The 65,439-nt window shown below is 44.3% G+C and overlaps 1 protein-coding gene across 1 annotated transcript; it reads left to right on the top strand.

The window, feature by feature from the left end:
• The first annotated feature begins 8,753 nt into the window (after nucleotides 1-8,753).
• On the top strand, nucleotides 8,754-17,591 carry LOC118965019. Its single transcript, XM_036981738.1, has 5 exons — nucleotides 8,754-8,822; nucleotides 8,930-9,240; nucleotides 9,643-12,603; nucleotides 16,963-17,025; nucleotides 17,585-17,591. Exons 1-5 carry the CDS (start codon nucleotides 8,811-8,813, stop codon nucleotides 17,589-17,591), a joined length of 3,354 nt encoding a protein of 1,117 aa, XP_036837633.1. The 5' UTR covers nucleotides 8,754-8,810.
• Nucleotides 17,592-65,439: the final 47,848 nt, after the last annotated feature.

The raw sequence follows: 65,439 nt of genomic DNA, 5'->3' as shown, positions 1-65,439 counted from the left end.
TAGAAGTCTCTGCTAGGTAAAGCCCTGCCCTATCTCAGCTCGCTGGTCACCATAGCAGCACCCACTCGTAGCACGCACTCCAGCAGGTATATCTCACTGGTCACCCCCAAAGCCAATTCCTCCTTTGGTCGCCTTTCCTTCTAGTTCTCTGCTGCCACTGACTGGAACGAACTGCAAAAATCACTGAAGCTGGAGATTCCCATCTCCCTCACTAGCTTTAAGAACCAGCTGTCAGAGCAGCTCACAGATCACTGCACCTGTTCATAGCCCATCTGTATACAGCCCGTCTATCTACCTCATCCCCATACTGTATTTATTTATTTTGCTCCTTTTGCACCACAGTATCTCTACTTGCACATCCATCTTTTGCACATCTACCATTTCAGTGTTTAATTGCCATATTGTAATTACTTCACCACCATGGCCTATTTATTGCCTTAACTCCCTTATTTGACCTAATTTGCACTCACTGTATATATACTTTGTTTTCTTTTTTCTACTGTATTATTGACTGTATGTTTTGTTCATTCCATGTGTAACTCTGTTGTTGTATGTTTCGAACTGCTATGCTTTATCTTGGCCAGGTCGCAGTTGCAAATGAGAACTTGTTCTCAACTAGCTTATCTGGTTAAATAAAGGTAAAATAAAAAAACTGTTTAGATGTATATTTTCTTTCTGACACTGGGGCTTTTTGAGCTTTGCTATTGGTCTATTTCTCTGCTTTTCTCCCACTTCTTATGGAGACTCGTTGGGTAGGCTCGCTCAATATAAATGGCGCCAGAGATGCGGGAATGAGAAGTGTGTTGGGTGAATATGTAAAACAAAAAAAAAGTACAGGTGTTGTTTCTGCAGGAGACACATAGTGATGTGTTGAATGAAGTCGATTGGGGGCTCTGGTGGAAAGGGGCAAGTGTGTTGATCCATGAGACAAATCTTAGTGCAGGGGTGGCAGTCCATTTTGCACCGGGGCTGTCTGTAAAACGTTGCTCCTCAAAGGAGGTGTGTAAAGGTAGGCTGCTTGTTGTTAAAGCAGAAGTTAACAACATGGGTTTTGTCTTTATAAATGTGTATGACCCTAACACAGGGAGAGAAAGAGGGGTTCTATTTGGGAGTCTTAGACAGGAACTCTCACAGGTAGCGCCTAAGGAGACGCTGGTGGTCGGAGGGGACTGGAACTGTACAATGGATTTTTACAAAAGACAGAAATGGGGAAGAGCCTCAGCGTCAGTGTAAGTGGGAGTGTTAAGGGACATCATTAATCAGTTCGACCTAGTGGATGAACTAAACATCCAAACACAAGACAGTATACATGGATGAAGGTTTTTGGGGCTAGCCTGAGTCCAGCCTTGATCGGTTTTACATGTCTAGGAATCGGAGCAATAGGCTGCTGGGCGCTACCATTCTCCCGGTGGGGTTTTCGGATCATCACATAACCATGGCTCGGCTGTCTATTTCACCAGGGCCCCGGCAGGCATCTTATTGGAAGTTCAATGTAAAGCTCTTACGAGATGCCACTTTTTGCTCAGGTTTCCAAATCTTTTGGGAAAGGTGGGGGCAGCGAAGAGAGGAGTAGGAGTCTCTCAGTCAATGGTGGGATGTGGGGAAAGTCCAAATTCGGCTTTTCTGTCAACAGTACACAGCTCTCTCATCCTCAGAGGCTAGGAGAGTATTGGGGGAACTAGAGCATTGTATTAGTGAGATAGAGATAGAGATGGTGGGGCAAGGCAATGTAGGCCTCCAGGCTAATTTAGCCGAATTACGTAGGGACCTGGGCAGTTTTTTCCAGGTTAAAGCAAAGGGAGCACTTGTAAGAGCTAGGTTCTCCATGCTTAAGGAGATGGATGCTCCCAGCTCCTTTTTCTTTGGTTTGGAAAGACAGAGCGGTGAAGCCAAGGGTATGCATTGTCTACGGCTGTCTGATGGGCGGGTGACCTCTGTGGTGGGTGAGATGCGGGAGCGGACTGTGGAGTTTTATACTGAATTGTATAGGGCAGAAGTGTGTGATCCTATGTGTGCTCAAGTCTTGTTCGCAGGACTCCCTAAGCTCTCTCTGGCACAGATGGATGAAATGGACATTCCTCTGTTGATGACCAATGATCTTTCTTCTGTACTGAAATTCCAAATACTGTACCACTTGGCAGTTGTTATGTACATATTGTTGTTTTATTCCTTTTGCTTATTTTCTGAATAACTGTAAGATGTAAATATTGTGTCGTTCCTGGAAGCTGTTGCCGTAGTGATAACCAAAAGATACCTGTGTTGATCTGCACCCCCCAATCCAAAGGGTTAGTCATTCAACAGAGTTGCCAAGTAATCTTCACTGCGTAATACACTACAGATAGAATGGTAAGATTCCTATGTACTCTTCATTGGCTCCCTAACTGTGTAAAAATACATATATTATTTTAAAAAATGAACTGAACTGGCAGAGGCCGTAACCCAGATGTCCCCCGGTCGTGCACCGGGGGTCGATGGACTCCCAGTGGAGTTTTATAAAAAATTCTGGGGAATAATTGGACAGGACTTCTTTTGCGTGTTGCGTGAATGCGTCGGGGTAGGAGAGTTGCTGATGAGCTGCCGTCGGGCGGCTCTGACTCTCCTGCCCAAAAAAAGGGGACTTGTGTGAACTTAAGAACCGGAGGCCTGTGGCATTACTCTGTGCGGACTACAAGATATTTGCCAAAGTCTTCTCTAACAGACTGAAGTCCCATTTGGACTCGATAGTACAAAAGGACCAAACATCTTGTGTACCAGGACGCTCAATCACGGACAACTTGTTCTTAATTAGGGACTTGAGAGGTTCTAATGTGAACTTGAGACTGGTCTCTTAAGATCAAGATAAGGCTTTTGATAGAGTGGACCATGAGTATCTGTTTAATGTGATGTCTGTGCTTGGGTTTGGGAAGAGTTTTTTGACATGTGTGAAGCTGTTGTATGCTGGGGCGTCATGTATAGTCAAGGTGGGAGGGGGGCTCAGTAGGCCAGTCTGGGTGAGACAGGGCATTAGACAGGGATGCCCTCTATCTGGGCAGCTATACACATTAGCCATTGAGCCTTTTTTAGGACTGCTACGCAGGAGACTGCAGGGAGTGTGCTGGACAGGAATGGATGTGGTGACAGGCATAGCAGTGTCAGCATATGCAGATGATGTTTCTGTGATGGTATGGGATGATCAGGATATGCAGGCACAGGAGACCAGTCTCAAGGTGTACGAGGGAGCTTCATCAGCTAAGGTAAACTGTGGCAAGAGCAAAGCTCTGTTATGTGGGGCATGGGGGGATAGGGCTCCTCCTCTGCTTCCAGGGGGTTTGCAGTGGGGTTGTGAAGGGCTTAAAGTGTTGGGGGTGTACCTGGGCTCGGAGAAGTGTGTAAGGAAGAACTGAGAGGGGCTGTCACAGGCAGTGGTGTCAAGTCTGGCCAGGTGGAGGTGGTTCCTGTCCCAAGTGTCATATAGAGGGAGGGTGCTGATAATTAACAACCTGGTAGCATCTTCCCTGTGGCATAAACTGGCTGTCCTCAATCCCCCCGCCCCGCTCGCAGACCTGCAACGCAAGCTTCTTCTGGCCGGGCCATCACTGGCTGAAGGCAGCAGTGTTGTACATGACCGTTCATGAAGGAGGACAGGGCCTGGTGGAACTGGAGAGCAGGATGGCTGCTTTCAGGCTAAAGGTGGTGCAGAGACTGCTGTACCATGCTGATGTTGGCTGGAGGGAGCCAGCATGCGCGCTGCTGAGGGGAGCCGGCGGATTAGGGTTGGACCGGCAGCTGTTCCTCATGAAGCTGGAGAGGCTGAGTACAGCAGGTCTCTCAGATTTTTACTCTGCAATGCTAAGGGCCTGGCAGCTGCTAAGGCCCATACGAGAAGGGGGTGTGGAGCCTGGGCTATGGGAGGAGCCTATCTTCCACAACCCAGCAATCCCTTTGAGATCGGTTCAGTCGGCCACCCTGCAGAGGCAACTGATGGCAGGGGGTTCACAAAGGCTGGGTGACCTGAGACTGCTGGGAGAGGAGGGGTGGAAAACCCCAGAAGTCTTCTCACAACAAACAGGAATAACGTCTCTTTGGCTGCTGAAGAGATTCCTGGAGGAGGTCCAGGAGGCACTGTCTGAGCCGGTAAGGGGGATGTTTGAGCGGCCAAAGGGAGAGGGGCCACCAATGTTTCCGCCACTGCAGGTGACGGCAGAGACTGGAGACTGGAAAGGGGTCTGGAGGACTTGTTAGATTTCAACACTCCGAGCCTGGGGGAGTTTGAGGATGTGGGAGGTAAAGCCCTCTACAACCTCTGCATTAAGGTTAGGAACATTAGGAGCCTAACAGGAGTGAAGGCACATCAGTGGCAGGGGATATGTTGGGCTGAGAGTATGGTGGGTTTTAGGTGGAGGGGGCTCTATAAACCCCCAGTACCAAAGAGGTCAGGGGACCTCCAGTGGAGGGTTCTTCATGGAGCCCTGGCCACTAACAGCTGGTTGGCACGGGTTGAACCGGGATTCGGGCAGGGGTGTCTTTTCTGTAAAATGAAAGAAACTGTGATTCATGTGTTTTCTGTGTGCACCAGGTTAATGCCTTTAATGTCTCTGTTGGAATGTCTGTGTGAGAGGTTGGGGGTGGTGTTTACTGTTGGGATGTTTATAATGGGATGCAGGTATTTGTGTAAGGCGAAAGTCAAGTGTGTTTTGTTGAACTTTCTGTTTGCTCAGGCAAAGTTAGCTATTTGGCAAACAAGGAGGAACAGGGTCAAAGGTGGGGGGATAACAGACTCTTTACTATTGTTTAATGGGATGGTCTCTGCGTGCCTCAGGGTTGAGTTTGAGTTCTATAAAATGATATAATGTGTAGAGATGTTTGAGGAGATATGGTGTGTTGGGGGGGATGTCTATATAGCTGGGGAAGATGTTTTGGATATACAGTTGTAGGAGTGGGTATTGTGATGTTGGTTTGTATAATGTGGTAGATAGAAAGGTGAGTATGGCAAATGTATGCAGTACAGGATATATATTTTTGTTTTTTTAATTTTTAAGGGGGGGGGGGGGGTAAATTAAATGAGATTGTTTAAGTAAAGAAAGGCCAAAAAGTCTCATCCTCCCTCTCTATCTCACTCGCTCACTCACTCACTCACACCAACCAACTTTAAATTTAAACCGTCCCCTCGCCCATACCCGGGCGCGAACCAGGGACACATCAACAACTGACACCCACGAAGCGTCGTTACCCATCGCTCCACAAAAGCCGCGGCCCTTGCAGAGCAAGGGGAACTACTACTTCAAGGTCTCAGAGCAAGTGACGTTACTGATTGAAACGCTATTTAGCGCCCACGCTAACTAAGCTAGCCGTTTCACATCCGTTACACTAGGTTCCTGTTTTTCTAGAGAGTTTTTCCTAGCCACCGTGCTTCTAAATCTGCATTGCATGCTATTTGAGGTTTTAAGCTGGGTGTCTGAATAAGCACTTTGTGACATCTGCTGATGTAAAAAGGGCTTTATAAATAAATTGTACTGATTGATTGATTGTATGAAATGGAGTAGCATATATCCATCATGTAAAATGAACAATGAGCACTGTCTCCATGGAGTATTTCACTGCAGGCAATGTATATTTACGTGGTGCATAACATTATCTCATATCACATGCATGGCAAGACATGATTGATGTAATTAGATGCTCTGGAGAGATCCCACCCTCCTTCCCCAACACATGTAGAATGCTTAGAAACCACCAGAAATCTATGAAATAGATCAACAGATTATGTTTAATCTCCTCTCAAGGTCTGTTGATTTACAGTATCTCAGAATCAGGAACTGTCATATCCCATGTGATATGTCAAAACAAGTTGATACATGTGTTATCATGGTGCATTGGGTTTGTATTTGTATTTATTGTGGATCCCCTTTAGCTGCAGCAGCTACTCTTCATGGGGTCCAGTAAAATGAAGGCAGTTATGCAATTGTAAAAACTATCCTATACATTCACAACAGATTTCACAAAATCCATGTTCCTGTTTGATTTCGGGATAGGCTGTCAACAGCACGTACTGTGACACTATGATATGTATTCTGATTAAGTCAACAATACCTCTAGGCATATCTGACGTCATGTATTTGATATCTTTATGTGAAGGTTAATGTCCATATTGACATCAGTTCATTGTGTTTGAGGACGGTTCACTGACCGGTTTTCAACGGATACGATTAGACGAGTTTAACAGTTACAGAAAAGCTACAGTGGCCTATCAGAACAGCTGCAGTATCAGAGGCGCAGAGCCTTAATTAACGGGCTACACATAATGGCTGACGACAGCCAGGTAAGGTTCATTTTAGCCTACGTTTAACGAACTTTACAGTTGTCCTAATTCCATCATGTTCTAATAGCAAGTCTGCTTTAAGTGCAGAAACTATGGTTGATATTAGAAAATAAGTATGATTGGAAGTTTAGGCAAGTAATTCCAATTGGGGAATTGTTGTGGGATGTTAGCATACCATATTGCGCGTGTAGCATTCGTGCCATGGAGGATTGTGCAGGCCGGCAGGTTGCTACAGGATCCTAGTATCATGTATGTTATAGGGATCCGATCTGGCTGACTTTTTCACCTGAAATGCTCATTGGCTGTCCATAATGAGCCCAGCGAGCAGGATGTGTTGCTGGGCTCTGCAATAATTAGCTCCCAGAGCAATTACAAATAACTATTCTTGTTTTAAAAGCGTCATTACAACTAGCAACATGACGGTCAGTCACCTCTAAGCAGGACTCAGTAGAAACGCTATGTGTTGGATTTGTCTCGCTAAATTAACCTAGCTACCATAACAGCCGTGGAGAATTTACACTACAGTTTTAAGGGATCTCTCTGAAGGTTTTAGATGATACAGTGGTGCTTCGTCCTCTGGATGAAGAACCATACATCTCGGCTTGGCTTCATTGCATATTTGGGAAACGTTGACATGCCATTTGTGTTGGCGGATGGATGAAAATAATGTGATTATAGTATCGTTATACATAGGCTAGCAGGAAAATCCGCATGAGATATCCATAGAACTGAGCCCTGCTCCGTTTCAGCACCATGGCACGGTCCCCTGACGCCAAGAAACGTGTCAGCTCTATGCAGCAGACAGCTCCACAGTGCTGAAATAGTTCAAACCCCCTTGAACATCTTTGATTTGAAATTATTCTGCAAGTGGTTATAATTTATTGCACGTCCTAGTTCTGCAGCTTTGCAACCTCAGAATTATAGCTAATGGATGGCAGCGAGTTACGTTTTTGTGCATGGTGATGCATGATAAACCATAAATTAAACGCAAAAACGTGTACTTAGACATATTTTCGTTTGGCAGAACTTTGACAAGCTTTGATTTGTTTTCTAATTACATTGACAATTCATATAGACATTAGACTTAGGCCTAATTGTGACATCATGTGTGTATGACATCTTTGGAGAATGCTCTGGCTTCAGCCAATCGGAATCGAGTATTCAACAATGCTTTGGCATAATTCAAGGACGTTCATATTCACTTCAGTTGTTTGCCGATGGTTCACTGACGTTTTTTCAAAGGAGGTATTAGTATTTCCTCTAAACAGCCTACAACAATAAGCTACACATCATGTCAGATGACAGAAAGGTATGGTTCATTTAGCCTATTTTGAGTTTAGAGGAGAAATTACTAACAATATAGTAGGTCACTAACACAGCAATAGGTCTCACTGGTTTGATCCATGGACTGAAATCTGACCACTATTGTCGTTTTGTTTAAAATAAGAGCGAATAAGTTGTTTCATAAAGTCACAACCTAGGACTGATATTGGCCTCTCATTTATCCACCCGAGCGTGAAATGGGAGGATCCCCCGGATGACCAAAATAAGGTTGTGGAGAATATGAAGGATGAAACAGAGACACATGAGACCAACAAGAACAGGACAGGAGGCAAGGTAAGAAATATGCTGTCCTCTACACATGTTCTGCCTACTTAGGTACAGATCTAGGATTAGTTTACTGTCACTAAATCCTAGCCTTAAAGCATTAGGAGGAGACGCTACACTGACCTTAGATCTGCTATGAGACCTATAATCTGTTGTCATGTAGGCTAAACGTAAGACCGGTGGCTGTGCCAAGAAGACTTCCGTGGATGAGGACAGCAGCATTGGTGAAGGTCTGAGATTACTTCATGTTGGGTGCAGGTTGTGTTCAAATTCATCAGCACTAATCTGAGAAGATAGTATCTATATAGGTGAAAGCAATATAGTGGAGGCACGCAGAGAGATGTGCTTTTACCTGTCCAGTGCAATCAAATCACTAAAGGTGAAGGAAATTAGGGATCACGTTCAGATTCAACTTTAGATTTCTCTTTGCGGTTTCCCAGAGTCTTCTCAGACACCCGGGTGTGGTTTCCGGGAAAGGGGATCTATCATTGAGCAGCTGGAGAAGGAGGCTCAGAGGACTCTAATGCCTTCTCTCAAGATTGGGACATGCTGTGCCCCAATCCTCCTCTCCTTCCTGAGGAGTCTAACTGATGAGCAAGTCCCATGTCTTTTTCCAACCTCACATACAACAACTCTGAATTTATAGTCATAGTGCACCTTCGAACCACAAATGGGATTTCAAACACTACACCTAACCCTAACATCACTGTAACCACACCCCTAACTCTTCCTGTAAATCAAGAACAAAATGTCTCATGTACTTGCTAATAGCTTAATTAAATACACTTTTATTTTCCCTGACATGGCTATCTAGTGACTCCACTAACTCCACTATCAGTGTGCAGGTAAAATATGTTTCCTTTCTTTTCTTTTCTCTAGCCAATGGAGGGTGATTCAGCATGGCATGAAAAATAACGTAAGTCTCTCCACATAAGGTTCTGGTCAAAAGTTGTGCGCTATATATGGAATGGTGTCATGGAATTACTTGATTGACAAAAACATTCCTCTGTTTGTTGGCCATAGCTCACATTCGAGCAGCTCTCCACGCTGTGTCTGAAGATTGTTAAAGTCGTGACCCAGACAGCCCTCCGCATTCTCCTACCAGCGCTAGCTCGTATCATGGGGGTGAACCTGAGGAGTGGGGCAACCTCCCCAGAATCCCAGTGCTCTCTGACAGGGTCTGAGGATTCCTTAGGCAGTCTGGATGAGAGAGAGAAAAGGCTGCTGATCAGTGAGATGAACTACTGGACTAAGGAGAGGAGGAGGAATGGCAGTGCAGGGTGCCGCCAAAAATCCACTCGCAGAACCTCATCACCATGCTGTTCGCCTAAGAGGTATGTTCACAGCAATATTTCAACTTAATAATTGCAAGACCTGACGCATACTTATCATAAATTATTAACTTGGAATTCACACCTTGTAGTTTTAAGTTCTGGTCAGAAATGTTGCCACTGAGGGGGTGGGTCCAGGTGAAAGTCATTTTTAACTGGGTAAGCCATAAAGTCATCTATGAATAAATAGATCAGCCTTTCAGAATTAATCATATTCTGATGTCGTACAAACATAAAAATCAGGCAAAAAATTGTGTCAGTTGGCTTTAGGCTTCTAGAACTACGGTGGTATGAGAAGTATCCATCATTGCTCTAATTTGGTTTTCAGGCTCACTAATGACCCAGATTAGATACAGTTGGTCACATTTGCATGGCATAAGTGGTGATTGTGTGTTTATCTTCAAGGTCCCAGACCTCATTGCAGAGCTTGCCTGCAACTAGAGAGGCTCCCCTCATGGAGGATCCTCTGAAGGCTCTTTTTGGGGTAACGGAAGAGAGCCTCCTGATATCCCTGGTTGAGGGTCACTCCAACCCCACCTCCTCCAGCTCCTCCGAGTTGAGCTGTGCTATCGTGGGGGAGGTGGTACACCAGCTTAACTCTGGCCTCTCAGTGGCCATTCAGGCCAGCCCGGGGAGTTGCCCCCCTATGGACAGTCAGGACATAGCAGCAGGCAAGGAGGTCATTCGGGTAGCCTCGGTGCAGATCCTGGCCGAGCTACAGAGCCAAACGTCTGAGCCAGAGTGGGTAGGGTTTATCGAGCCCCTCATGGACCCTGTGACCGATGATGTGCTGGATGCCATTGTCGGCACAATGGACAAAATGGCACAGGACTTCAACATCCTATTGGATCTGGCCAAGAAGATGACAATCTTGGGGTCTAAATTTCTGACCAATCTTCAATGTGACCTTGATGTTGAGTGTCCATCTGGGAAAGAAGGGACCACTCACTTTCTCAAAGAGACTGGATCCTCTACCAGTGTGGTGGCCAGAAAGCTTCAGACCCTCTCTAGCCCCGACTTTCAGTCTAAAGCCCTGAAGGCGGTGAGCACCATCCTTACAAGGAAAGTCAGCAGCTCTTCTGGCATGGCTCCTTCCTCTAGGCCTTCTAGTGCTGCTCCTAGCCTTACTGAAGCCCCCCTGAATACCAGCTGCACAGCCCTGACATCTGTAACCTCCACTGCCACAGTGATTGTTAAGGCATTTGTGGGAGGCATGGAGACGATAGCATCATTTGAAGGCACATGTGAAGCCGTTGATTGGCCAGTTCCTGTAAATGACCACAAAACAGGATCTTCACAGATGATAACCTTCTCTCTAGCACGCACACTCTACGGCCGTATACGAGCAAAGCTGAGGGACCTTTTAACTCTATCCACTCGAGAAGAAGGTGTGGCTAAGGATGCTTCTCTTCAGGAGTCTTCAGACACCCTGGAAAAGGCAACTGTTTCAACTGTTGAGGTCCAGTTACCCAGCACCGAACTTAGTAGAGTTCCCAGAGAGAGCCAACCAATACCAGCTCTCTGTCGCTCCAATCTGGATACCAGTACTCAAGAAGTTCTTAGCAGTGTTTTTTCCATCTACAAGTCAGAGTTATCAAAAGTGGAGAGTAAATCCTTGGCCGTTGTCTGTTCATCTGATGAGTCCCTAGAGGCTTGTTGGTTTGTTGATGGTGTCCTATCAAAGCTCGATGACTATACTATTTCCCAGTCACCCTCACCCAATGAAGACTTGAGCGTGAGTACTCAATATTCTCAACTGAGCTCAGAAGAGAGTGTCAGAATCACAGAGTCCTCTACTAGTCTGATTCAGAGCATTAAGAAGCTCTCTAGCAATGACTTCCAGACTCAGGCAGAAGAGGCAGTGAGTAAAGTGCTGATGAGATCCAGTCATTCCTTTATCACACAGATCAGCCATACTGGTCTTCAGAAAAGTCTGCAGGCTGGCTTATCATCTAGCTCACCATCAGAGATCCATGTCCTTTCAGAATCCATGTCCTCCATGTCCTCTGAGAATACAGCCTCTGGATTAGTGGAAACCTTTGTCAAAGGAATGGCGACTATTTTCCAGAAAAATGAGTCCACTGACACTGTGCTACTGGAAAGAAGTGGGAGAGTTTCGCAGTGCTCCCACGGGGGCTCCCAAATGGATGATACTGAATTGAGTGTTAAAATATCAGAGGAGAAGCTTTGGTCAACAGCTAAGACCATCTGCGTCAGTATGAAGAACACACTTAAGGATTTCTTCACAGGGCTGAAGCCATACGGATCCGAAAGGACAGAAAATGCTTCTTCCAAAGAGACCCTTGGGGAAATCCTGGTTGCTATCCAGAGTGAAATCTCAAACTTAGGGCGAATGAAGGATTCCAGGGAGCTCCTTCAGATCAATGATATGGTAGGAACTATGCTGAAGGAGGTTGAGAAAAGTGAGGATGACAGTGAACAAGTCTGCCAAGACATCCCTAGAACCTGTTCATCTTTGTCCATTTCTTTAAATGGTCGTAGTTCCTTGTCCAGCTCTTCAAAGGGTCCTAGTTCAGAGTGTGAGTTAGAGATCAACCTCCCTGGCACTCCCATCCCTGACGAAGTGCCTTTTGATCTGACCTGCCCCATCGTCAGGAGCTCCTGCATCGACACCAGGGTCTCTAAAATGCCAGATATTTCTTCAAGTGACATAAAGACAAAGATGATGGCACACATAGATGAACCCCTGCATCGTAACAGTCCAATGACTGACAGCAGTCGACCACCGAGTGCTAAAGCCTCTTTTCGATCCTCCACTCCGTCTTTCACCAGCAAGGGAACCTCTTTGGTGCCAAAGGAAGATGGGATTGACATTGACGAGAAGGAGGAGTGTATCCCCAGCAGCTCTGGCCATCTGAGGGAGCTCTTAATCACCCCGGACATCAGCAGTGCCACTGCATTCCCACAACAGTACTTGATGGACCCCAGCAAAGATGATGGCATCTGTTTTGTCACCATACTGGTGATAAGGTTGCTATCGAAGATCAGACCCTCAGCCCTAGATGGACCCTCCCAACAGGCAGCAGACATGACAGAAACATCTCAGCAACTCATCAGACAAGTCCTGTCTGAGTTCTGTGCTGCATCCAGATTCTCCAGGACACAGGCATATTCCCAGAACCTGTACATCCACAGGGTGTTCAGAGGTGTACATCAAAACCTCATGGAGGAGTTTGGCTCTTATAACACCCTGCAAGCAGCTATTTCCTCCCAGGACCCTGCATTTGACAGAGTCCTGGTAAAGTCCTTGACCCAGCAGCTGGTACAAGGATGCAAGGAGGCGTCAAGACCAGCTTCTGCTGCAACAAACCCATTAGACCAGGCTGAGACAGAGAGGGGGGCTGAGCAGAAAGCAAGGAGCTTCCTTTGCTTTTCAATGACCAAACTCAGGATCAACTTCAAGGTATAGCAGGGAGTTAGCATTTGTTTTTTGTTCCAGTTAGGTGCTGATGTTATTGATGTGGCTATGATAAGACAAATACATGAAATAAATATGTTTTATTCATCACTAAATTGTTGCCTTGGATTCAGAAGTGTTCCATTTATTTATTTATTCTCTTTATTCCTTTCTTCTGTTAGCGTTCCAAGAGAGGAAACAAAAAGGACTGCCATTCAGTCCAGGAACAGACTGAAATTCCCTCTACTGATGCACATTGCATAGGTAAGGATGTTTTAGAGCTCTGCTATAGATTGTAGTTTTGTTTAGGTGTGTGTTAGAAACATAGGTATGCCTACCAAACTCATAGCACTGTTATTTTTCAACGTTACTATACTGCCCCTCTCTCTCTCTCGTTCTCACACTCTCTCTCACACTCTCTCTCACGCTCTCTCGTGTTTCTCTATTTCTCTTGTGTTTCTAGTTCCCGTTGGAGAGGTTTCTCCCTCCATATCTCAGCCTGTCAAAAAACGATCCTTGATTGTCAGGGTCTTTTCAGCAATGATGAAGCCATTCAGGCGCTTCACCAAGAAGAACCTGTAACCTGTTACGCTGCATGAAGAACTACTTTTGTAACAGCAAGACTTTTGACAAGAGGAATTTCTGCATGTCTACCCTTTCAAAGTCTATTTGGTCAAATAAATGCAAATTATTTCACAAGAATTTCAAGTGTTTTGGAAGATTGGTAATACTGAAGCAGATTTTCTCAGAGAAATGCACTAGTTCCTCCTTGGTTACATATTTATTGTGCAGTTTTTTGAGTTGGCAGGACTTGGGGCAGCAGGTAGCCTTGTGGTTAGAGCGTTGGGCCAGTAACTGAAAGGTTGCTAGGTCAGATCCCTGAGCTAACCATGTAAAAATTTGACATTCTGCTCCTGAACAAGGTAGTTAACCCACTGTTCCTAAGCTGTCAGTGTAAATAAGAATTTGTTCTGAACTGACTTGTCTAGGAAAATAAATAAAATAACCACAGCTTGACTCTAATACAATAGTTGCTGCATAGACTGTCAGATAACCAGATGTCTATTCATTTAGTTCGATTGGTAAGAGCTTATTAGCAGCAAGGGGAAAACACATAGAGGAGAATTAGCTATCTGCAGCTAGATCAAATGTTGAAAATATAAGGTCCAACAGTTGACAGTGTATGTCAGTCAAAAACCAAGCCATGAGGTCAAAGGAATTGTCCGTAGAGCTCAGAGACATGATTGTGTCAAGGCGCAGATCTGGTGAAGGGTACCAAAACATTTCTGCAATATTGAAGGTCCCCAAGGACACAGTGGCCTCCATCATTCTTAAACGGAAGAAGTTTGGAACCACAAAGACTCTTCCAAGAGCTGGCCGCCAGGCCAAACTGAGCAATCGGGGGAGAAGGGCTTTGGACAATTCAAAATAGCTCTACTCTGAGAACTACTTTTAATCACAGAGTGGAAAGCATAGAACCATACTGTGTTGATCACAATTATGGGTGTATTCTGGAATAAGACAAACCTATACATAGAGTTGGAGTCTGAGTGTGTGTACACACAGCCACCTCTTTAACCACTCTTCAAAATATATGGCAGCCTTTGAGATGGAGAGGCAGGAGAATAAGTGACAGAACAAGAGTGTAATAAAAGCATGACTTCTCTCCCACTCCTGCTCACAGCAGCAGTGCAGTGGAGTATCTTCAACAGCCATAGGCCCAGGGGTTTAATATCACATATCACACATTTCATATCACATTCTATGATGCAATGGAGAATACAGAACAAAAACCAACCCCCATAAGATAACACTTCGCACATCACAGCCAAACATCATGTATCACATGAAGAGAAATGTGTGTTCTCTGGACGTGATGCCTTGTCACGGACCTGCTGTTTTGATCTTCGCTCTCTCTCTCCCTCTCCCCCACCTCTCCCTCTCTCTCTCTCCCTCTCCCCCACCTCTCCCTCTCTCTCTCTCCCTCTCCCCCACCTCTCCCTCTCTCTCTCTCCCTATCCCCCACCTCTCCCTCTCTCTCTCTCTCTCTATCTCTCTCTCTCTCTTTCTCTCTCTTGCAATGCATGCTGGGAGTTTTTTGGGAGTTTGAGTGTTTGGTGTGGAGGGCTCTATCCTAACTAACTTTCTTTGATTCTTTTCTTTACATGTTATTTTCTATGGTGGAGGGTTAATGCAATATTGTTTTAACGGTATCCACAGTTTTTTTAAAGATAGGGTGGAAGAGGACAGAGTAACTCTCCTGGGGTTTGGTTTTGATAGCCTTTAGCCGCACCCTCATACTACTCCTCCTTTGTTCCGCGGGTGATGTGGAGGTAACCCCAGGCCCTGCATGTCCCCAGGCACCCTCATTTGTTGACTTCTGTGATCGAAAAAGCATTGGTTTCATGCATGTCAACATCAGAAGCCTCCTCCCTAAGTTTGTTTTACTCACTGCTTTAGCACACTCTGCCAACCCTGATGTCCTTGCCGTGTCTGAATCCTGGCTTAGGAAGGCCACCAATAATTCTGAGATGTCCATACCCAACTATAACATTTTCCGTCAAGATAGAACTGTCAAAGGGGGAGGAGTTAGCCTGCAAAGTAATGTCATACTTTCCAGGTCCATACCCAAACAGTTCGAACTACTAATTTTAAAAATTACTCTCTCAAGAAATAAGTCTCTCACTGTTGCCACCTGCTACCGACCCCCCTCAGCTCCCAGCTGTGCCCTGGACACCATTTGTGAATTGATCACCCCCCCATCTAGCTTCAGAGTTTGTTCTGTTAGGTGACCTAAACTGGGATATGCTTAACACCCCGGCAGTCCTACAATCTAAGCTAGATGCCGTCAATCTCACACAAATCATCAAGAAACCCACCAGGTACAACCCTACATCTGTAAACAAGGGCACCCTCATAGACGTTATCCTGACCAATTGCAGTTGCAATATGCAACTGTTCAGGGAAGTCAGGAACCAATACACGCAGTCAGTCAGGAAAGCAAAGGCCAGCTTTTTCAAGCAGAAATTTGCATCCTGTAGCTCTAACTCCAAAAAGTTCTGGGACACTGTAAAGTCCATGGAGAACAAGAGCATCTCCTCCCAGCTGCCCACTGCACTGAGGCTAGGTAACACGGTCACCACCGATAAATCCATGATAATCGAAAACTTCAACAAGCATTTCTCAATGGCTGGCCATGCCTTCCTTCTGGCTACTCCAACCTCGGACAACAGCTTTTATTTTTTTAAATATATATCAGGCACTTTTTTTCAGAAAACCGATGGCAGCGTCTATCATTGCTCTTCTACCATCTATCCCATGTAAAGTTAGTTAGGCTAGGGGTTAGGGTTAAGGTTAGAGTTAAGGTTAGAGTTAGGGGAAGGGTTAGCTAACATTCTAAGTAGTTACAAAGTAGCTAAAACGTAGTAAGTAGTTGAACGTTTGCTAATTAGCTAAAGTTGTCTGTGATGAGATTCAAAATCATAACCTTTGGATCGTTAGACATCCGTGTTATACTGTATGCCCACCCCTCCACCCTGACCAACCACCATACTTTTGTTTTTGCCTTAAATAACCATTTGTCTTATATAACCATACCAAACATAACATATTATACTAATTTGAGTGTTCCGGATTTACATTTACTATGTTACGTCTAGTCAATGAGATCAGGCTGATCACAGACATGAACAGAGTAACAGGTCATTGTAGTTATGAGTGTGAGTGTTAGAGAGGGATTGGAGGATTTCACTGTGGGTCAATGCAGAGCTAAGCATGAAGGATTTTTGTGGCATGACATAAAACCAGAAACCACAGCACAGAGGAAACCTCTGAGGGTCATAATGGCTGGTCCCATTAAACCTGGGGGAGGAGGAGTTTGAGCAGACCTCAGAGGACAGGAGCTGTCATGGTGTTAAGGACAGTAGATGAATCACCACACTTTTTTGATCTTGTTCCCTGTGTGTGTGTGTGTGTGTGTGTGTGTCTGACAGAGGTAGAAAGTGATGAAATACAGAATTGTGCGTTCGTTTGTTGTAGCTTTCTATTATTGTAATAGATCATTTTCATCCCTAGCTTTTAAAGAATGAGGCAAGAGGAAGTCACATTTCTCAAACAAGAAACATGGTTGACTGTTTCCCTTCAGTCGATTTCTCATTCTCTTGTAAAATAGCAATGATGCAAGTGCTCTGATCTAGAAGCCAGTGAAAGCGAGAGGTTTTACAGCTACTTTGTTCAGCTCAGGAAAGCCCCACTGCAGCACTTTGGAGTGTAGCATTGTGTTTTGATATCCTCATCTCCTTTGACAGAGTCTCCCGCATTCCGACGGAGCAGATAAAGCAGTACTGGGTAGAGCTGGTGGGGCTTTCAGAGTCAGTTTCATCTTTCTGCTCAGGCACAGGGCAGGCATCCTATGAAGTGTTTATTTTAGGAGTTCCTGATTTACCTCTGAACGGTGTCAATGTAAGAGAAAGTGGGATCCGGATGCTCTTTTACCGTTGTATGGATGTCTCTCTTTGACGAAGAAAAGCCTTGCCAATGAGAACCTTATTCCAGTCAGAGAGATACTATCAAGATTTGTGTTGACACATACCCTACTGCTTCAGTCAGGATAGCATCACGGCTGGGGATTTGTTGTCGTCTGTCTGAGACGGAGATAATGGTTGAGCAGAATACATTTAGAGGTACATTGAGAAGAAAATCCTGCATGTCTGAAAAAGCCCACCTTGTGGGTGTCACAACTTCTGCGGAAGTTGAAGCCTCTCCTTGTTCGGGTGGTGCTCGGCGGTCGACGTCACCGGTCTTCTAGCCATCATTGATCCATTTTTCATTTTCCATTGGTTTTATCTTGTCTTACTACACACCTGGTTTCAATCCCATTCATTACTTGTTGTGTATTTAACCGTCTGTTTTCCCTCATGTCTTTGTCAGAGATTGATTTATGTTCAGTATTCGTGTTTTGTATTTGGTGCGCGACTGGTCATCGTACCCACTTTGTATTTCATGGTTTTGGAGTTATGTGTTTTAAGTTATTAAACTACTCCATTCCACCAAGTTTTGATTCTCCTGCGCCTGACTTCCCTGCCACCTATACACACGACTGTGATAGAATCTCTGACCAAAATGAAGTCAGCAGGACAAGGTACCCCAGCCATGGAGGTGGAGGAGCACGTCATGGAACATACGGCGATGATTTCCAAACTGAGCGCAGCCATGGATCGCGTTGTCCAGAATATGGACCGCTGGGAGACACAGGGAGTTTTTCCAGCGCCTCTACCAGCACAACCGGGGTCTACCCTGAACACCCCTTTCCCACCTGAACCTAGCAGGATCCATCTATCCATACCACAGGGATACGACGGAGATGCTGCAGGCTGCCAGGGTTTCCTCCTAAAACTAAGCATGTACCTGGCCACGGTCCACCCAGCTCCATCGGACCGTGAGAAGAGTTTCGCCCTCGCCTCGTGCCTCACCAGGAAAGCCCTGGAGTGGGCCAGCGCTGTGTGTGGAGGGGGAGATGCGGCGTTGGATGATTTTGAGGAGTTCACCCGCTGTTTCCGGACAGTATTCGACCACTCACCCGAGGGCAGAGCGGCGGGTGAGCGCCTCTACCATCTGAGGCAGGAGATGAGGAGCGCCCAGAAGTTTGCGCTGGAGTTTAGGACCCTGGCTGCCGTCGCTGGATGGAGCAACAGGGCCCTGATCGACTATTACCGCTGTAGTCTACGTGAGGATGTCTGTCGGGAGCTGGTCTGCAGAGACACCACCCTCACCTTCGACCAGCTGGTGGACCTGTCCATCCGGCTGGACAACCTGCTGGCTACTCGCGGACGTCCAGATCGGGGTCTGGTTTTTCCATCCTCCCGCACACCCTCTCCGATACCCATGGAGCTGGGAGGTGCGGTGCGCAGGGAGACCAGAGGGGGTTCCCTCTCGTGCACCATATGTGGCCGCAGAGGTCACACTGCTGGTCGGTGCCGGGTTGGTTCCTCTGGGAATAGAGGCAGTAGGCAGGGCACTCTGGCATCACCCCAGGTGAGTAGGCACCATTCTCATCCAGAGCCCTCTGTTGCACATATGTTTGTCACTGTTACTTTTCCTGAATTTTCCCCGCGTTCCCAGCATAAGGTGCTAGTAGATTCAGGCGCGGCTGGGAATTTCATTAATAAAGGATTAGCTCATAGTTTAGGGATCCCCATTGTTCCTGTGCATATGCCTTTCCCCGTTCATGCCTTAGATAGTCGACCATTAGAGTCAGGGTTTATCAGGGAGGCAACCGCTCCTTTGAGTATGGTAACGCGGGGGGTCTCAGGGAAAAGATGAGTCTTTTTCTTATTGATTCTCCTGCGTATTTCGTGGTGCTGGGCCTACCCTGGTTAGCTTGTCATAACCCCACTGTTTCTTGGCCACAGAGGGCTCTCACGGGGTGGTCACGAGAGTGCTCAGGTAGGTGTTTAGGGGTTTCCGTTGGTGCTACTACGGTGGAAAGTCCAGACCAGGTCTCCACCGTGCGCATTCTCACAGAATATTCAGATTTGGCTCTCGCCTTCTGTAAAAAGAAGGCGACTCAATTACCACCCCATCGACGGGGGGATTGTGCGAAAGATCTCCTGGTAGAGCTGAATATCCCGGGAGTCACGTGTATCCCGTCGCAAGCGGAGACGGTGGCTATGGAGACATATGTCTCCGAATCCCTGCGTCAGGGGTACATTCAGCCCTCCATTTCACTTGTCTCCTCAAGTTTCTTTTTTGTGAAGAAGAAGGATGGAGGTTTGTGCCCGTGCATTGATTATCGAGGTCTCAATAAAATCACGGTGAGGTATAGTTAGTTACCCGCTACCTCTTATTGCTATGGCGATTGAGTCAATGCACAGGGCTCGCTTCTTCAATAAACTGGATCTCAGGAGTGCGTAAAATCTGGTGCGTATTCGGAAGTGAGACGAGTGTAAGACGGCATTTTGTACCACCTCAGGGCATTATGAGTACCTCGTCATGCCGTATGGGTTGCAGCCGTGCGTAATTAGCCGACTCCCACCACGGTAAAGGAGGTGCAGTTATCCGGGGTTTTCGTCAGGTTGCTGCTCCCATTACCTCACTGATAAAGGGGGGCCCGGTGTGCTTGCAGTGGTCAGCTGAGGGGAACATGGCTTTTAGGCACCTGAAGGCTCTGTTTACCTCGGTTCCTGTGTTGGCTCATCCGGATCCCTCTTTGCCGTTTATAGTGGAGGTGGACGCATCCGAACCTGGGATAGGAGCAGTGCTCTCTCAGCGCTCCGGTATGCCACTGAAGCTCCGCCCCTGTGCCTTCTTTTCGAAGAACCTCAGCCTGGCGGAGCGAAACTTTGATGTGGGGGACCGGGAGCTGTTGGCTGTCGTCAAGGCCTTGAAGGCGTGGAGACATTGGCATGAGGGTGCTAAACATCCTTTTCTCATCTGGACTGACCATCGCAAACTGGAGTACATCCATGGGGGCGAGGAGACTGAATCCTCGTCAGGCAAGGTGGGCCATGTTTTTCACCCGTTTTGTGTTTACCCTCTCTTACCGACCAGGCTCCCAGAACATTAAGGCAGACGCACTGTCCCGGTTGTATGACACAGAGGAGCGGTCCATGGATCCCAGTCCCATACTTCCAGACTCTTGTTTGGTGGTGCCAAACAATGAACATTCACCTGTAGAATGGTCGTTAAGACTCTAACAGCTTACAGATGGTAGGCAATGATGGTAGGCAATTCAGGTCACAGTTATGAAAACTTAAGACACTAAAGAGGCCTTTCTACTGACTCTGAAAATCACAGAAAGAAAGATGCCCAGGGTCCCTGCTCATCTGAGTGGCATGCTGCAAGGAAGCATGAGGACTGCAGATGTGGCCAGGGCAATAATTTGCAATGTTCGTAGTGTGAGACGCCGAAGACAGCGCTACAGGGAGACAAGACGGACAGCTGATGGTCCTCGCAGTGGCAGACCACGTGTAACAACATCTGCACAGACCACGTGTAACAACACCCGCATCGGTACATGCGAACATCACACCTGCGGGACAGGTACAGGATGGCAACAACAACTGCCTGAGTTACACCTATAAAGCACAATCCCTCCATCAGTGCTCAGACTGAATAGACTGAATAATAGGCTGAGAGAGGCTGGACTGGGGGCTTGTAGGCCTGTTGTAAGGCAGGTCCTCACCAGACATCACCGGCAACGTCGCCTATGGGCACAAACCCACCGTCGCTGGATCAGACAGGACTGGGAAAAAGTGTTCTTCACTGACGAGTCGCGGTTTTGTCTCACCAGGGGTGATGGTCGGATTTGCGTTTATCGTCGAAAGAATGAGCGTTACAGAGGCCTGTACTTTGGAGCGGGATCGATTTGGAGGTGGAGGGTCCGTCATGGACTGGGGCGGTGTGTCACAGCATCATCGGACTGAGCTTGTTGTCATTGCAGGCAATCTCAATGCTATGCGTTACAGGGAAGACATCCTCCTCCCTCATGTGGTACCCTTCCTGCAGGCTCATCCTGACATGACCCTGCAGCATGACAATGCCACCACGCACAGAACGAGCAGTATGGCTGATTTCCTACAAGACAGGAATGTCAGTGTTCTGCCATGGCCAGCAAAGAGCCCGGATCTCAATCCCATTGAGCATGTCTAGGACCTGTTGGATCGGATGGAGAGGACAGGGCCATTCCCCCCTAGAAATGTCTGGGATCTTGCAGGTGCCTTGGTGGAAGAGTGGGGTAACATCTCACAGGAATAACTGGCAAGTCTGGTGCAGTCCATGAGGAGGAGATGCACTGCAGTACTTAAAGCTGCTGATGGCCACACCAGATACTGACTGTTACTTTTGATTTTGCCCTTCCCCTTTCGTTCAGGGACACATTATTCAATTTCTGTTCGTCACATATCTGTGAAACTTGTTCCGTTTGTCTCAGTTTTTGAATCTTATGTTCGTACAAATATTTACACGTGTTACGTTTGCTGAAAATAATTGCAGTTGACAGTGAGAGGACATACATACATACATACATACACACACACACACATACATACATACATACATACATACATACATACATACACACGCACACGCACACGCACACACGCACACACATACACATATACATACATGTAAGTGGGGCAGCAGGTAGCCTAGTGGTTAGAGCATTGGGCCATTAACCGAGAGGTTGCCAGATCAAATCCCCGAGCTGACAAGGTAAAAATCTGTCGTTCTGCTCTTGAACAAGGCAATTAACCCACTGTTCCTATGGCCGTCGTTGTAAATAAGAATTTGTTCTTAACTGACTTGCCTAAAGTTAAAATTTTAAAAACAATCATACGCTCTAACAATAATGCTACAGAAGTGACACCCAGACAGGGACGGTGCCAACAGATTACAACCACGAGTGATCAACTTTATAACATGTTGTCTTCTTTTAATGTGACCCTCTTCCTGTCTCATAACAGATCCAGCCCCAGACGGTGGCCCTGACGCAGACTACATCTTCAGCCCAGCCCCAGGTCCAGATGATTCCAGCAGGCACAGCCACAGCCCAGGTGGTTCAGCAGAAGCTCCTCCAGCAGCAGGTGGTGACTGCAGCTGCCTCGCCTCAGATACAGACCCCACCCTCCACACAGCCCGGCCCAACATGCCCCAGTTTCCGCTGTAGCAGAGTCCCCAGTACAGCAGCAGCCAGCCAAGGGCCAGGCCACGGAGGGGCCATGAGGGGCAAGACCCAGGCCAAGCCCAGCGGGGGCAGCAGCTAGGTGCCCACAGGACTAGTTAGTGCTCCCCTTTCAGCTAGGCTAAGCAGGACATCTCATCAGTGTAAATGCACTCAGTGACTGAGGAGCAGCATTATGAAGAGATCCAGCGTTATGAAGGAGTGGTGGAGTCCAGTTTGAGGTGGCTGTGTTGAATCTAACCTGGTTTAAGGAACTGCTCCATATAAAGGAATGACCTGTCTTTTAAGAGTGTCATCATCTATCTTCAACACAGTACTGTAACTGTCGGCTGTTTCCTTCGACTGTTTCAGAAGGTCTCCCCTGGAGGAAACCTGGACCAACATCCAGGGGGAGGTTTAAGATCAGAAAAGCAGAAAAACAATATTCATGCCTTTTTTTAAATTGATGAATATATTAATGTTACTCCATAGATATCCTGTGGCTATGGGCTGGTGCATGGCTCATTTGGGGAATGTCCATTTGAATAATGTTTTGTGTATTCATACATTGTCCCTGTCCGCCTTGATGATATTATTCTCATGCTTACCGTTTATGATGTCTGTAATTTCATAGTTGGTAGATATAGAAAACACCCTTCTTGTTAAAAAAAGGTATCTTGATAAAGTAATGCATATTAATGAGGCTACATCTCAGTAGTACAGATGCATTGCATTGCCTACCAGAACGATAAAGGTGGGAGGACTTCCGTCCTCATGCTAATTGTCATTGTGAAAGTTATTCACAGACATCAAAGCCCTGAGTCATTAGTGAATGCATTTTTACCTGTAGAAACACATTCACATAACCCTTTTCAATGTATCAATTTAACATTGACAGAAGTGTCCCTAAAAGTTAGCTCGTTAATTGTTTGCATAAGAGGGAACTTGACTCTTAAATGGAACATTTCAGGGTTTTTTTTGTAACCTTCAGATATTTAATGGATAATAATGCATTTTCCTTCAGTCTATTATGTTTATGTAACAAATACACTGTAAACATGTACTTTAGAATATTGTGTTTTCTCATAAATATGCCATTTTTTTATTGATGTTGAAGAAAAAAAACTGTAAATAACAATGAAAAAGGAAAACATTTGTACTTGTAAAGTAGTTGTGTTTTCAGCCTAATTGTAATAAAGTGTTTTGTTTTTATACACAATATCTGGTCTGACCTAAGTAGTGATAATCATATCTTTACGTTGTAAGTTTGAGCCATGTAGTCTGAAGAAAGCTTGTGATTGTGTCTCTGGCACCCTACGTTATCTCCCAAGAAAGGCAATATTACCACTGCACTGGATAACCTATCTATCTATAGGGGCAACCAGCTAATATTTTCATTACATACAGTGCATTCGGAAAGTATTCAGACCCCTTGACTTTTTCCACATTGTTACAGCCTTATTCTAAAATTGATTCAATTGCCCCCCCCTACAGATAATAACCCATAATAAGAAAGCAAAAACAGGTTTTTGATTAAAAAAATAATAAAACAATGTACTAAAAATGAAATATCACATTTACAAATATTCAGACCCTTTACTCAGTACTTTGTTGAAGCACCTTTGACAGCGATTACAGCCTCGAGTCTTCTTGGGTATGACGCTACAAGCTTGGTACACCTGTATTTGGGGAGTTTCTCCCATTTTTCTCTGCAGATCCTCTCAAGTTCTGTCAGATTGGATAGGGAGCGTCGCTGCAGTTTTTTCAGGTCTCTCCAGAGATGTTCGATCGGGTTCAGGTCCGGGCTCTGGCTGTTCCATTCATGGACATTCAGAGACTTTTCCCGAATCCACTCCTGCATTGTCTTGGCTGTGTGCTTAGGGTCGTTGTCCTGTTGGAAGGTGCACCTCTGGAGCAGGCTTTCATCACGGATCTCTGTACTTTCCTCCGTTCATCTTTCCCAGGATCCTGATTCAGGCCAAAGAGTTCAATCTCGGTATCATCAGATCAGAGAATATTGTTTCTCATACCCTTCCCCCAGGTCTGTGTTTCTTTCCAAATCATGTCCAATCAATTTAATTTACCACAGGACTCCAAAGAAGTTGTAGAAACATCTCAAGGATGATCACTGGAAACAGGATGCACCTGAGCTCAATTTCGAGTCTCATAGCAAAGGGTCTCAATTATTGAAATAAGGTAATTCTGTTTTTATTCTTAATAAATTTGCTAAAATGTTCTACACTTTTCGCTTTGTCATGAGGTGTTTTGTGTAGCTTAATGAGAGGAAAACGTAACAATGTGGAAAAAGTCAAGTGGTCTGAATACTTTCCGGGTGCACTGTAAGTTTACTATTTATAACACATTTCCTGTGATATAACCGTTGGGAAATAATGGGTACTACTACCGTATAATAGGTTAAATCAAAAAATGGAATATGCTGCAAAAGCCTTTCTCAGTGTTTTAGTCATGAGGGAGAAAAGAAAGCTCTCAACAGCGCTGTCTGTTTCCCCCTGCTGGCTGCTGACAGTGGCAGATATATCAGAAGAGAACACATTTATTTGAGCAGGAGGGCAGAGATTCAGGCCTAAAGCCACTCAGAAGATCCTAGATCACTGGATCAGAGGGCATGTCACACAGTGTCAGAAGAGTCAGACTGTGTAGAAGGGCTATACACACCACTATAGTTAATGTTGCTATCACTGCTAACATTTAAAAGACCAGTATTGTAATCTGGTCTGTTAACGGGAGCACATAAGAAGACAAAGGCCAATTTAATGCAATGAATGACGTTTAATAAATTGTCTTAAGTTACTTGGTCTTTAAGGACTGTTTGAAGGGCTTGAACAGGCCTTTGGAGATGGCAGAAAACATCATGACGAGAAGTGGACGTTTGTGAGGCGTCTCCTGTTGGGAGCTGGCGGGGAGATCCTTTGGCAGTGCAGACATGGCAGCATGTGGCACTATGCTGGGCACTACAGAAGAGAGAGAGAGTTGACATGCACTTTAATCTAGAAATGATGTAATATATGTTACAACTCAACATAATTGACACTGATAAATGAGAACCAACAGCTTGAGTTTTGGAGAATATAATTACTTTTACATAAGAGATGACTACTGATTGCGTATATAACCTTTGTAAGGTTATTTTGAAAAGGCATTTCTTTGTACACCAATATCTCAAACAATATCCTGTCGTGTGAAGGTGGCAGGGAAGTCAGGCGCAGGAGAGTCAAACGGAGTGTAAAATGGAGTCTTTTAATAAATGTCCAAGTAACATGCTCCATAACACTAAATAGAAAAATTAATATAAACAAATATGGGTACGAAAACCCGTCGCGCACCTATACAAAAAACACTACACTGACAATAAACAATCTCTGACAAAGACATGAGGGGAAACAGAGGGTTAAATACACAACAGGTAATGAATGGGATTGAAAACAGGTGTGTGGGAAGACAAGACAAAACCAATAGAAAATGAAAAATGGATCAATGATGGCTAGAAGACCGGTGACGTCGAACGCCGAGCACCGCCCGAACAAGGAGAGGCAACGACTTCGGTAGAAGTCGTGACAGGTCTGTACTTGTTCTGATTCAGAGCGGTGGGAATCCTTGTTCCCTTTCTTGAATAGCTAAGTATTTAAAGAGAAAAACATGTTTTAAAAAATGTCACAGCTGAACAACCTCATGATGATAACAATCACACCTACCACACCAGCACAACAACATTTATGATTGGTTTTGGAATGAACGGATGGTTTTATAATTTTTACACTGAATTGCATTGTTTACTCACATTATCTCCCACAACTGTTCATTTAAATATGTTTGCTGTACCTTTAAGTTGCTTGTCAGCCTGACCAGCCTTTGTAGAAAATATCATTTCCCGCTGCTACCCCTCACATCCTCAGCCAGTGGAAGAGCCTTAGGCCCGGTGGTTTTGACTGATGTTCTTGAGGCTGCCCTCAATGCCTCATTACATCTGTGGAGAAGCGCTTCACTCAAAGACTAGACAAGAATCCTATCAAATGAAGAGTCCTGAGTCGACACGGCCTGTTGGAGGATTTTCTCCGAGCCAAACTCCCCCAACAGATTTTTATAGACGACTCTGTAGACTTTATGAATCCTCAAGTTCTCTGGATAGGCTTGTGTCTCAGAGCAGCCTGACCATGCACAGAAGACCTCCATAACTTTGGGGATCAGGTCTTGTGACTTGCGTGTGACGTCAACTGGGTAATCTTCTGCTGGGGTTTGGATTTCTGTTAGAATTCTCACCACTAACATGCTGATGAGGCCGGTGAAGTCATCATCACTGCCCAAGTTATCAGAGGATGGGGTTGGAAGTGTGACATCTTTGACCATGTCTGGGCTGGTTGACATATCGTCCCTGACAATGTTTTGAGCTACACCAGAATGACTGGTGGTATCAACTTCCTCTCCATCAATGTTCGCCTTAAAAATTTGTGCTGCATTGGAGGTTTCGCTTGTTGCCATAATGACGCCAGAAGGAGACAGCCGAGGCGAGGACTTGCCACTCAATAGATTGCCTACATCAGATATAGTGGTTTCATATGTTTGGAGAGATTCAGTTGGAGAGGATCCTCTACTTTCTGCATCAGATTTCACAGAGTACATGACCTGGCTTACCATCACTTTGGTAAAGAGACTGACTGTGTCACTAAATACTGATGAAGAAGAAGAGCATGAAATTCTTCAGACACTCTAGCCAACACCTTGGCCCCCTGAGCCAAAGTCATTGAAGTTGAATAGGGCACAAAACTAGGAAGCAGGAGGCACTTAACAGAGTCCTCTACAAACAGCTGAACCAGCTCGTAAGTTGTGGGCTTCCCCACCTTGTCATTCCTCTTCAGCTTCGAAAGGATGGTATCAGATGCACTCTTTCCAGCCGCCACTGTCAGTCCCAGAGGGGTCAAGTTGCTATCAGAAATTATGCGGTTGACTTGGTGACTGAGATCACGGGAGAGAGCACCAATCCTACCCTGAGATATGAGCTCCTCCAGTCTAGCTATTGCATCTGTTAGATCAGGGTGAGATGTAACCTGCCCTTCTGCCTCTGGATATTCCTTCTTCATGATAGTATCGGCTATGGCAAACATTATTGTTCTGGCATCACACACCATTGTTTTTGGCTTAGTAGAGTTGCTCATGTCAATGACTGAGCATCTTACAATGGGCTGAGCAGGACTCTCGGGTAACTCAGAAGGAATGGGAGTGCCAGGGAGTGCAAATTCCCACTCTGTCTTCTGTGATTTGGCAGTTGAGAATGACAACGAGAAGGAAGACCGCAGTGACTCTTGATAGACCAATTCCTCGCCACATTCGCTGCTTATCTTCTCAATGTTCTCCAGCATAGTTCCAACCACTTTATCTATTTGTGAAAGCTGTCCTGCAGCCACCATTTGACAGTTCTTTCTGAATGGAAACCAGAATATGGCTGAGGGTATTTTTGGCTTGAGCCTTCGTTGCTTTGGCTTGTCTTTGCAATGAGAAATAATTCCTCATCTTTGCCTTCACATTGTGGTAAATAGTCTTTGCAGTTATCCAGATTTTCTTCTCAGATACTTCCACACCAGTCAGGGGGCTTACAGCTGCAGCATTCGTGGCTTCTGAGGGTTTCTCATCACTCAGTTGAAGCATAGAGTCTGCCTGCCATAGAGTAGTAGGAGACTTGCGGATCTAATTGGCTTATCTAATTCAGCTTTCTTCACAATGCCTTTGACATCTTCAACAAAGCTATCAATTATATTTGGCGCCTCCGAATTCATATTGGTCTGTATGAGCCCAGTGGCCACGGAATGATGGATCGTGTCAGGGTGAGACGCATTCATCAAGCTGGGAGTGGCAATTAATGAATAGGAATGTTCAACCAAACCAGAGGTTCCCCTGGAGTCCCATCTCACTAGAATCTCGCTCACAGCCTTTGAGGCTTTTGTCTTGAACTTGACACTTGATAGAATGTCAAGGTTTTTCACCAATGCCTTGCAAGATATACACGAGTTCAGCTCCGTTGGGAAAGAAAAGTCTTCATCGTCCAGGTCCTCCACTGCAAGGTCACTGCCAGATGCCAACATTTTAACTTTCACAGCCACTTCTTGAAGCAGCTTAACCGAGTCTGCATCTTCTCCTTTCAATTCATCCACCATGTCTGCAATAACAGTGATCACCTCTTCTGTTGCAGATGGAATGTAGGAATCAACATCTAACTGGTCCTCTGGAGCAGTGGAATCATAGAAAAACTTCTGGACCATGTTAATCATCTGTTCAGCGGCCTGAGTACCAGAGGCAATGGGGGACGACCGCCCTGAAATGGTTCTACTGCTGGTCAAAGAGAGGGCCAAGTTGAGCTGTTCAAGCACCTCCTTGATAAGACCAACGGTCAGCTCAGGTGGGCAAGAGGCCAACATCTCATGGTCAGAGAGTTGCTCCTGGACACTGCTAATGATACTGTCCTCTGGCATTCCCAGGTGGACTTTCAGTGAGGTCTGGGAACTTTAAAATGAACAAGCAAAGTATGTTAATTGCTGTCTGAAGTTGGAAAATAGATATCTTACTGCTAACAAATCTAACAAGCATTATAATTGAGTATTCTAAATGCAATTTATATGTGTGCATTAGATATTGCAAAACACACCTGTTAGAAAGCTGGAAAATATTTAAATGGAGAAATTATTGTTCATCAGTTTGAGGGTTAGGATTAACTGCACACACACACACACATTATGGGGAACATACAGTACCTCTTGGAAGAGGGTGTGCTAGACCTTGGTCGGAGAGCCCTGCCGCCACAGTTACACATCTCCTTCGCCAAATATTTAACTTCCTGGATGAGCTCCAGTCTTTTCTGCTCAAAGGCAGTGAAGGATCTTGCACTGCAGCCCCTCTTGAGTGAGTCAGCGTTGTCATAAAAGCCTGTCACCCCTAGAATGCGGGCCAGGGCCGGCAGCAGGATCTGCAGGGTGGTCTGTGCAATGAAGTTGACAATGGTCTTGCACAATTTTGCAAGCTGTTCCTTTGTCATCTGCATTGCACAAACAAAACAGAACACAGCAGGTTTGGCAAATAAACTCTGATGTAAAGTATTCTAGATTGAACAGAATGCATTTTATCAACATCGTTTTCCTTATCTGTGACTGAATTCAAAGTTGAATGAAGTATGACAGATTAATGAACGTAATAGCAGAATAGAACTATGGTTAATTCCTCTCTCTTTATTCAACACAACATTCCCAAATCAAAGGTCAAAGGCTGATGGAGAAACTTACAGGTTTTTAAAATCCTTTATAGATCACTTGCCATTGCCTAGAAAATAAAAAATAAATGTGTTTTAGTTACTTTTTATTTCCTTCTGCACAAAATATGTGAGGTTAGAGCAAAACATGGGCCTAACATACTCATCAGTAAGATTGCGCATGAATGAGATGAGGATTGGGTAGCAGTCCTCCAGCTCATCTTTGTTGCCTGGGCCGAATGCAGCCTTAAGAGCATTCTTCTCCAAGAGCTCAATAACAAATCCTCTGTCCAGGTGTTTATTCCTCAATCCTAAATATGTTATTACCGTATAGGACAATTCAGGATAAGTCAGACGCTTTTCTCTTAATACAATACTTTGATAAAATTGCTACAATAGGACTATTGAATAAAACTATCCATGCAACATTTTCTTACTGACTCCAGTTTGACTACAGTTTCTAACATGACCTTTATCTATGATATGCAGGTTTAGAGAACCAACATACTACAGAGGGAAAATCTATGACCTGCATCCGTATCAGTGCCCTGCTCCCCTGACTTCTTGGCACTACTTTTCCTCTTCGCCTTGGATAGAATATAATAGAATAGATTCCAGATCACAAATAATAGACATGTTACATCAGGTCAATGCAGCTATTGTGACAATTGAGTGTTACTAGTCTAGTAGTTTCCCTGTCACTCCTGCCATTTTACCTTTCCTGTCTTCTTGGGCTCGTTCTTGAGCTGGCCCACTGGTTCTTCCTCAACAAACTCCCTCCCCTCCCTCTGGGGATCATCATCATCTCTCTGTACTACATGAAGGACATAGGAATTTCATGTCAATGTCAGATTAGAATCTTACAAAGGACATCATAGAGCCACAGCCATATCAGAGCTAAACTGGTGATTGATTTAATAGAGAGAATTATACATTTGTTTTGCAATAGACAGTTGTTATCTTAAACTACGTTTTCCTTAGTTACATTCCCAAATATTTTGTGTCATTTAACCTACCTTTTCTTCATCCATAATAGCATACAGTATTTTTTATATCTCGAAAAACTTGTCCTTGTCTGTGTTGTTTTCACTCATGTTGAGTTTACTGAGGACTATATTGCAGCCACTGACGAATTAAGAACTACATACCACGTCATGGAATGTTAGACCTTCATTAATATTGGGGGGGAAATATATTGATCAGATTACACAATTTCCCCATCAACCGTTTTCGATACAGCTAGGCCCACATGGAAATCTTTTCACTAAGCACTGCGACTCAGTAGGTCAAAACAGAAATAAACCTAGTCTAATTTCGTGTCGCCCTCTTGTGGATTTATTACGGTACCCCATTTAGTGATCTATTCCTTATAGTGCATTCCTTAAAAGTAGGCCTACATCAGGGAATAATGTGCTATTTGGTAGCATATTCCTCTCTAGCCCATGCCTCCACCAATATAATGATTTTAGATTTGTAGGAAGAAGCGAACGAGAGTGTACACTTCAGAAGTAGGGAGATATTATTGGACTGTATCCCTAGGCTATAGCCAGGCCTAAACCAAGTAGCCTTGAGTACGAACCCAAAAGCTTGGATTGCCAAAGGCCTATCAGAGCTAAATTGTTGATAACAACTTTAAACTTACTGTAAAACATGTTCTACCTTCCCCTATATTTCACTTACCTATTCTTCCACCATAGCTAATTTTATATTATATTTCGAAAAGCATGTCAAGCATGACATTGACTCTACTTTCACGTTGAGTTGATGAAAGAGCATTTTTGCATACGCAGACTTTTAGTTAGTCGGGGACGTCATGGACTGAAGGCAGTAGAGGTTAATTGTTTTAAAGAAAGGTTTATATGTCGCCCTCTTGTGGAATTATTTAGGTACAACAATGTGTTGTGTAGGATCCAAATTATTGTTTTCTCCTCATCCCTGTGTTACGTCCTATTATCAGTCATAAACAGATTACTCCCCCACAGAGCAATACACTTTAATAGTAAAGGGGTAACACTCTTTGTTCAAAGTAACAGAATAGCTGTAAGAGCGATGCAATTATTTGATGCACCACAAGGGGGCATTGTGTTGTCAGCATTGGGTTCGTGTCTCGTGTACTTTTGTATTTTTGTTTGAAAATAAAGTTGAAATATATAATCTCTTTTCGATTTTTTTATTCGATTATACTTCCGGTAACCTGCCTCACCCAATGTGTTATTTTTAATTTTTTAATTTTATAACACATTCAAGAACCTCCAGAAGCTAACCAGATATTTAGCTACAAGCTATTTAGTCATTGTTAGCCACTGCTAGCGGCTTTTACCTTCTGCACAGATACCAGCCCTGTTCTTAGCCTGGATAATACTCCGGCTGAGGCCCAGTCTACCAGTATTGGACTGTCTCTCCACAACAACGCTGGATTCCTGCCGTAATCCCTGGACCACTACTTCTGATCTTCACAGCTAGCTTGCAGCTAGCTAGCTCACAGCTTGCAGCTAGCTAGCTTGCACTCACCGTGGCACCCAGTACCGAAGCTATCCCTGAGGCCCACCTCCCGGCCTACTCAGCTGTTCACCCAAACCCCACTCATACACGGCTAGAGCCCAATACTCCACCGGATCCTTGCTGTAAACTCTGGACCTTGGCACCGGTTCACCGCTGCTACCGATTGGCTATAGTGGCTAACGCCACTGCCACGAAGCTAGCACCAGTTAGCCATGAGCCAGGCGCATCTCCCGGCTAGCAAACTAAATTCTACAATACCTCTTTCGCCATCTGGCTTGGATTCTCTGTCGACACGGCCCCCCGCCGCACCACCACGACTGGTCTGCCGACGAATACTCCATCCGCTGTGCCTTTCAACCGGCCTCTGTCGGAGGGCTACTAACTTTAAACGCCGTGTCGCCCGCGTGCTAGCGTAGTGGCGGCGTCCCTGTTCCATCTACTGCTGCCCTCTGGACACTATGATCACTTGGCTACATAGCTGATGCCTGCTGGACTGTCCATTAATCACGTGTCAGGGTTGCGTCAATTCGAATCTGGTATCAGGATAAGTATGACACTGAGTCACCGATTGTATACTATGTATTTTTTATTAGCTAAGCAATAAGTGGTAAATACAATTTTCGTATATACGGGCTCTATGTCACACCTCGCAGGTCAAAACAGAGAACTGACTTGTTCCTGACAAAGATATTACAATATACTCTGATGACAGAAGTAGTTCCTGCTTCCGAGCCGGCCTGTCAGAGTAGAGACTGGGCGTGGTTTAGACTCACCCAGCCTATCGTTGATTGTTGGCGCAGAGGCTGGTCCCAGCCCCCTAAGCGCTTCAGCGGTCAGTCGTTGTAGCTGTGTAGAATATACAGTTATCAGGCACCTGGCTCATGTTATCTAACAAAAGACCGTTTGTTCTCGCAACACTACGTTCTGAATGTGCCCCCACAACTCATTGCACAGTTCCTGTCTTCATGTTATTCTGTACTTTTCCATCATGAGAAAGGCCCATGGCCCTGAAACTGTTAACAATGTCTCAAGTCAGCTATGTTGCATAACACATACATACATCCACACAAGCCAACAGCAGATAATATTCAATCACATACAGTGCCTTGCGAAAGTATTCGGCCCACTTGAACTTTGCGACCTTTTGCCACATTTCAGGCTTCAAACATAAAGATATAAAACTGTATTTTTTTGTGAAGAATTAACAACAAGTGGGACACAATCATGAAGTGGAACGACATTTATTGGATATTTCAAACTTTTTTAACAAATCAAAAACTGAAAAATTGGGCGTGCAAAATTATTCAGCCCCCTTAAGTTAATACTTTGTAGCGCCACCTTTTGCTGCGATTACAACTGTAAGTCGCTTGGGGTATGTCTCTATCAGTTTTGCACATCGAGAGACTGACATTTTTTCCCATTCCTCCTTGCAAAACAGCTCGAGCTCAGTGAGGTTGGATGGAGAGCATTTGTGAACAGCAGTTTTCAGTTCTTTCCACAGATTCTCGATTGGATTCAGGTCTGGACTTTGACTTGGCCATTCTAACACCTGGATATGTTTATTTTTGAACCATTCCATTGTAGATTTTGCTTTATGTTTTGGATCATTGTCTTGTTGGAAGACAAATCTCCGTCCCAGTCTCAGGTGTTTTGCAGACTCCATCAGGTTTTCTTCCAGAATGGTCCTGTATTTGGCTCCATCCATCTTCCCATCAATTTTAACCATCTTCCCTGTCCCTGCTGAAGAAAAGCAGGCCCAAACCATGATGCTGCCACCACCATGTTTGACAGTGGGGATGGTGTGTTCAGCTGTGTTGCTTTTACGCCAAACATAACGTTTTGCATTGTTGCCAAAAAGTTCAATTTTGGTTTCATCTGACCAGAGCCCCTTCTTCCACATGTTTGGTGTGTCTCCCAGGTGGCTTGTGGCAAACTTTAAACAACACTTTTTATGGATATCTTTAAGAAATGGCTTTCTTCTTGTCACTCTTCCATAAAGGCCAGATTTGTGCAATATACGACTGATTGTTGTCCTATGGACAGAGTCTCCCACCTCAGCTGTAGATCTCTGCAGTTCATCCAGGGTGATCATGGGCCTCTTGGCTGCATCTCTGATCAGTCTTCTCCTTGTATGAGCTGAAAGTTTAGAGGGAAGGCCAGGTCTTGGTAGATTTGCAGTGGTCTGATACTCCTTCAATTTCAATATTATCGCTTGCACAGTGCTCCTTGGGATGTTTAAAGCTTGGGAAATCTTTTTGTATCCAAATCCGGCTTTAAACTTCTTCACAACAGTATCTCGGACCTGCCTGGTGTGTTCCTTGTTCTTCATGATGCTCTCTGCGCTTTTAACGGACCTCTGAGACTATCACAGTGCAGGTGCATTTATACGGAGACTTGATTACACACAGGTGGATTTGTATTTATCATCATTAGTCATTTAGGTCAACATTGGATCATTCAGAGATCCTCACTGAACTTCTGGAGAGAGTTTGCTGCACTGAAAGTAAAGGGGCTGAATAATTTTGCACGCCCAATTTTTCAGTTTTTGATTTGTTAAAAAAGTTTGAAATATCCAATAAATGTCGTTCCACTTCATGATTGTGTCCCACTTGTTGTTGATTCTTCACAAAAAAATACAGTTTTATATCTTTATGTTTAAAGCCTGAAATGTGGCAAAAGGTCGCAAAGTGCAAGGGGGCCGAATACTTTCGCAAGGCACTGTATATGGTAACGGGCTATAGTGCATAACACAGAATCCTCATACACGGTACTCCATTCTGTTTATTTATTTTTTATCTGTCGGCCCCAGCCGCAAACTCAGGCTCTCTGTGTAGTTAATCCGACCCTCTCTGCCTAGTCATCGCCATTTTACCTGCTGTTGTTGTGTTAGCTGATTAGCTGTTGTTGTCTCACCTGTTGTTTTATCTATCTCTCCCAATCAACACCTGCGATTACTTTATGCCTCGCTGTATGTCTCTCTCAAATGTCAATATGCCTTGTATACTGTTGTTCAGGTTAGTTTTCATTGTTTTGGTTTACAATGGAGCCCATAGTTCCACTCTTCATACCTCTGATACCTCCTTTGTACCACCTCCCACACATGCGGTGACCTCACCCATTATACAACCAGCATGTTCAGAGATACAACCTCTCTTATCATCACCCAGTGCCTGGGCTTACCTCCGCTGTACCCGCACCCCACCATACCCCTGTCTTCACATTATGACCAAAATATATTCTACCATGCCCAGAAATCTGCTCCTTTTATTCTTTGTCCCCAACGCTCTAGGCGACCAGTTTTGATAGCCTTTAGCTGCACCCTCATACTACTCCTCCTTTGTTCCGTGGGTGATGTGGAGGTAAACCCAGGCCCTGCATGTCCCCAGGCACCCTCATTTGTTGACTTCTGTGATCGAAAAAGCATTGGTTTCACGCATGTCAACATCAGAAGCCTCCTCCCTAAACTGGGATATTTTTAACACCCCGGCAGTCCTACAATCTAAGCTAGATGCGATCAATCTCACACAAATCATCAAGGAACCCACCAGGTACAACCCTACATCTGTAAACAAGGGCACCCTCATAGATGTTATCCTGACCAACTAGCCCTCCAAATACACCTCCGCTGTCTTCAATCAGGATCTCAGCGATCACTGCCTCATTGGCTGTATCCGCTACGGGTCCGCAGTCAAACGACCACCCCTCATCACTGTCAAACGCTCCCTAAAACACTTCTGCGAGCAGGCCTTTCTAATCGACCTGGCCCGGGTATCCTGGAAGGATATTGACCTCATCCCGTCAGTTGAGGATGCCTGGTCATTCTTTAAAAGTAACTTCCTCACCATCTTAGATATGCATGCTCCGATCAAAAAATGCAGAACTTAGAACAGATATAGCCCTTGGTTCACTCCAGACCTGAATGCCCTCGACCAGCACAAAAAAGTCCATGGAGAACAAGAGCACCTCCTCCCAGCTGCCCACTGCTCTGAGGCTAGGTAACACGGTCACCACCGATAAATCCATGATAATCGAAAACCTCAACAAGCATTTCTCAACGGCTGGCCATGCCTTCCACCTGGCTACTCCAACCTCGGCCAACAGCCCCCCCCCCCCCCCCCCCCGCAGCTACTCGCCCACGCCTCCCCAGCTTCTCCTTTACCCAAATCCAGATAGCAGATGTTCTGAAAGAGCTGCAAAACCTGGACCCATACAAATCAGCTGGTCTTGACAATCTGGACCATCTATTTTTGAAACTATCCGCCGCCATTGTTGCAACCCCTATTACCAGCCTGTTCAACCTCTCTTTCATATCGTCTGAGATCCCCAAGGATTGGATAGCTGCCGCAGACACCCTGGACCCAAACTGTTACAGACCTATATCCATCCTGCCCTGCCTATCTAAGGTCTTCGAAAGCCATGTCAACAAACAGATCACTGACCATCTCGAATCCCACCATACCTTCTCCGCTGTGCAATCTGGTTTCCGAGCCGGGCACGGGTGCACCTCAGCCACGCTCAAGGTACTAAACGATATCATAACCGCCATCGATAAAAGACAGTACTGTGCAGCCGTCTTCATCGACCTGTCCAAGGCTTTCGACTCTGTCAATCACCATATTCTTATCGGCAGACTCAGTAGCCTCGGTTTTTCTAATGACTGCCTTGCCTGGTTCACCAACTACTTTGCAGACAGAGTTCAGTGTGTCAATTCGGAGGGAATGTTGTCCGGTCCTCTGGCAGTCTCTATGGAGGTGCCACAGGGTTCAATTCTCAGGCCGACTCTTTTCTCTGTATATATCAATGATGTTGCTCTTGCTGCGGGTGATTCCCTGATCCACCTCTACGCAGGCGACACCATTCTGTATACTTCTGGCCCTTCCTTGGACACTGTGCTATCTAACCTCCAAACGAGCTTCAATGCCATACAACGCTCCTTCCGTGGCCTCCAACTGATCTTAAACGCTAGTAAAACCAAATGCATGCTTTTCATCCGTTCGCTGCCTGCACCCGCACGCCCGACTAGTATCACCACCCTGGATGGTTCCGACCTAGAATATGTGGACATCTATAAGTACCTAGGTGTCTGGCTAGACTGCAAACTCTCCTTCCAGATTCATATCAAACATCTCCAATCATCTAAAATCAAATCTAGAGTCGGCTTTCTATTCCGCTACAAAGCCTCCTTCACTCACGCCGCCAAACTTACCCTAGTAAAACTGACTATCCTACCGATCCTCGACTTCAGCGATGTCATCTACAAAATAGCTTCCAATACTCTACTCAGCAAACTGGATGCAGTTTATCAGAGTGCCATCCATTTTGTTACAAAAGCACCTTACCACCCACCACTGCGACCTGTATGCTCTAATCGGCTGGCCCTCGCTACATATTCGTCGCCAGACCCACTGGCTCCAGGTCATCTACAAGTCCATGCTAGGTAAAGCTCCTCCTTATCTCAGTTCACTGGTCACGATGGCAACACCCACCCGTAGCACGCGCTCCAGCAGGTGTATCTCACTAATCATCCCTAAAGCCAACACCTCATGTGGCGCCTTTCCTTCCAGTTCTCTGCTGCCTGTGACTGGAACGAATTGCAAAAATCGCTGAAGTTGGAGACTTTTCTCTTCCTCACCAACTTTAAACACCTGCTATCTGAGCAGCTAACCGAACGCTGCAGCTGTACATAGTCCATTGGTATATAGCCCAGCCAATTTACCTACCTCATCCCCATACTGTTTTTATTTATTTACTTTTCTGCTCTTTTGCACACCAGTATCTCTACCTGCACATGACCATCTGATCAGTTATCACTCCAGTGTTAATCTGCTAAATTGTAATTATTCGCCTACCTCCTCATGTCTTTTGCACCCAATGTATATAGACTCTTTTTTTCTTTTTTCTACTGTGTTATTGACTTGTTTATTGTTTACTCCATGTGTAACTCTGTGTTGGTGTCTGTTCATACTGCTATGCTTTATCTTGGTCAGGTCGCAGTTGTAAATGAGAACTTGTTCTCAACTAGCCTACCTGGTTAAATAAAGGTGAAATTAAATTAAAATAAAAATCAGGCACTTTTCTTCAGAAAACCGATGGCAGCGTCTATCATTGCTCTTCTACCATCTATCCCATGTCTGCACCTCCCTCTTCCATCAAAAACAAATTACCTGGTTAATGTTAGTTAGGATAGGGGTTAGGGTTAGGGTTAAGGTTAGAGTTAAGTTTAGGAGTTAGGTTAAAGGGTTAAGGTTAGAGTTAGGGGAAGGGTTAGCTACAAGGGTTAAGGTTAGGGGAAGGGTTAGCTAACATGCTAAGTAGTTACAAAGTAGCTAAAAAGTAGTAAGTAGTTGAATGTTTGCTAATTAGCTAAAGTTGTCTGTGATGAGATTCAAAATCATAACCTTTGGATCGTTAGACATCCGTGTTATACTGTATGCCCACCCCTCCACCCTGACCAACCACCCTACTTTTGTTTTTGCCTTAAATAACCATTTCTCTTATATAACCATACCAAACATAACATATTATACTAATTTGAGTGTCCCGGATTTACATTTACTATGTTACGTCTAGTCTAGGAGATCAGGCTGATCACAGACATGAACAGAGTAACAGGTCATTGTAGTTATGAGTGTGAGTGTTAGAGAGGGATTGGAGAATTTCACTGTGGGTCAATGCAGAGCTAAGCATGAAGGATTTTTGTGGCATGACATAAAACCAGAAACCACAGCACAGAGGAAACCTCTGAGGGTCATAATGGCTGGTCCCATTAAACCTGTGGGAGGAGGAGTTTGAGCAGACCTCAGAGGACCGGAGCTGTCATAGTGTTAAGGACAGTAGATGAATCACCGCACTTTTTTGCTCTTGTTCCCTGTGTGTGTGTGTGTGTGTGTGTGTGTGTGTGTGTCTGACAGAGGTAGAAAGTGATGAAATACAGAATTGTGCGTTCGTTTGTTGTAGCTTTCTATTATTGTAATAGATCATTTTCATCCCTAGCTTTTTAAGAATGAGGCAAGAGGAAGTCACATTTCTCAAACAAGAAACATGGTTGACTGTTTCCCTTCAGTCGATTTCTCATTCTCTTGTAAAATAGCAATGATGCAAGTGCTCTGATCTAGAAGCCAGTGAAAGCGAGAGGTTTTACAGCTACTTTGTTCAGCTCAGGAAAGCCCCACTGCAGCACTTTGGAGTGTAGCATTGTGTTTTGATATCCTCATCTCCTTTGACAGAGTCTCCCGCATTCCGACGGAGCAGATAAAGCAGTACTGGGTAGAGCTGGTGGGGCTTTCAGAGTCAGTTTCATCTTTCTGCTCAGGCACAGGGCGGGCATCCTATGAAGTGTTTATCTCAGGAGTGCCTGATTTACCTCTGAACGGTGTCAAATGTGAGAGAAAGTGGGATCCGGATGCTCTTTTACCGTTGTATGGATGTCTCTCTTTTTTCACAGAGCCGTGAAAGAGGCCCTGAGCCTGACGAAGAAAAGCCTTGCCAATGAGAACCTTATTCCAGTCAAAGAGATACTATCAATATTTGTGTTGACACATACCCTACTGCTTCAGTCAGGATAGCATCACAGCTGGGGATTTGTTGTCGTCTGTCTGAGACGGAGATACTGGTTGAGCAGAATACATTTAGAGGTACCTTGGGAAGAAAATCCTGCATGTATGAAAAAGCCCACCCTGTGGGATTGAATAGGTTCAGCTGTCCCTGTGGTGTTGTTGTAATTATTGTAAGGTGTGATATATATATACAAATGATATATATATTCTGTTCTACCTTAATCCTGATAATAGAAACACATGGCCTGTCTATTTACCTAGCATGCCACACTAAGGGATGCCCGGGTCGGTCGATTTCTGATCACAGAGCCCCAGGGGGCTACTAACTAATGATGAACCTGCTTTATTCAGATTCTATTGAATAAAGCCTACGTTGGTGTGACGTTCAAAGACCTTCAGACATACAGACAGGTTGTCATGGAAACCAATTGCTACACCTGTCTTTGCATATTATAGGTTTATGCAATACAGTGCCTCGTGTCATTCAGTGTACCAATACTAATACCTCTGTATGTGGTGTGCGTCATATCGATATACACATGCCATTTCTGAATATCTAAAATTATTTTTCAACAGGATTTTCAAATGATAATAACCTACTGTGCATTGATAATGATAAGACAGCATACACTGCTACTACATCATTGCAACTCCTTCTTCCATTGATCGTGGAGTGGAACATCCAATATGATAGCTAGACAGCTAAAGTAAAAAAAAAACATTATGTGTTTCTTGTCTGTTCTCTGTGGTCTGTCTATCCTCTGGGTGCAGTGGCTAATTGCTCTAAGTGATTAATCAGACCCTGCTGCCTGATTCCAGGGACTTGCAGGGGGAAAGATGTGCCAATGGCAATGCTCTGTATGGGAGATAGGGTGAGGGAGCACCAGCACCCTAATATACTGATAGAAGGTGTCATCCGCCACTTTGAAAACGTACCATTGAGATATAAAGGTAACTGTGAAAATAAAGGAATCATCAATATAAAGTGTCCTAATATGGCGTTGGGCCACCACGAGCTGCCAGAACAGCTTCAATGCACCTTGTCATAGATTCTACAAGTGTCTGGAACTTTATTGCAGGAATGCTACACCATTTGTCCGTGAGAAATTCCATAATTTCATGTTTTGTTGATGGGGGCTGGTGTGGCCCAGTCAGATCAGTTTTCTTCACACCAGCAACATCAGTCCAGAGTCCCCCCCCCCCCCCCCCCCCCCCTGCCCCCTCCTCTAATTTGCAGCATCTCACTAAACCCACCTGTGATTTAGTTGGTGCTATTTTTAGACTTCATGTGATTTATTTACTGAGGCCAGGGAAGACAGCCAAGTCACTTGACCTGAATTGCACTTCCCAAATACAATGGGGGAATGCCAAATGCAATAAAGAACTCTAATTGAACATGTCCAAAAAACTGAGAGAGGAACATAAACTGAAATCTAACAAAACCTCAGTTTATATCTAGGGATGTTTTGTTGGGAGCAGTGCCTGGAGCACAATGGGTCACAATCTATTTTTACCATTATAAAAAACCTCTACCGTTAGATGTTGCTTGTATCTATTTGGAACTCTCTATTTGGAACTGTACAATACATTTTATTGTATCAAATTGTGTCAAATTGTATGATGATAAACATCAGGGACACAGAACAGTGAAAAATACCCTTCTTTTCTGAGCAGCAAGTGAGTCAGGACTTGGCCAGTTGGAGATGTTTGTGTTGCAGAGAGGCAAATCGACAGCTTGACACAATGAGGCACTACATGAAATGGTATATTTACGGGTTGAACACTCCAGTGCACAAGTCCGAAAACGTACAATTTCTGGAAATTTGCGGGCACATGTCCAGCAGTTTTCGGCCCGGCACATTTCCCATAAATCTCAGGTAATGGACCACTTTTGTGTGCAGATATGCACAAACATGTACAGTTGAAGTCGGAAGTTTACATACACACCTTAGCCAAAAATATTTCAACTCAGTTTTTCACAATTCCTGACATTTAATCTGAGTAAAATTTATTTCAGCTTTTATTTCTTTCATCACATTCCCAGTGGGTCATTAGTTTACATACACTCAATTAGTATTTGGTAGCATTGCCTTTAAATGGTTTGCTACAAGTTGTGCATGTTGTACTGTCAGTGCACAGAGCTACAGGCATGTGGACTAGAGTATGAAACAGAATTGTTTGCCAAAATGTATACCATGCTCATGATTACTGTTACTTTCAGTAAAACAGTCAATCCAATTCTGATACAGAGGCAATTAGTGGTCCAACAAAGTATAGTAACTGGTGATTAATGGAACTGCAGGGGCTACAGCAACCACTTTAGACAAGGTGGGTGGAATTCAACATCTGCTTTCATTCTACTCTTCTAGACTCAAATATATCACTTCAAACTTGTAAGAGGGCCATGAATGCACTTTGTATTACAGGGAAAATAAGTAATACAGGAGTAACAAACCTAGTGTTACACAAAAAAACTACTTTTACCCACCTTCTCCTTTGGCGACCCTTCTTTGCATGGATCTCTAAGATTGTGTCCCCTATGTTCTCAGGTAAACCTGAGAGATACTCCCGCCTCATATTCTCGTAATAGGTGGCACAAGAACCTGCAATGGATATAAGCACAAGGTTAATTTTATGTTGTTTTGGTGGCCAGGCCACCGGTGCAGAGCCTTGCTATCATATGTATGAAGAGCATTAAGCATACCTTTGATAGTACCACTATTTTTCACTGTTTGAATGAACATTAACATCCGGTGACGTGTTCGTGCTCTTTGACATCACACAGACACATTGTGCTGGGAAGTAAATCTGTGTGTCAGAGAGATTGCAAGTCTATCTAATTGCCTTTGCAAAAATGTATGTCTTACTAGGTGTGTATGCATAATGCATCAGGGTTTGAACCGGGTTAATTAGCTTGCTAGTTACCTAGCTTGTGTTAGCTAGATTATCACTAAAGATTGTAGTGTGCAAAACCACTAAATATACACCAATGCATTGTATGGGCGACAACAGTTGTACAAAAAAATGATAGAAGAGGCCTGTGGATTAAATGTAACAAAAACCCATGAACAGCTAGCCAACAACAACATAAACTAAAAGTAACTAGCTAGTAGGGAGAAATGGTAGGCTAGCTAGCGCCTAGTGTTGAGCTAGCTAAAATCAGCGGTTAGCAATTAGCATGCAACCATTAGATACACATTTCATAAAAAAGTAAACTTCTAAAATAGTGTAACGACCCTGGCTTTATAAGCTCGGAAATCGAGAGCGCGCCGGACCTCGGGCTAGAAGGTCGAGGGTTTGAGACCTACTCCCTGCTGTTTCATTACAATACATATCATTAGTGTTGTTAATTTGTACAAAAGTTTATCACAGAAATAAAAACAAAAACTGCATCTTGTTCTCATTAACCTATATACAAAGTTAACTAACTTAGCTTGGCTACACTCATGAATGAGAAAATCTCACTTGTTTTTCACTTGGTCAAAACACTTACATTTTATATCAAAATGACCATAAAACTCATCACAGTTTAGATAAGCATGTTACATCTAGATTTTGAAAGCGAAACCATGCTAATACAGTGGGGCAAAAAAGTATTTAGTCAGCCACCAATTGTGCAAGTTCTCCCACTTAAAAAGATGAGAGAGGCCTGTAATTTTCATCACAGGTACACTTCAACTATGACAGACAAAATGAGGGGAAAAAATCCAGAAAATCACATTGTAGGATTTTTTATGAATTTATTTGCAAATTATGGTGGAAAATAAGTATTTGGTCACCTACAAATAAGCAAGATTTCTGGCTCTCACAGACCTGTAACTTCTTCTTTAAGATAATCCTCTGTCCTCCACTCGTTACCTGTATTAATGGCACCTGTTTGAACTTGTTATCAGTATAAAAGACACCTGTCCACAACCTCAAACAGTCACACTCCAAACTCCACTATGGCCAAGACCAAAGAGCTGTCAAAGGACACCAGAAACAAAATTGTAGACCTGCACCAGGTTTGGAAGACTGAATCTGGAATAGGTAAGCAGCTTGGTTTGAAGAAATCAACTGTGGTAGCAATTATTAGGAAATGGAAGACATACAAGACCACTGATAATCTCCCTCGATCTGGGGATCCACACAAGATCTCACCCCGTGGGGTCAAAATGATCACAAGAACGGTGAGCAAAAATCCCAGAACCACACACGGGGGGACCTAGTGAATGACCTGCAGAGAGCTGGGACCAAAGTAACAAAGCCTACCATCAGTATCACACTACGCCGCCAGGGACTCAAATCCTGCAGTGCCAGACGTGTCCCATTGCTTAAGCCAGTACATGTCCAGGCCCGCCTGAAGTTTGCTAGAGAGCATTTGGATGATCCAGAAGAAGATTGGGAGAATGTCATATGGTCAGATGAAACCAAAATATAACTTCTTGGTAAAAACTAAACTCGTCGTGTTTGGAGGACAAAGAATGCTGAGTTGCATCCAAAGAACACCATACCTACTGTGAAGCATGGGGGTGGAAACATCATGCTTTGGGGCTGTTTTTCTGCAAAGGGACCAGGACGACTGATCCGTGTAAAGGAAAGAATGAATGGGGCCATGTATAGTGAGATTTTGAGTGAAAACCTCCTTCCATCAGCAAGGGCATTGAAGATGAAACGTGGCTGGGTCTTTCAGCATGACAATGATCCCAAACACACCGCCCGGGCAACGAAAGGAGTGGATTCGTAAGAAGCATTTCAAGGTCCTGGAGTGGCCTAGCCAGTTTCCAGATCTCAACCCCATAGAAAATCTTTGGAGGGAGTTGAAAGTCTGTGTTGCCCAGCAACAGCCCCAAAACATCACTGCTCTAGAGGAGATCTGCATGGAGGAATGGGCCAAAATACCAGCAACAGTGTGTGAAAACCTTGTGAAGACTTACAGAAAACGTTTGACCTCTGTCATTGCCAACAAAGGGTATATAACAAAGTATTGAGATAAACTTTTGTTATTGACCAAATACTTAATTTCCATTATAATTTGCAAATAAATTCATAAAAAATCCTACAATGTGATTTTCTGGAAAAAATTCTCATTTTGTCTGTCATAGTTGAAGTGTACCTATGATGAAAATTACAGGCCTCTCTCATCTGGCTGACTAAGTTTTTTGCCCCACTGTAAATGTTACAAACATGAACAGGATAAATAACTGGGGTTCTCTTCCAAAACATGAGGTAGAGAGGCACACACCAGTGGCAGTTGAGAATTTATGCGATGTTCACGGTCCGGAAATTTCCAGAAACGTATTAATGCATAATTGTGAATTTAATTGGGAACACACAAGGGTTCAGGGGTGGCCAGAAAGTCTACAGGAATCCGCACACTCTCATTGGGAAATTCCCACCCATGAAGAACCGTGCACCTCAAATTTCATGAGAATATAGCAGATCCAATTTCACTTAGAAACTCTGCTTTTCATGCAGTGACGTGTGTGTGTGTGTGTGTGTGTGTGTGTGTGTGTGTGTGTGTGTGTGTGTGTGTGTGTGTGTGTACGTGTGTGTGTACGTGTGTGTGTGTGTGTGTGTGAAATAAAGCACAATTGGCTCCTAGGCGCCAGTTGTCATGCTAGCAGAATGGAAAAGACTCTCCCTGCATGGCAGCCAGACCTTGGGAAAGACAACTCACCACACTCATTTACTGGAACAGCAGCAGTGGGCCATGAGGCCAGGGGATAGAATAGTAGAATAGTGGTGAGGGGGTTTGGGTATTGTGCTGGTCAGCGCCTCTCCCCTCCCTCCCCAATCCTCTCCCACTCTCCATCCCTTTATCACCCACCCCATAAATAAACACACACACATGCTGAAAGATGAATGTTCAACAAATGGAAGAGAGAAAGGGGTGAGTGAGGGCCCAGGTTCAGAGGTGTATTGTGCAGACAGGGCCTCCATCCCCCCTCTGAGGACAGTAATCACGGGCACTGTCTGTAGGCCTGGGGGCCTGGGGGCCCGGGTCCAGGGGTGGCTGTCTCAATGGGATGTTATTTACTGGCCTGGCTCAAACCTCCTGCTGCCTCCTGCACTCCCATTGATCTTGTCCTGATCCGCCCCCACCTGATTACCCCCATCTTCTCTTCTTCTGTCTTCTCCTCTCTTTTTTCCTTTCTATTTGGTCAATCTGGGTGGGGGAAATGCAGACAGAGAAAGGCCTAGTGTTTCATCATTAGCTTACTGTAATTATACTCCTTAAAGATACACTTGCATTGGTGGTGAGTCAACATTTGCATATCATGCATGGTAATGGCTCCATCGTGCAGCAATAGACTATATTTGTGGATGGATAGTAAATACATTCGCACTCATGGACTGAAGTGAAATTGCTCGTTATGGGGGTGATATGATACATAGAGTTATGTTGGACAATCCTATTATTTCTCTCTACCATGCACTGGGCTATAGAGTAGCATGCCTGCCCATGGTCAGTTATATAGTAGCATGTCTGTGCATGGGTCAGTGAATGATTGATGCCTAGCCACTGCAAGGTCAGCACATGTTCAGTGCAGAATGAAGCTTCAATATGTGGTGTATACGTTGACTGCATCCTTGTCATGTGTGTCTTGTCCTGTATTCTGGGTGAAAACATGATGTATTTAAACCCTGGATTGTTGATGCTATATATTGGTCAAAGAGAGACTTTGAATGACTCCCCAGGTGCAATCCTCCATAGTAATGAATTGAATTCAACAGCAGTTCAAATAAATGTTTAAAGGACAATATTACATTTTTTTATGTATTTTCTTTGTGTTGTTTTGGGGACAGTAACATTAGATCGGTCTCAAAATGATACTTTAAGGAAAATGTCATTTTTGTATTATTAGCTCACATAATATAATTTTAAAGTAAGCAGTAAGGTGTCTGTAATAGAATAAACGTAAACTGAAGCTTACAATATATCATTTTTACATTTTGGGGAGTGCAAAAATGGAGGTGTGGTGGTTTCAAAACAGCGCCTCCTGTCAGTCATTTAGTGTATATATAAATCATTGGACAAGCCAGGCAGAATTAGTCTCTCTATTGTTTATTTCTATGGCAACTGGATCTATTTGGGCACACTCTCTGATTTTAGTGGAATGCTGGGCGATGCCTGGAATGTCCCGGCCATGATGGGAAACAGGTGTGTTGGATTGGCAGGTCGCCGGGAGATAATGGAGGTGGATCACATGATCAGGGCTCTGCACAGACAAACCAGGAAACCCTGCTATAGTACAGTACAGTACAAGACAGGACAGGACTGTATGTGCTCTCAGTACAGTGCACTTAGTACACTCTCCTCTGGCACATCATGTTAATCTAATAGGGTAGGAAATGTCATAGGGTAGGGTGGGGGGCCCCCAGACGTACAAACACAGATATGCAACCTTGCCACAAACCCCCATGTGTGACTTACTATGTGCAGTACCTAATAACAGATGAGCCGAACAGAGGTCATTCATCTGATCATTCATCTGTTGTTATTCTGGTCTAACTACATCCAGAAATTACCTTCTGACAGCAGTGTATTCTGGTATCTACCACAGGCTGGAATGACACAGGAGAACAGAGGGTCTCTAAAAATACTTTGACCATGCAGTCTGGTACATGCTTCTACCTCCTCCATGGAAGTCTATGCTCCGTTAAAGAATACATGTTCAATTGAATCAGGAGGGGCACAAACAATCCTGTCCAATGTGCAGACAGAGGGATGTAAATCACTTGTCTCTGTGTATCTGGGTCTGAAAGACCAAGGCAATATCCAGGATGATCCAGTCAAGATGAGGAGGGGGGGTGGCTTTACTGTGAGGGTGGTTGTTATTCTGCTAAAGCTGCTCCCATTTAATCTCAGAGGCAAACACAGCACACTCTTAGAAAAAAGGGGTTCTTTGGCTGTCCCCATAAACGGGTTGGTTGTTTAGCAACAAAACCGACAAGCGCGCAACTATGAGGCAAAACAGGCAGGGTTGACATAGATTGTTTAAAAAGCATGCAACTATATTTCGTCTCCAATGTTTATTGAAAACATACATTTTCACAATGAGTACCAGTTGTCTCTCAAATACATAGCTACAGTTTGCTGGTTTGCTACAGAGCGAGTTTTAGCCATATTAGCATAGATATCCGTCAAAACACCTCAAAACAAGACATGGTATCAAGAACGAGATAAAACTAACAAGCCCCCTCCGATTCCCCACATGAAAGGTTCTTGTCGTTGTTGCTAGCTATCTGACCATCCAGAATCACAACAACACACAGACTTCTGCCCCACTTAATCACCTGCATCATTTAGTGACGCTGTCTGCTAACCTGTCTATAGGAGAACCCTTTTTGGTTCCAGGTTGGATCCTTTTGGGTTCTATGTAGAACCCTCGATGGAAAGGGTTCTACATGGAACAAAAAAGGATTTTACCTGAATATAGCACTGTGTTTACATCGCCAATGAGGAGTTTTCCATAGAAACTGGGACTCGTTGTAGTGTAAGATTCTCTCACACACGCAGGGGAGGTAATGAACATTCACAACCTTCATAACAACTTATTTCAGATTCTCATAATGGCTGTAAACTTAAATCACCAAATGTACAGCTAGATTTGCCTGATCATATAGTGTGGCTATGATAGTGTTGTGGTGTCGCCTATTCTTTATTATTCTACAGCTATTTCGGTATTTCCTTGTAGAGGGATAAGCACAGCCTTGAAAATACATTTTTAGCTCTATTAAATGCGATTATTTTTTATTTTGGCTTGTATAGGTATTTTAGTGTATGAAAATATAGCCTTAGCTACATAAATGAAAGGCTGGTCATGGCTCACATCAACACCATTATCCCAGAAACCCTAGATCCACTCTCATTTACATAACGCCCTAACAGATCCACAGATGATCCACAGGTTATGCAATCTCTATTGCACTCCACACTGCCCTTTCCCACCTGGACAAAAGGAACACCTACAGTATGTGAGAATGATATTCCTTGACCACAGCTTAGCGTTCAACACCATAGTGCCCTCAAAGCACATCAATAAGCTATGGACACTGGGACTAAACACCTCCCTCTGCAACAGGATCCTGGACTTCCTGATGGGCTGCCCCCAGGTGGTAAGGGTAGGTAACAACACATCCCCCACGCTGATCCTTAACACAAGGGGCCCCTCAGGGTTGCGTGCTCAGTCCTCCCCTGTACTCCCTGTTCACTCATGACTGCCCGGCCGGGCACGACTTCAACACCATCATTAAGTTAGCTGATGATACAACAGTGGTAGGCCTGATCACCAACAACGACGAGACAGCCTGTAGTTAAGAGACCTGGCCGTGTGGTGCCAGGACAACAACCTCTCCCTCAACGTGATCAAGACAAAGGAGATGATTGTGGACTGCAGGAAAAAGAGGATCGAGCATGCCCCCATTCTCATCGACGGGGCTGTGGTGGAGCAGGTTGAGGGCTTCAAGTTCCTTGGTGTCCACATCACCAACAAACTAACATGGTCCAAGCACACCAAGACAGTCATGAAGAGGGCACGACAAAACCTATTCCCCCCCAGGAGACTGAAAAGATTTGGCATGGGTCTTCAGATCCTCAAAAAGGTTCTACAGCTGCACCATCGAGAGCATCCTGACTGGTTGCATCACTACCTGGTATGGCAACTGCTTGGCCTCCGACCGCAAGGCACTACAGAGGGTAGTGCGTACGGCCCAGTACATCACTGGGGTCAAGCTTCCTGCCGTCCAGGACCTCTATACCAGGCGGTGTCAGAGGAAGGCCCTAAAAATTGTCAAAGACTAGTCATGACTAGCCACCCTAGTCATAGACTGTTCTCTCTGCTACCGCATGGCAAGTGGTACCGGAGCGCCAAGTCTACATCCAAGAGGCTTCTAAACAGCTTCTACCCCCAAGCCATAAGACTCCTAATCAATTGGCTACCCAGACTATTTGCATTGCCCCCCCCCCCTCCTCTTTTACACCGTTGCTACTCTCTGTTGTTATGATCTATGCATAGTCACTTTAATAACTCTACCTACATGTACATATTACCTCAACTAACCGATGCCCCCACACATTGACTCTGTACTGGTACCCCCCCTTTATATAGTCTCGCTATTGTTATTTACCTGCTGCTCTTTAATTACTTGTTACTTTTATTTCTTATTCTTACTGGTTTTTTATTTTAAACTGAATTGTTGGTTGGGGGCTCGTAAGTAAGCATTTCACTGTAAAGTCTACACTGGTTGTATTCTGCGAATGTGACTAATACAATTTGATTTAATTTGATAAATGTTTAGCTCTGCCACACAAGTTACATAACTCTAAATGAAGCATATAGGAGTACCTGTTCCTTTGTTAAAGCTCAACACAGAATGGCTGCATGTGTGCACTCCCTCAAAACATTTGGAGAAAATATCCTTCATATTTTATTCAGCTTTGTTCATTTATATTCTTCATACTATCTTAACGAGTGCACTGAGAGTCGGGAAGCAAGTTCAGGGAGTGAGTGTTTTAATAAATAAAATAAACAATGAACACGAAACAAACGCACCAACATGAAAACAGAGTCAATAACACCTGAGGAAAGAACCAAGGGGAGTGACACATATAGGGAAGATAATCAAGGAGGTGATGGATTCCAGGTGAGTGTCATGAGGTGCAGGTGCGCGAGACGATGGCAACAGGTGTGCGGGATAATCAGCAGCCTGATGACCTAGAGGCCGGAGAGGGAGTATACGTGACAACTATCAAATAATATAAAATAATGCCATGGAATTCTAAGCAAATAGTATCTGCTTAATGAACTATGTGTGGAAGCCAGGAGACGCTAAAGGTGTTTATGTTAACTAACGGTCAGTTACCGTGAGACCGGCAGTTATTTGCTTGACAATCACCTGCTGATGAAATTTCATGACCTACACAGCTCTACACGCCACAAAACCAAAACACACAGCCACACAGCATCACATCACAAGACCAACACACACAGCCATACTGACATCAGCAATCCTAGCATGACTTTAGTTGTGATACAAACGTTGGGCTATATGTTTAGATTTTTTCATTGATTCTAAGGCTGCATTTTGCAACTGTAATTATAATATGAAAAATGTTGCATGAAAGGCATGAGTTCTGCTTTGTTTTTTTTGCGCAGGCTATATACACTTCATCAGTCTCTCATTCACAATTTGACAAGTACTTGATAATGCCTTGAACTTCCAGGCGGCATCCCCTTTGTGTGGCTGTAATACCCCCTAAAATAATCCATGATTTTTGCAGCCAGTGGCCATTGTGCCCTTGGGCTGGATATAATAAATATAATTCCATTCTCCTGGCTGCATGCTCCGAAGCACCTCTCACTCACATGACTCTCTGTCATGTGATTGGGTCTTTCTGACAGACTACAAGTGAAGACAGACACATCGGAGACCCAATTGCCAATTCCGAGGAGCATATTGAAGATATTGGAAGAACTGTCTAAGAACAAGATGAGTAGGCCTGACTACAGCAAAAGCACTAGCCGATGTCAATCTACTATCCCCCATAGTACAAAAGTTGACCTATTCTATTCTATGTGATAAATAAATATTCCAAACATAGTCTGGGACAGTTGTGGGATGTGGTAGATTCCAAATGAATACAACCACTCGCATCAAAAAACCTTGTTTTAGCAATGAGGCTGATGCAACAGATCAGAACGTTTAGCTTAAATTGTTGATAAACTATTAGGTTATTTCTTCACATTATAAGCCAGCGATGGACACACAGCAGTAGGCTATAAGCGCACATGTTCCATGAGCAGGAAAACACCATTCTCAAAAGTGACCACAAATGCGACTAAACATGTAATGCTTTTATTATAAAGGTGCATTTGTATGGTGAAAACTTGAAACTCACCGCTATGTATGTATGCCAGTTAGGCTCTATACCCATTGTAAAGCAGAAGTCATTTGGACACCTTAGTTGTGATGCAAACCTTATCAAAACACATAGGCCTATGGGCTAGGCTATATGAGTTGAGTGACTATGGTTTGAAAAAGTTGGGGGAAAAAGGCATGGGCTGTTTCTTGCCTTACTGCACATGCTGGCCATCATTCACAAGTGATAATATATCATTCACAAGTGATAGGCTAATATTGTCACCCATCAGACTATTATTGATTTAATCTTGTCTTTACATATACTAAATAATATATGTGTGAAATTTTGATTTAGAATGGACCATTATCATGCACCTGTCTGGAAACAAGAGCAGGGGAAAAAACATAATCTATGCAGTAAATAGCAAATGGGGGACGCTTTTCCCGTGGCTCATTTTCATGCCAGCCATGTAGGCTATACTCCTGTTGTAAAGATGTGCTTAATTTTAGGAAAGTTGAGAAATAAATATAGTAGGCCTAGTCTATAGAATTATTCACGCAATTGCATAGCCTATAGAAATGCGCAACATGAGCTCTTGGGCTCGCATGAAGTGTTTCATTAGATTTTCAAATACGTTTGCTTTGATGTCAGAGTGATTAGAGGGACAATAGAGTGCTGAGTACCAGGCAGATAGCAAGTTTGGAAGACTACTAATGACCATCAGCAGGAGCAGAGTGTGGAGAAGCCTAATTACCGTGACTAGACGGACCCATGGAATTTGACTGTCGTCATGACTCGTGACCGCCGGTGTGGTAGTAATAAAGTCACCATTACAGCCCTAGTGTTGTGTTGCTGTGTAGCTAGGTGCTGTTGAGACGACTTCCAGCCTGTGAGCATGTTGATAATGAGCACCAGCCTCACTGACATAATCGTTTACTGCCTGGAGAGCTGTGAGACGGAAGGGGAGTGTGCATGCCTGCCTCTAACCTACTTAAGCCTCACACTGCACAAACTGAAGTGTTGATATGCAACATGAGCTGCTCAGGTGGATAAATGTGAAAGATTAATGTGACGGAGTAGCGCTCTGTTTGAGTGTGAGTGAGTGTGTTTGTATGTGCAGGCATGTCAGCATATTTTTGCAACTGTACACAGACAACAGCATGTGAGAGTGATTGGTCCACACATATAAACAGGGTGTACAAAACATTAGGAACACCTTCCTAATATTGAGTTGCACCCCTTTTGACCTCAGAACAGCCTCAGCTACAGTTGAAGTCAGAGGTTTACATACATCTTAGCCAAATACATTTAAACTGAGTTTTTCACAATTCCTGACATTTAATCCTAGTAAACGTTCTGTCTTAGGTCAGTTAGGATCACCACTTTATGTTTAGAATATGAAATGTCAGAATAACAGCAGAGAGAATGATTTATTTCAGCTTTTATTTCTTTCATCACATTCCCAGTGGGTCAGAAGTTTACATACACTCAATTAGTATTTGGTGGCATTGCCTTTAAATTGTTTAACTTGGGTGAAACATTTTGGGTAGCCTTCCACAAGCTTCCCACAATAAGTTGGGTGAATTTTGGCCCATTCCTCCTGACAGAGCTGGTGTAACTGAGTCACGTTTGTAGGCCTCCTTCCTCACACACGCTTTTTCAGTTCTGCCCACAAATGTCCTATAGGATTGAGGTCAGGGCTTTGTGGTGGCCACTCCAATACTTTGACTTTGTTGTCATTAAGCCATTTTGTCACAACTTTGGAAGTATGCTTGGGGTCATTGTCCATTTGGAAGACCAATTTAACTTCCTGACTGATGTCTTGAGATGTTGCTTCAATATATCCACATAATTTTCCATCCTCATGATGCCATCTATTTTGCGAAGTGCACCAGTCCCTCCTGCAGCAAAGAACCCCCACAACATGATGCTGTCACCCCCGTGATTCGCGTTTGGGATGATGTTCTTCGGCTTGCAAGCCTCCCCTTTTTCCTCCAAACATAACAATGGTCATTATGGTCAAACAGTTCTATTTTTGTTTCATCAGACCAGAGGACATTTCTCCAAAAAGTACTATCTTTGTCCCCATGTGCAGTTGCAAACCGTAGTCTGGCTTTTTTATGGCGGTTTTGGAGCAGTGTCTTCTTCCTTGCTGAGTGGCCTTTCAGGTTATGTCGAAATAGGACTTATTTTACTGTGGATATATATACTTTTGTACCTGTTTCCTCCAGCATATTCACAAGGTCCTTTGCTGTTGTTTTGGGATCGATTTGCACTTTTCGCACCAAAGTACGTTCATCTCTAGGAGACAGAACGCGTTTCCTTCCTGAGCGGTGTGACGGCTGCGTGGTCCCATGGTGTTTATACTTCTGTACTATTGTTTGTACAGATGAACGTGGTACCTTCAGGCATTTGGAAATTGCTCCCAAGGATGAATCAGACTTGTGGAGGTCTACATTTTTTTCTGAGGTCTTGGCTGATTTCTTTTGATTTCCCCATGATGTCAAGCAGAAGCACTGAGTTTGAAGGTAGGCCTTGAAATACATCCACATCAAATGATGTCAATTAGCCCATCAGAAGCTTCCAAAGCCATGACATAATTTTCTGGAATTTTCCAAGCTGTTTAAAGGCACAGTCAACTTAGTGTATGTAAACTTCTGACCAACTGGAATTATAAGTTAAATAATCTGTCTGTAAACAATTGTTGGAAAAAGGACTTGTGACATGCACAAAGTAGATGTCCTAACCGACTTGCCAAAACTATAGTTTGTTAAGAAGAAATTTGTGGAGTGGTTGAAAAAAGTGTGTGTAAACTTCCGACTTCAACTGTAGGTGCTGTTGAGACTACTTCCAGCCTGTGAGCATGTTGATAATGAGCACCAGCCTCACTTACAGAATTGTTTACTGCCTGGAGGGCTGTGAGATAGAAGGGGAGTGCGCATGCCTGCCTCTAACCTACTAAAGCCTCACACTGCACAAACTGAAGTGTTGATATGCAACATGAGCTGCTCAGATGGATAAATGTGAAAGATTAATGTGATGGAGTAGCGCTCTGTTTGAGAGTGAGTGAGTGAGTGTTTTGTATACGTGCACGCATGTCAGCATATTTTTGCAACTGTACTGTATGCAGATGACAGCATGTGAGAGTGATTGGTCCACACATATAAACTGGGTGTACAAAACATTAGGAACACCTTCCTAATATTGAGTTGCACCCCTTTTCCCCTCAGAACAGCCTCAATTCATCAAGGCATGGACTACAAGGTGTTGAAAGTGCTCCACAGGGATGCTAGCCCATTTTGACTCCCATTTTTCCCACAGCTGTGTCAAGTTGGCTGTATGTTCTTTGGCTGCTGGACCATTCTAGATACACATGGGAAACTGTTGAGTGTGAAAACCCCAGGAGCGGTGCAGTTCTTGACACACTCAAACCGGTGCACCTGGCACCTACCTCCATACCCCGTTCAAAGTTACTTCAATCTTTTGTCTTGCCCATTCATCGTCTGAATGGCACATATACACAATCCATGTCTCATGGACTGTCTCCTCCCCTTCATCTATACTGATTAAAACATATTCAACAGGTGACATCTATAAGCGTTCATAGCTTTCACCTGGATTCACCTGGTCAGTATAGGTCATGGAAAGAGCAGGTGTTCCTAATGTTTTGTACACTCAGTGTATATTTACACTTATCAACTAATCATTCTGGACACTAAATTACTGGTGGGAGTCCAGTATGAATGGAAGAGAACTACGGTATATGTGTTCTGAATACATTAGGACCTTTCAGTGTAGCAACTGAACTCTAAATGGGGACCTGCCTGTTGAGTTACATTATTAAGTGACAGAATTTTAAAAATAAATACTGCATGTTTAATGGCTGCATCCACTAATGTCCGTTATGTACTCACATTCTACACACTCTGAAAACTGGGAAAGTTGACTGGTTGGATGGACAGTCTTGATGTGAGCTATTGAGCTACATAGTTTCATGCGGTGTGGGGGTCTAGCTGTATATCGAAGTTCTCCGGATCTTTTCAAATGTCCGAAATCAAAGTATATTTCCAGTGATCAAATCAAATCAAATTGTATTGGTCAAATGCGCCGAATGCAACATGTGTAGGTAGACCTTACAGTGAAATGCTTAAATACAAAATACTAGCCAAGTCTCCTGAGGGGAATAGGTTTTGTCGTGCCCTCTTCATTACTTTCTTGGTGTGCTTGAACCATGTTAGTTTGTTGGTGATGTGGACACCAAGGAACTTGAAGCTCTCAACCTGCTCCACTGCAGCCCCGTCGATGAGAATGGGGCGTGCTCTGTCCTCTTTTTCCTGCAGTCCACAATCATCTCATTTGTCTTGATCACATTGAGGGAGAGGTTGTTGTCCTGGCACCACACGGCCAGGTCTCTGACCTCCTCCATATAGGCTGTCTCGTTGTTGTTGGTGATCAGGCCTACCACTGTTGTGTCACCAGCAAACTTAATGATGGTGTTGGAGTCGTGCCTGTCCGTGCAGTCATGAGTGAACAGGGAGTACAGGAGAGGACTGAGCAAGCACCCCTAAGGGGCCCCCTGTGTTGAGGATCAGCATGGCGAATGTGTTGTTACCTACCCTTACCACCTGGGGGCAGCCTGTCAGGAAGTCCAGGATCCAGTTGCAGAGGGAGGTGTTTAGTTCCAGGGTCCTTAGCTTATTGATGAGCTTTGAGGGCACTATGGTGTTGAACACTGAGCTGTAGTCAATGAATAGCATTCTCACATAGGTGTTCCTCTTGTCCAGGTGGGAAAGGGCAGTGTGGAGTGCAATAGAGATTGCATCATCTGTGGATCTGTTAGGGCGGTGTGCAAATTAGAGTGGGTCTAGGGTTTCTGGGATGATGGTGTTGATGTGAGCCATGACCAGCCTTTCAAAGCACTTCATGGCTACAGACGTAGTTGTTAAGGCAGGTTACCTTGGTGTTTTTGGGCACATGCGCTATGGTGTTCTGCTTAAAATATGTTGGCACTACAGACTCGGACAGGTAGAGGTTGAAAATGTCAGCGAAAACACTTGCCAGTTCGTCAGCACATGCTCGCAGTACACGTCCTGGTAATCCGTCTGGCCCTGCGGCCTTGTGAATGTTGACCTGTTTAAAGGTCCTACTCACATCGGCTGCGGAGAGCGTGATCACCCAGTCTTCCAGAACAGCTGGTACTCTCATGCATGTTTCAGTGTTATTTGCCTCGAAGCGAGCAAAGAAGTAGTTTAGCTCGTCTTGTAGGCTCGTGTCACTGGGGAGCTCTCGGCTGTCCTTACCTTTGTAGTCTATAATGGTTTGCAAGCCCTGCCACATCTTACGAGCATCATTCAATTCGATCTTAGTCCTGTATTGACGCTTTGTCTGTTTGATGGTTCGTCGGAGGGCATAGCAGGATTTCTTATAAGCTTCCGGGTCTTTGCTCCTTGAAAGCGGCAGCTCTAGTCTTTGGCTCAGTGCGGATGTTGCCTGTAATCCTTAGCTTCTGGTTGGGGTATGTACTGTATGTGCGGTCACTGTGGGGACGACGTCATCAATGCACTTATTGATGAAGCCAATGACTGATGTGGTGTACTCTTCACTGCCATCGGAGGTTTCGCGGAACATATTCCAGTCTGTACTAGCAAAACAGTCCTCTAGATTATTATCTGCTTCCTCTGACCACTTTTTTATTGATCGAGTCACTGGTGCTTCCTGCTTTAATTTTTGCTTGTGAGCAGGAATCAGGAGGATATAATTATGGTCAGATTTAACAAATGGAGGGCGAGGAAGAGCTTTGAATGAGTCTCTGTGTGTGGAGTAAAGGTGGTTCAGAGTTTTTTTCCCTCTGGTTGCACATTTAACATGCTGATAGAAATTTGGTAAACGGATTTAAGTTTCCCTGCATTAAAGTCCCTGGCTACTAGGAGCGCCACCTCTGGGTGAGCGTTTTCTTGTTTGCTTATTGCGGAATACAGCTCATTCAATGCTGTCTTAGTGCCAGCCTCTGATTGTGGTGGTATGTAAACAGATACAAAAAATACAGATGAAAACTCTCTAAGTAGATAGTGTGGTCTACAGTTTATCATGTGATACTCTACCTCAGGCAAGCAATAGCTTGAGACTTCCTTAGATATCGTACACCAGCTGTTATTTATAAAAATACATATTCCACCGCCCCTTGTCTTTCCAGACGTCGCTGTTCTATCCTGCCGGTGCAGCATATAACCAGCCAGCTGTATGTTGATAGTGTCGTCATTCAGCCACGTCTCCGTGAAGCATAAGATATTACAGTTTTGAATGTCCCGTTGGTAGTTTAATCTTCCGCGTAGGTCATGTTTTTTATTGTCCAAAGATTGCATGTTTGCTAGCAGAGTGGAAGGAAGTGGGGGTTTATTCGATCCCTTACGAATTCTCAGAAGGCAGCCTGCCCTCTGGCCCCTTTTTCTCTGCCTCGTCTTCACGCAAATCACGGGGATCTGGGCCTGTTCCCGAGAAATCAGTATATAGTTCATGTCAGCCTCGTCAGACTCGTTAAAGGAAAAAAAGGATTCTGACAGTCTGTGGTGAGTAATCGCAGTCCTGATGTCCAGAAGTTATTTTTGGTCATAAGAGACGGTAGCGGCAACATTATCTACAAAATAAGTAAAAAAATAAGTTACAAACAATGCAAATAAATGAACAAAAAAACACAATCGGTTGGGGGCATGTAAAACGTCTGCCTTTTTCTCAGGTGCAATCTTAAATCAGGCTGCTATATCAGCCACCCCAAACTGTTGATGGAGGGGGAGGACAAGAAGGAGTAGGGGGTGGATGATTTATTTATTCAATAATGCCACATCCAGACAGGCAGGGCTGTGATCATGGTTACACATGCCACAGCCAGACGCCACTGACAGGGGAAGAAAATGGAGAGGAGGGGAATGGGCTCTGCCTTCCAGTCCCCCGGGGCATATAGACCCATAAATACAGTCAATGATCCCAGGGATGACACCCCTGCCCTTTACTGTGGGGCCTGTTCCCTCACACCGCCATAATGACACCCCCCCCAATGTACATGATACATTACCCGGCTCTGCCTCAGCATGACGCTTCCCATTTTTATGGCAACATTTAACTAGAGACGAGAGCAGAGATATTTGATGTCATATGTATTAACTGGGACTGTGGGAGTCCTTTGGGTATATAATGTATAGTCTACACATGTATGAATGGGTATATTACAGAGAGACAGAGATATGGGAATGGAGGGAGAGGGAGAGGGAAAGAGAGAGAATGACTGACGTGCAGTTAAAACACTCACACGGTTATATTGGTATGTTCCAGGGAGCTTATAAATAATCTTCTGTTGTGTACTCTGACATAAAGTATACATGACATTGTTACAAGCTCTACTTAGGACACCCAAACAAAGCTTTTTAAAAAACGATGTTAGATAATGATCCTGCCTGTCAGTAAATCATGCAGATCATAAAAGGGAAGTGTGATATTTTTTGGGGGGATATTAAAATGTATTGAATTAATGTAATCATGCTGGTATTACAGATATTATCTGTACACATGCTTATACTTTACTCAGAGTTATGTGTGTAAGTGTGTGTGTTTGTTTGCCGTTCGTGAACTAACACTTGACACCCCCCATTACAAGCTTTGACTTTGATGATAGCTGCTTTATTGAGGATAAATGTACTTACTCTGACTGAGATATGTGGTTGTGGCCTCCCGGGTGGTGCAGTGGTCTAGCTGTGCCACCAGAGATTCTGGGTTCGAGCCCAGGCTCTGTCGCAGCCGGCCGTGACCGGGAGGTCCATGGGGCGACGCACAATTGGCCCAGCGTCGTTCGGGTTAGGGAGGGTTTGGCCTGCAGGGATATCCTTGTCTCATCGCGCACTAGCGACTCCTGTGACGGCCGGGCGCAGTGCATGCTGACCAGGTCGCCGGGTGCACAGTGTTTCCTCCGACACATTGGTGCGGCTGGCTTCTGGGTTGGATGTGCGTTGTGTCAAGAAGCAGTGCGGCTTGGTTGGGTTGTGTTTCAAAGGACGCGTGGCTCTCGACCTTCGCCTCTCCCGAGTCCGTACGGGAGTTGCAGCGATGAGACAAGACTGTAACTACTACCAATTGGATTCCACAAAATTGAGGAGAAAAAAGGGGTAAAAAATTAAAAATACAAATAAAAAATAGATATGTGGCTGTCCCACCTACCTATCTTAAGATAAATGCACTAACTGTAAGTCGCTCTAGATAAGAGCGTCTGATAAATTACTAAAATGTGTGTGTGTGTGTGATAGTGAGTGTGTCTCTACAAATACGTCAATTCAGAGACAATTACGAAATCAATACATTATTGTTTTGTCTGTGATAGAAAGATAGTGAATGTTCAGGCATTGGATTCGTACAAGGTTGCTGCTACTGTACTCTGTATTCTGGCTCAGTGGCTCTACTCTCAGAGTACCCTGTATTCCTGCATCAACATTTCTACAGGAAGCCGACAGGCGCTTGGTTGAGTCTTGTATGGTGGAGTACTTTGCCTCCCTCTCTAACAGGGCTGTGTTAGTTGTGACCTTGATGTCAGCAGACACAGACAGAAGCTGCTGAATAGGATATATTCCTCCTCCTTCCTCCTCCACACGCCCCAATACGGATGTGTGTGTGTGTCCTGAAATTTTACAAAAACAAAGCTGTGTGTGTGCTGTGTGTGCATGCTTCCTTTGATGCCAGACATTTCATTTAGACTGAAAGTGAGAGTAAGACTTCTTTCCTCATGTCATTACATTGCTCTTTCATAGATATTAGTTTGGGATGACTTATTCATAATCAAAACATAGAGAAGTATAAAATAAATATCAGTTTAATTCAGCACTAGTTCAACTATGATATTGCACTATTTCTATGAATTTATTTGTTCTGAGGCCAGAGAACTTTTAGAGATCACCTGGACCATTACGGAAGTCATGCAGACATTGTGTTTCTGTAGCCAGGAGACATGTCTGCTCCAGATGTCACTCACACACACAAACTTCCACTCATATGACTTTATGTTGTTTTATTGTCTGCATTCTCTTTCCAAGTGTTACTGCCAATACCTCCAATCCATTTGAAAACAATAAGATATACTGTATGTTGTACTGTAGGTCCTCTCTTGAACTCAAAGCACATTCAATGACATCAAAGACAGTGAATTATAGTTTGCGAACATGTTTTTTTTTCATTTGGAAGAGGGATTGGATATTTAAACAATTCGTGTAGGACATCAATATCACAACTGCGATATTGGAAACTCTCCAGAAAAGCTCCACTCTGTTTTGCTCTGGAGAGATACATGCAAGCTAACAGATGGTTCACTGATTAGAGCTCCAGCAACGCTGCCAATTTCATTACAGGGGTTCAGTTGGACCTGTAACAAATGTGAATATGTCTGTCACACCAACCACTACAGACACACTGATAAAGAGATTTCAGATGTATTGAGCCCTGTACAAAATACATGAGAAACTAATTTATAGTGTCAAATAGATATTATGTCATATCTGTGAATGTTTGTATTTATTCTATCAATCAAAAAAATACACTTCATTGCACTGTGAGTTAATTTCAGCAGCGTGCAACATTTATGGCTTTCCAAGCCCTCACCCTCCGATCCAACAGGACCAGACGTGCACAATGAGATTGAGATCCGGGCTCTTTGCTGGCCATGGCAAAACACTGACATTTCTGTCTTGCAGGAAATCATGCACAGAACGAGCAGTATGGCTGGTGGCATTGTCATGCTGGAGGGTCATGTTAAGATGAGCCTGCAGGAAGGGTACCAGATGAGGGAGGAGGATGTCTTCCCTGTAACGCACAGCATTGAGATTGCCTGCAATGACAACAAGCTCAGTCCGATGATGCTGTGACACACCGCCCCAGACCATGACGGACCCTCCACCTCCAAATCGATCCCGCTCCAGAGTACAGGCCTCGGTGTAACGCTCATTCCTTCCACAATAAACGCAAATCCGACCATCACCCCTGGTGAGACAAAACCACGACTCGTCAGTGAAGAGCACTTTTTGCCAGTCCTGTCTGGTCCAGCAATGGTGGGTTTGTGCACATAGGTGATGTTGTTGCCGGTGATGTCTGGTGAGGACCTGCCTTACCACAGGCCTACAAGCCCTCAGTCCACCCTCTCTCAGCCTATTGCGGACAGTCTGAGCACTGATGGAGGGATTGTGCATTCCTGGTGTAAGTTGTTGTTGCCATCCTGTACCTGTCCCGCAGGTGTGGTGTTGTACCGATCCTGGGCAGGTGTTGTTACACATGGTCTGCCACGACAAGGACGATCAGCTGTCCATCCTGTCTCACTGTAGTGCTGTCTTAGGCGTCTCACAGTACGGACATTGCAATTTATTGGCCAGGCTACATCTGCAGTCCTCATGCCTCCTTGCAGCATGCCTAAGGCACATTCACGCAGATAATAAGGGACCCTGGGCATCTTTCTTTTGGTGTTTTTCAGAGTCAGTAGAAAGGCCTCTTTAGTGTCCTAAGTTTTCATAACTGTGACCTGAATTGCCTACCGTCTGTAAGCTGTTTTGTCTTAACGACCGTTCCACAGGTGCATGTTCATGAATTGTTTATGGTTCATTGAACAGGAATAGGAAACAGTGTTTAAAGCCTTTACAATGAAGATCTGTGAAGTTATTTGGATTTTTACAAGTTATCTTTGAAAGACAGGGTCCTGAAAAAGGGACTTTTCTTTTTTTGCTGAGCAAGAGGTAGTAGGCTTTACGATGTTAACTTTTTAAAGTACTTTTATATCTGATTTGTGCACAAAAATGCACTCTCTCATCCCCTTTCTGTAAAGATAGCGCTGACAGAGAAGTGCAACGTCTTACGAGTGCAGCCTGACAATTTAGTGATATTTTTTTGTTCATCTTAACTTTTTTTGTACAGGAATTTCATACTATTATATGATTTCCAAGCCCTTCTGGACATCAGACTTCAACTGCAACTCAGATGTTCCCTTGCTCATACCGGGCCCCATTCCTTTGTTTCATGGGCTACCAAAATGCATCAGGCATAGACGAGCCGGTCACCTGGTGAAACTGAGACAAAGAGAAAATTGACTGGCACTCCCCTCCATTCTATTAGTAAATGTCCAGTCACTGGAGAATAAGATAGATGAGCTTTGTTCGAGAGTCTCCTATCAGAAAGACTTGAAAAGCTGCAATATTATATTACTTGCAGAGATGTGGCTGGATGACTCTGTGTATGTAGAACTCAGTCGTTTCTCCATGCAGCAGCACGATCAGACAAAGATGGCCTCCGGCAAGTCCAAAGGGGAGGAGTGTGCCTCTTCACAAACAACTTATGCACTACTTCCAGTGTGAAGGAAATCTCAAGCTTTTGCTCACCTGATATAGAATACCTCATGGTAAGCTACAGACCCTTTTGTCTACCAAGAAAGTTCTCATCCATAATTATCACGGCTGTCTACATCCCTCCACAAGCCAAAACCACTTTGGCCCAACAAATTGTAAAGGGCCATATACAAACAAGAAACCGCTCACACAGAGGCAGTGTTTCTGGTGGGCGGAGGCTTTAACACAGGGAGACTTAAAACCGTTCTACCTCACTTTTACCAATACATCTCCTTTGCATCTGGGGGCGCTGAAACTCTAGACCACTTTTATTCTACCCACAGAAATCCATACATACATACATTCCTCGTCCTCCCTTCGGCAAATCTGACCATGACTTTATTCTCCTGCTTCCTTTTACAAACAAAAGCTCAAACAGGAAGTACCAGTGATGCACTCAATACAGAAATGGTCCGCTGAAGCAGAAGCGAGGCTACAACAATGTTTTGTTAGTACTGACTGGGATGAGTTCCAGGATTCATCTGATAGCATTGAGAAGTTTATCACATCAGTCATGGGCTTCATCAGTAAGTGCATAGATGACATCGTCGTCCCCACAGTGACTATACGAGCGTATTCAACCCCCCCCCCCCCCACCCCCCCCCCCCAAAAAAAACATGGATTATAGGCAATATCCGCGCTGGGCTAAAGGCTAGAGCCATTGTTTACAATGAACAGGACTAGGACATGGATGCACACGCACACACAAGAAGGCCTGCTACAACCTCAGACGAGACATCAAAGATCCAAAAGGACAATATAGGAGGAAGGTGGAATTCTATTAAACCTTCTCTGGTGCTCGTTGTATGTGGCACGATAACGGATTACAGAACTGCCAAATGAGCTAAATGCCTTTTATGCTCGCTTTGAGGAATACAACACTTAGTCTTGCCTGAAAGCCCCTGTTGTTCTGGATGACTGTGTGATCTCGCTCAAGTTGGCCGATTAGAGTACATCTTTTAAACAGGTATAACACTCGCAGGGCTGCCAGGCCAGACGGAATACCAGGGTGCGTTCTCAAAGCATGCGCAGACTTCACTGACATTTTCAAACTCCCCTTATCCCAGTCTGTAATCCCAATATGTTTCAAGCTGAGCACCATTGTTCCTGTTCCCAATAACTCCAAGATAACCTGCCTAAATGACTATCGCTCAGTAGCGCTCACATCTGTAATTATGAAGTGCTTTGAAAGGCAGATTAGGACACACATCAACACCATCCTCCCAGAAACCCTGGATCCACTCTATTTTGCATACCACCCCAACAGATCAAAAGATGGCGAAATCTCAATTGCACTTCAAGCTGCCTTCTTCCAACTGGACAAGAGGGGAAATAACTATGTGAGAATGCAGTTCATAGACTACATATCAAATCAAATGTTATTTGTCACATGCTTTGCAAAAAGGTGTAAACTAACAGTGATATGCTTACTTACGTAACTTTTCCAACAATGCAGAGAGAAAAAAATAACGAAATTGCAGAAAAACTATAAAAACTATACAAATAATAACACAAGGAATAAATAGAAAAAAAATACCACAATGAATAAATAAACAATGAGTAACGAGAACTTGGCTATTTACACGGGGTACCAGTACCGAGTCGATGTGCAGGGATACGAGGTAATTGAGGTATATACAGTGCATTCGGAAAGTATTCAGACCCCTTGACTTTTTCCACATTGTTACGTTACAGCCATATTCTAAAATGTATTAAATAGTCGTCGTCCCCCATCAATCTACACACAATACCCCATAAAGACAAAGCAAAAACAGGGTGTTAGACATTTTTTGCAAATTCATTAAAAAAACAAAACTGAAATGTCACATTTACGTAAGTATTCAGACCCTTTACTCATTAGTACTTTGTTGAAGCACATTTGGCAGCGATTACAGCCTTGAGTCTTATGGGTATGACGCTACAAACTTAGCACAGCTGTATTTGGGGAGTTTCTCCCATTCTTCTCTGCAGATCCTCTCAAGTTCTGTCAGGTTGGATGGGAAGCGTCACTGCACAGCTATTTTCAGGTCTCTCCAAAGATGTTCGATTGGGTTCAAGTCCGTGCTCTGAATGGGCCACTCATGGACATTCAGAGACTTGTCCCGAAGCCACTCCTGCGTTGTCTTGGCTGTGTGCTTAGGGTCATTGTCCTGTTGGGAGGGGAACCTTCGTCCAAGTCTGAGGTCCTGAGTGCTCTGGAGCAGGTTTTCATTAAGGATCTCTCTGTACTTTGCTCCGTTAATCTTTCCCTCAATCCTGACTAGTCTCCCAGTCCCTGCTGCTGAAAAACATCCCAACAACATGATGATGCCATCACCATGCTTCACAGTAGGGATGGTGCCAGGTTTCATTCAGACGTGACGCTTGGCATTCAGGCCAAAGAGAAAAATCATGGTTTCATCAGACCAGAAAATCTTGTTTCCCATGGTCTGAGAGTCCTTTAGGTGCCTTTTGGCAAACTCCAAATGGGTTGTCATGTGTCTTTTACTGAGGAGTGGCTTCCGTCTGGCCGCTCTAACATAAAGGCCTGATTGGTGAAGGGCTGCAGAGTTGGTTGTCCTTCTGGAAG

Source organism: Oncorhynchus mykiss, chromosome 6, assembly GCF_013265735.2.
Source record: "Oncorhynchus mykiss isolate Arlee chromosome 6, USDA_OmykA_1.1, whole genome shotgun sequence".
In the NCBI taxonomy this organism is placed as follows: Eukaryota; Metazoa; Chordata; class Actinopteri; order Salmoniformes; family Salmonidae; genus Oncorhynchus; species Oncorhynchus mykiss.
The sequence above is the reverse complement of the archived record's forward strand: the minus strand, read 5'-3'. Positions and strand labels throughout refer to the sequence as shown.

Excerpts from the sequence above, each read along its gene's own strand:
- LOC118965019 (XM_036981738.1), top strand. Across the intron at positions 9,241-9,642 it reads CCATGCTGTTCGCCTAAGAG|GTCCCAGACCTCATTGCAGA; the intron begins GTATGTTCACAG and ends TTTATCTTCAAG. Across the intron at positions 12,604-16,962 it reads GAGACAGAGAGGGGGGCTGA|AGTCTCCCGCATTCCGACGG; the intron begins GCAGAAAGCAAG and ends CTCCTTTGACAG.